Here is a 65223-nt window from a genome sequence, read left to right on the forward strand (position 1 = left end):
CACTGCTGTTTCTGCTGAAGAGGTCCCTTCAGACACCAGAATGTTTCTATGAGGTCTCCACACAACCTTGTCATCTCCAGACTGAACTTTCTCGGCCTGTTTCTACAGGGGAAATGTTCCAGTCCCCTTATCAGCTTTGTGGCCTCCTCTGGCCTGGCTCCAGCAGCTCCCTGTCCTTCCTGTGTTGGGACCCAGGGCTGGAGACAGCCCTGCAGCAGGGTCTCAGCAGAGTGGGGCAGAGAGGCAGAATCTCCCCCTCCCCTGGTGCACTGGAGCCTTGGATGAGATATCCGGGGTTTTCCAAGGTATTTTTAGGTGTAAGAGTTTAAACAGAAGACTGTCAGCCTATGCAACACTGATGGCTGGGTCATTTCAGACCATTAGTGAGACACACAAATGTCCAAGAAATATGTGATTTTGTTTGCTTTCCTCTGAGTGCTTAGGAGTTGGTGCCATTCTTTTCAAAGTGCCCTTTGGACCCTGAACTAAGGATGACACCATCTGAAAGCACTCCCAGTCATTGCTCATTTGGCAGGGAACTGTTTCATCTGGTTGTGCATCATGGAACACACCCTTCCCAGCAGCATTCCTTCTTCCCAGGACAGCCCAGCACAACACAGGGTGCCCCCCCTCATGCCATAAGTCCAGCTTCTATCCCAAAATACAGCATGGAAGCAATGATAGTGTGGCACAATGGGGTGGTACATCTTTAGATATCTCCAGGGTAAGTGAATCATGAGGAATAGGCAGAGAGAGGTTCAGAAAAGTGAGTTTTGCCAGATAAATTTGATTAATTTGTGGATGGATTACACAATTAGAGAGTGAAGGCAATACAAGCAGCTACAATGTGCTTGGATTTTAACAAAATATTTGATCCTGTGTCCTATGAGACCAACAGTGGAGAAATTTGTCCAAATTGGCTTGAGAAAAAAACAAACCAAAACAACTAACATGTGGGCAGCAAACAGGCTGGAGGAACAGAAACAAAGGGAAATTACAAAAAACAATGAACCATATTGGAAAGGCTTTGTTCGTTCCATTCCTGAGGTGTGAAAATGATCAGTGTTAGTTCCGGTGCTATTAAATTGCATTCGAGAATGGATGAATGATCTGTGCATGAATGAAAGTTACAGCTGATAATAAATTTGGAATAAATACAAACACAAGTAGAATTAAAAAAAAAAAAAAAAAGGGAAAAAAAGGCAGAGGTATTGGGAGCTTCTGGCAGGACCTGGAAAATCTGGGAGAAGAATCAGGTGGGAATCTGGATTAGAGCAGAGAAACTGAGGAAGACAATGGTCTTGAAATGGTGAGTTAAAAGCAGACCTTATCCCAGGGGTACAATTCAGAAAAATCCCTGAGCAGGTGCTTAACTTCAGGCATGTAAATTGTTACTGAGTCACTGAGAATGAAACTAAGCCCGTTAAAAGCTGGGCTGAACTGAGACCAGATTGCTCAGCACCTTGACTGAGCCCATCTATTCCCCACATCTCACCACAACTTTCCCCCACCATGCATCCTTGATCTACTTTGGACTCATGGATGTTCCAAGGCCTCTTAAGGAAACATATCCAGCAGCTGTCTGTGGATTTCACTCATACAAAAGTATTTTGGAAGCCCAAATTCAGCTCAGCTTCAAGCAGAGAGGAGACATAAAATTCCACACTTTTCCACAGACAAAAATTACATCAGCAAAGGTAAAGTTCTTCAGAACAGTCCTGAGTATTTAGTTTCTGCTCAGATTTTCTTTGACAGATGGGTCACACAAACTCAATATAAAGTCTCACTGAAAGAGTTTTTCAAAGAAAAAATGATAGAATTTTATTTTAAAAATGATACTGGGCCTTTTCTTGAGTTTTCCTATACAGGATCTCAGAGAAACTGAAACCACCTTACAAAAGAACTCAATATTTTAAAGGATTGCTATTTTCTAATTAAAACTGTCTGATCTGTCCTTCTCTCCTTGTATTCATTCTTTTATCTTTGTGATAACAAATACTGATGTGATATTACTGATATGATTGTCTGCATGCCTGGTACAAGAAAGTCTCATTTTTTATTCTTGTCAGCAATTCCTGTGCTACTTTATGTGACTTTAATGATCCTTGTGGGTCCTTGCTGGCTCAGAATATTCTGATACCCAATGCATACTATTCCTACTGCTGTCCAAGAGACTTGAAAACAGCCTTTCCCTTTCCATCTCATCAGAAACTTCCCCTCCAGCTCTGCTTGGTAGTGAAAACTCTTTATTCATCACCTTTTTCTGAATATTTCTGCTGGGTCAATTGTTTGGGAGAAAAAATAAACCAACAAAACACTACAAAACAACAAACATAACAAAACAAACAAACAAATCAGAAACTTGGGAAGTTGTTGATGAAGAACCATTTTTAAGGAACAACAATGCAGTAAAACTCACTGTTAGGTCAGCAGGAGCTGATCATCTCAGCAAGGTGCTTGATCTATCCACTTTCCCATGACACAGTTCTCCCATGCCCTATTGGGTGGGTTTTCATGAAGGATTTTCTCATGGAGTGCTGAAAAATCATCTGAGCTCTGATGGGTTGTTGGAAATAAATGGTGGATGAACCCCTTTGAGCTCAGTACCTTTGCTCAGTGGTCTGTGATTTGCAGAGGACTTGCCTTGGGGATAAGGGATGATCCTTTCTAATCCCATGCTAGTTTTCAAAGCAAAATGTTTGTTTCTATTATTTACAAAGTACTGTCTCCATTCATAAGTTTTTATAGATAGTAATAATTCCTCAGTGCAAAATATTACACCACTGTGTGAGCAATCCCTCCAAGACATATTGTTTTCTTTAAGTCTTTAGATAAAAGCCTTTATAGCAGTTGGGTTGTCTCTGATACTGTGTTCCTTCACCTCAGCTCCTGGGTTTGCTCAGATTACTGCCAGATTTCTTAATTCCCCCTTGTGCCAGCAGAGATGGTGCAGTATCTCTGGGCCAGTACCACACTGCAGCCTGTCAAAATGTGATGGGAGATGGCCCTGAAGCCTCCCTGACTTAAACTGCAGCTGTCATTTTCCATCAGTCCCCACTGCTGGAGCTTAGCTCCTGCTGGCACAGCACCCTAGGCACAGTTTAAGCCCTGCTTTTCCCTGCAGGTCTCCACTTTTCACACAACTGACACATTTTACTCTCTCCCCCTTCTCCCCCTGCAAAATGCTTCCTCTTATTCCTCTGACTTTTCTTCTCTGGCCCTGCTCCTTCTGTGCCTGAAGTCCCATATGCTTCCTTCCCCTCATTCACACCCCATCCATGCTTCCACCACAATATTAAGCCATAATTAGTAGGAATAGAAAACAAAAAGCTTCTAAGGAAGCCTTTCCTCCATTCTCAGTGTCAGATAAAGCATATTTGCAATAAGGCTAGGGTAAGCAACATGTCCCCAGCATGAGACCCCACTCTTAGGATGACACTTCATCCACACTGCCTGGAGAGCTCTGTCCCCGAGGGACTGGAAACCACAGCCCAGGCTCCCATTGTGTGCCTGGCCACACAGGCAGCAGGACAATGAGGGGCAGCAGGTGGGGCTGCAGTGGAGGGCAGGGAGCCCAGGGAAAGGATGAGCTGGGACAATCCAGCATGTTGAGTAGCACTCACAGGACACCAGGGGCATTGCCACTGCCAAGTCTCTGGAGGGCCAGAAGGAGACAAGAGCAGCATGGAAAGGTTTGTGGGATGGTGAAGAGGCTCAGCACCTTTCTGTGCAAAGATCAGTACAGGGAAAAGTGCACATTTGTTGGGAAGTGCCAAAAGTGGACCAGTTGTATCCCAAATACCACTTACCCCTTCACATTTCTTTTCCTTGGCCCATTCAGTTACAGGTGCTGAACTCACTGATGGGATGAAGACAGGGGATAACTTTTCCAGAGCAGAAAAGGCACTCTGGCTTTGTTGCAGTTCATACAAGAGCTAACTCATCCAGACTACAGCATTTTTACCAGCTGCCCACAGGATAAACCTTCCACAAGCCTGACTCTCCTCTACCAGGCCATAGTGCCCAGAGGCCTGCCCCAACAGAGCAGTGTGTCTGGGCAGGCTGACATTTACCCAGGGCAGGCTGTGCTGTCTAAAGCTGCTAAAAATCATGTCATGCTTTCACTCTGCCCTTCTACCACCTGTAGGAGGAGAATGCCATGGAAGGCTTCACATATTTCACCACAGGTGTGTAACACTGGAGCTGCCCTAAGAGAAGTGGAGATGAGCCTGGGTCTCCTTGCTGGCACATGGACAGTGTTTCCTCAGGTGTCTGACTGTGCCCAAACACAAATCAGTGGCCCAAACTTTAACCTTGCAATCTCCCTTAAAACAAGAGAGAGATGAAGCAAAGTGGGAAAACAAATGGACACAGCTGAGCCAGTCCAGCCCAAGGATACACCTAACCCTGTGTTTTGTCTCCAGCTATTCTCAAATTTCCTTTATTGCTTTCTTTTTGTGTTCCAGTGAGAGGTCTGCGTTTGGTGCTTCCCCTCCCTCTCCCCATGTTCACCCCAGAGCCCACCCCTGGCAGTGTCCCAAGCAGCTGTGACACAGGGAGGCTGAGCAGAGCTGGCCATAACCCTTCTATCCTCCCTTGTCCATCTGTCTGTATTTGCCTCCCCCATCCTGAGCCCACACTCCACACACAAACATCCATGCTGGCAAAGCCCCTTGGCAGAGAGGGCAAAGGGTGGCCAGCTCTGTGCCAAAGCCATTGTTGAACACCCTGGCCTCTCATTTTCCTCCTCAAAACACCCTCCTGTAGTTTGCTTGGGGTGAGCTGGCCAGAGAATTCCCTGTGGTGCCCCTTCCCATTGCACCAGGATCTGTCTCTGTCCTTGTCCCACTGTGTGCAAGAGTGGACACTGGATGGTGGCAGCCAAATGGGTCAGTCACTGCTGATTTGAAAATATTTTTTTTTCATATAAGTGGAACAATTACTTCAAGAATGGAAAAAGAAGCTAAGGATACGGGAAAAACAAACAAATAAAGCTGCTGTCCCCAGGGTCCTCAGGCAGAACCCAAAGGAAATGTGAGAGAACTGCAGGAATGGGACAAATGTACATCCAACTTCCCCACACACGCTCCCGCTCCCATCCCCTCGGGACACAATGGCAGCCACTGTGCCTGGCTGGGCCCAGCAGCTGAACAGCTGGCAAAGTGCACAGAGTCCAGCCTCAGAGCAGGGCTGAGATGGACATCCATCCAGAGAGGTGTATCTGCCTCCCTTGGAGGCACAGGGAAGCTCTGGGATTTGCATGTGCCCCATCTGGAACTCCTGGGAAAGCTCTGAACACAGGGGCTCCCCTCAGAGGGTCCAAGTCAAATGGAAATAGAAAGGCAAACTTAGGCTGGGAGATAGCACTTCCCTTTCTGTCCCATGAAGGATGAGTCCGTTAGGGAACATCCTCTCTGGAGCCTGTAGGGAAAAGCTTGGAGGCTCCCAGATAAAACAGCTTGAGTTATGTCTTCCTTGGCTTTCAGTGAGGACAAGCACAAGGATTTCCATTGTCCGCACCGTTAGCAACATTGCATCGTCCAAAAGACCTTGTTCATTTATCAGCTTCCTTTAAAATCTTTTGTTCACAAGCTTGCTTGTGTGTGAACACAGAAAAAAAATCCAGCTCTATCTAGTATCAGCCTGCAGCTGTTCACTGACAGAAGGACTCAAAAGCTACAGATATGAACATGGGAAAATCCACCCAAAGCAGAAGGAAGACACAGTAAGCAACAGCTGCATGACAAGAATATGCTGTTTCTGTAGTGTGAGGGGGGGAAAAAAGCTACAGTTACAGTAAGCATAAGAAAGTTGTCTGCAAACATTATAATTACTATTCAGCTCGGAAGATAAACCAGATTACGTCTACTTCGAACTTTCTCTGGGTATCTGATGCTCTTCTGGACATATGCTCTGATTCCCAGCAGGGTTTGGAAATTTCAAGCCAACTTTGAACCATCTTTTAAGTGCTGGAGTCAGCAGATTTCAATCTGTCCCTGACTTTCATAGGAAAAAAGAAGAAAATTAAAAAAGAAACCCCCAAACCTCTGTCCCCAAAACCTGCTGAGTCCTCTCAAAACCCTATATATAATATTTTGATTATCCATAACAGGGTTGTGTGTGGGACATAGCAGATGGTTTTTATGCTGCTTTAAACCAAACAGATCCCAGGAACAGGAGTTTTCTAAGTGTGTTCTCAGGACATAGCTCCTCCCTGAGTCCTCCTTCCTGAGACCCCACAGCCAGAAACAGAGATTAGTACCAGCTTTCCCAGCTCTCCAGGAGTTCCAACTTATATTTCTGTTTGCATCCCACCCTTGCAGGCCCTCTACTTTATAATTTACCACCTCAGGGATAAATAACGATTAAAATACATAGCAAAGCGATTGTGTAATGTTTGTAAAAATAATCACGCTTTACTTGAGATGTGCAAGAAAATCTATAGAGCCAAAGAATGCAACAGCCGAGCCTATTTGTACTTCCCTGCTTCTGGTTCTTCACTGTCCTTTGTCAGCCCTTTCCAAATCCTCTTAGGCCAGCCCTTTTTCACTCTCTTACCCTGAACAGGGTGTTGCAACATCAAATTTTAGCCTTTCTTCTGTAGCTCCCCTTCACAGGTACTTGACTCATTAAAAAGGGTTCTCCTCTACAGAGGTGTGTTCCCTTCTTGATTTTTTACCTTCCCAAGCTTTCTTTGCAAATAGCTTCTTAGCCCTTCCTCTAAGGGAATTCTTGTCCCTCAGTTCCCAGAGAATCTGCATAACCTGACCTTCTCCAGGATGGAGCAATTCCTTTGTTATCTGAAGATAACATGCCAATTCAGGTGCCAACAGTCTCTAATAGTCCATCTATTCATAGACAGAGAAACCAGTTTCCCTCCCTTCTTTCCAGTGCAACATTTGTGAGATAGGGGCAGAAGAGAAGGTGGTGTTAGAACTCAAGTGTGAAAATGATCTGTAAAACGAACCTTCCTCTCTGGTGAGGGAGGTGTTTCTGGCCAGGAACTGCTGGGGCACTGGAAAGGCAATGCCACTCCATGATGTGCCACAGAGCTCATGTAAGAAGTTTCTCTGCAGCATAGAGCCTCAGATATTTGTAAAACAGAAATGGTGCTTTCCTGACCTGTGGGAAGCTTCCCTTCTGAGGATGGTGATTGGCAACAATGAGCCTTATTAATAAAAATCTGAAACCCCAAAAAGAAACAGTTCATTTCTGGGCATGAGAACTCACTCAGGCAAAAGAGCTCCCAGGCCAGCCAGCAGACAGTGCCTTGGGAAGAGCTACAGGACAGGATGAGGAGCTACCAACATCACTCCAGGAACCTGCTCCAAGAGGTTATTGCAATGTCAGGATGAGGTGAAAGCCCAGGGGAGAGTTTCAGCACACAGAGAAATAAGACAACAGCACAACAGAGTTTTGCTTGGGGCACCATGAGGGATGAAGAAGGACCAAGAACAGAGCCAAGGGAGGAGATGTTGCAGGAGATCTGGAGGTTTCAATGAAGGAGAGCAGTGTGGGACATGTTAGAGACTTTTTTAGTTACTAAGGCAGTTTAGTTCCAGTCAACAAAAGCCACAATACAGATCCTGTATGCTACACCCTGAGCTATGAATATGCAATTATGCCAGTGGCCAGCAAGCACCCACCACTGCTTCCTTCTGCTTTTCAGATATTCAGGAGACTTCAAGAGGATGAACAAGAATTACAGCCAGGCAAACTCTGACCAGGCACAAGGATTCTTAACAAAGAAACAGAAATTAAGTTCTTAAACTTTCTCAACAAAGGTTCTTAATGAGGTTCTTCCACCTGATGCTGGGGTAGCACTGAGGCATTACCCAGAGAGACTGGGAGATCCATCCTTGGGTGTTTTGGCTGCACAAGGCCCTGAGCAACCCAATCCAGCTTGGAAGGTGGCCTGCTGTGAGCAGTGGACTGGACTAGATGAATTCCAACCTAGCTCTTTATGGCAGCAATGCTTCCCTCAGACCTATGTCTATTTAGGTGCAGTAAAACATCAGGAAGGCAGCATAGGTTGTGCCTAGGAAGTTGTGCCTGCCTGTTAACTCCAGCTCCAGATTCAGGGAAAACAGCAGTGGAGCAAGAGGGTGTCTTAGCTGAGAATGAAAAGCCAAATGCTGCCAGGGTGAGGTAGCAGAGCTGCAGAGAGGGGAGGACATTTTCCTTGGACACCCCTGGGGAGATGCAGCCCTTGAGAAACTGCTCACCATTGCCCAGCTGCTGCTGAAGTGGAGTGATGGAGGAGCTTTGGGAGCTCTCCAGGGGCAGCAGCAGCAATGGATTTCACAGACACCTGTGAGAATATCTTTCCACTTCACCAGGAGGGCAGCTATCACTTCACCAGCCCTCTTGACTCTGCCCAAACGACCTTCTCACCCACATCAGGAGCTGCGCCCAGACCAAACAAGAACCTCCTCAGACTTTGGATGGAACTCAGACAAAGCAGACATGACTTTCACCATGCCTAACAAGACCCCTCAGTCAGCCAAAACCTGACTGTGTGCAAATGCTGGGAGCTGAGGTCTGAAATGGCTGAGGGCTGAGCTTGGAACAAAGATGCTTGTCACCCTCCTCCATAGAGGGACAGTGCCTGAGCTCCTGGTTGCCCATTGCTCACTGAAATGCCCAACAAAGCCTCACCGCGGGCAGCAGCGCTGAGCAGAAGGATTTGGGGAAGCCAGGGATGCTGAGGAGCTCATAGGTGACAGGGTTTTCTCACTGTCCACACTGTCTGAATTCTCAATAAAGCCATTTATTCAAAAGCCATGTGGCACCTGGCCAGTGACTGAGGGCTATGGCTGTAAGTGCCACTGTGAAAAAGGGCAAGACCTTTCAAAATGCTTCAATCTGACCACTATAAAATGCATAGTTTTGGGGCATACTGGTGCTGGAACATTCCCTAAAGAGAAGCAGAGAAAAAAGAAGCAAATGATAGCACTGTATTCAGGTGGTCATTAATATTATATGCAATGTAGTATTTTAGGCTATTAATATTTTAAAAGCAATTCATTTTCCCAGGTGTAGATGTAATTGACACAGAGCTGAGTAGTAAAATATCCTGACTGTTTATCCATGGGAATAGCTTTTAATCCAGCAGTTTTGGAGGAGGAAATTACAAGTAAAATAGTTTACCTCAGCAGAGAGAATTTATTTACACCATTTTATTTTGTGATACAATTGTTTTGAGGGGTTTATGTGTTTGTCTCTTTGTCAGGCAATAAAAGTTTATTCTGTTTGTCTGATGGTGTTAAGAAGGCAAAAATCAGAAGATCTATGAAGTATTTCATTGTCCTTGGAATGCAAAGAGGACATCCAAAATACTGGTTGAGAGCCTTATATTTCTTCATGGACAATTTTTGATACTTTCACAGAGGTAACAAAATAAGCTGTTCTTCCTTTAAAAAATCCACCTTTTTTTCAGAATATGGATGTGCACTACACATCTGCACACAATGAGAGGTCCAGCTCATCTCCATCCCACAGTCATTCACAAGGCTTCCAAACCAAAATCCCACCCTGATGAAGGTCCATATAAAATATCTCACTCTTTAGCAGACAATATATGCCTCATATGTTTCAGCAAACTATTCAATGTGGGACCCTGTGTCGTGATAATTCTGTCACTGCAGATTAATAGAATCATTACACTTACCTTTCAAATACAGCTGCTCTCCTGGGAGTAAATACTGTGATTATATAGCAGTCCACTGTTAAAACAACTAAAATATGCCCTTTCCAATTCCCCATAAAAGGAGCAATTTTCTCTTAACACCTTGCTTTCCTATTCCTTGTTTTTATAGACCTGGGCATGCTACACATGTGTATGAAATATAAAATCTTTTCCTCAGTGTAGACAGAAAGCAAATAAAATGGAATTGAAGCTCCACATTTGTTTCAGTAAGAGCAGAACCACCTGAGAGACCACAGAGAACAGACTGAGCATTGCGAAGGAAGGAAGGAAGGAAGGAAGGAAGGAAGGAAGGAAGGAAGGAAGGAAGGAAGGAAGGAAGGAAGGAAGGAAGGAAGGAAGGAAGGAAGGAAGGAAGGAAGGAAGGAAGGAAGGAAGGAAGGAAGGAAGCTATGTCACAGCAAGATGCTCTAAAAATTGGAGATCAGCTGCAGGTTTGGGGACAGAAAGTCTTTTATTGATAAATCTCAACAGTCTAAAAAGAAAAAAAATCTTGCACATTTAATGTTGAAGCCATTCTTGAACTAAGGATTGATACAAACATGCCAGCAGGTAGGGAATGCAAGAGGTTAACAGCAAAGCCATTTTAAGCAGAAAAGGAAGCTGATTCATAGGCAGTGAGAAGAGAAAAAAAAAACGGGGGGGGTTGTCACCTTGAGATTCTATCATATTATTAATGATGAAATAGATATCAGTGGTTCATACCTGTAATTTACCAGCACCTTGCTTGCTCTTTCAAATATCTGCACCAAAAGCAGAAAAACAAAAAACCCAAACCCAAGAAAAGAATCACAGCGTCTCTGTACAGTTCTGCATGCCAGGGTAAAAAATGTCACTTTCCATTGACTTCCTGGCACGTGGGAGGCACCTGTTCCCTGTTCCTTGTCCGAGTAAACGAGCGCAGCCTTATCACCCTGCCCCCCCTGGAGAGGAGTGCGGCGGCTGCAAAGGATAAGGCAGTAATGTCAGCCTGGGAATTCTTTGGGCTAAATGTGATGAATTTATCGAGTCTTCCAGCATAAAACATCAATCCCAGGTACATGGCCATCCTGGTAGGTTTTTTTTGGACTCCTTTCCCATCTCACCTAATAAAGAAATCTGACTGGAGTTGTGCACTCTTTGCACAAACACAGTTTCTAATTACTGCTCTGAAAAGTTTAAACTGGGGAATGAGAAAGGTTAAAGAAAAAACTTTGCACAAAACAGAAAGGAGCAATTAATTAAAAATATATAAACCAATCACACGGAATTAATTAGTTAATGCTGTTAACTGTTGAGCCTGCATAAAATCACCCTGTAAAGGTGAGAATAGTTTTATTACAGGGTATGTTTCACCTGCTCAATACTTATGTTGTCTACTACAGCTGTTAATCATAAAGTTGCCTCCACACAGTTATTTAGAGTTGAAAACTACCCTGTATAATTAAAAAACTCCTTGAAAATACATGGATGATACCCAGAAGATCCTTTTCCCAGTCTTTCATCAAAAACCAGAGGAAATAAAAGATAATTTTTATCATGTTTTTCCTGTTGAATGCACAGCCTGAAATGATGTGATTTACATTTGAATGGCTAAAACCCAGATAAATTAACAAAAAAGCCCAAACAAACCCAAACCACCAAACTAGACTCCTTCCAGTGACTGAAGTTGGAATAACTTTATTTCAAATCTATTGCGCATTTTATTATTCATGGTGTTTGTTTGCTTTTGGGGCTTTCCTCAGCTTGGACAGGGGAAACACGTTCATCTGTTTCTTTTTTGGCTTCGAGTCGGTTTCACTTTCAGATTCTCATGTTTCACACTCCAGCCTTCAGGTTTCAAGCACTGCAAAGGAATACTTATTCCATTTAAACAAACAAAAACCCCGCGGCCGCCGGGCGCACTCACGCCGTTGTCTACTGCTCTGCAAACCTGAGCCCATCCTGTCCCCTGAAGCATCTTCCTGATGGTTCTCTGAGGAAAATAAATTAAATAAATAGGAGTGATGACGAATTTAGGATTTATTTAAAAGCCCCAAGAGCTCTGCAGCGCTCTCCAACAGAGGCCAATAAAATATCATTACATATTATCGATTACACGATAATCGCGCGTCGGGTTGGTGATGAGGAGCCGCGACACCGGACTCGGTGCCCCGCACAAGTGTCCCAAGACGTAAATGATGCCGGCGGTGTTGCCACCCGGCGGCTGCGGTGGGGTTGGGAGCAGCACAGCCCCCTTCCCTCGGGGCTGCGGGGATGGGAAGGAGGAGCGGCTGTCCCGGGAACGCGGCTCCCCCGCGGCTCCGCGGGAGCGCCCGCCCGGGGCCGGGCGCACATCCCGCGACGTTTGATTTAATCATTTATGCTTTTAAATGGGTGAGGCAGATCAGCAAAAGAAGGGGAGCGAGTGCGAAAAGGGTGGGTTTTGTTGTTGTACTGTTGCATTATTTTTTGTTATTATTTTTTTGCCCTTTTTTGGGGGGGGAGGTGTTGTTTTTTGGTGGTTTTGTTTTTGTTTTGGGGTTGGGTTTTTTTTTGTTTTGGTGGGGTTTTTTTTGGTTTTTGGTTTTTGGTTGTTTGTTTTTTTGGTTGTTTTTTTTTTTTCCGGAGGAAGGGTGGTATTTAACATATGGCACTCGGTAATCTCTACAAGGAGGCTGTTAAAACATCTGCTGCCTCCAAACGCATGCGGCAGCGCCCGTGGGCACGGGGACAAGGCGAAGGGGCAGCTCGGGCACGCTGGCTTCCGCGGCCGCGGGTCCCTGGCTCTATGTCCCTGGTCCCCTGGCACCGTCCCTCCCTGCCGGCCGAGCTTCCCAGGGACGGTGTTTCCCGCTGGAAACGGGCACCGAGCGCATAAAAGCCGTCGCACCGGGAGAAAGTGTTTTGGTTGGGTTTTTTCTTTTCTTGTCTTTTTTTTTTTTTTTTTTTTTTCACGACGTTGTTGCAGATCAGTGGCACCTCCGCGTGCAGAGCTGGCACGCTTCCATTTATTATTGATTTAGAGAGGTTTTTTTTTCCCCCTAACGGGACATCCCCACCACACGCCCAGCACCGTGGCCCGCCCGCGGTGCCCTCGGCCGCTCTCCCGGCTGCCGCCCCATCGCGGGGCGCGGGGGGCCCCGCATCCCTTCTCCGCCGTGCCCCAGACATCACCCCACTTCGGAAAGTCGCTGCCGGACAATCGGGACACCCGTTGGCCTCCCCCCCGAAACCCACATAAATCACAATCGCTGCATTGTCGGGCTACAAAGCCAGACGGGAGCGCTTATGAATTTAAGTTTGGAGAAGGAAAACGTGCACTGACACAACACGCTCCCTGTTCGCAGGAGCAGCCAGGAAGGGGAAATGAATGGTGGAAGTTAAAGAGCTTTTCATTGCGGAGCGCGCCGCAGCGGGTCCCGCTCGCCGCCCTCGCCGTGCGCCGGGGGCTGCCCCCTCCTCGCCGCCGCTCAAACGCGAGCCTTGCCTGGCACGGCTCTGCTCGGGTCCCGGTACCCCGCGGCTCGGCCGCCGGGGCCACACACGATGCCCGGCAGCTCCCCACGTTTCGGGAGGGAGAGACAATCTCTGCGCCCGGGGGCTGCGCGCTCCGCGGACGGGACGAGGGGTGCGCGGGGATGAGTCTGTGGGGAGATGCTGCTCTCGGCTGCCCCCGCTACAGGGGGATGGGGGCGGGCGACACTCCCGCGGGCTTTTGCAGCCCCAGTAACCCTTTGCTCCGACGGGCGGGTTCGCTGCGGGGCCGTGTCCCACCAGCTTTTGCCGGGGCAGCCTTGCCGCTGGACTCCGGCGAGAGTCGGCACAGCTGTTCCCACCCCTCCCATCCGCTCTGATGCAGAAGGGCGAGCGCTGGCGTGGGAGGGGGCGCCGGTGCCCACTCGCGGGCAACGACGGCCGCTCGCCCGCCTTGCCCCCGGTGCCGGCAGAGCCCGTGCGGCTGCCGGCTCCGGCGGTGCGCTCAGGTGAGAGGGCTCCTTCTCGCCCCATCCCTCCCGGATTGCTCTCGATGCCCGGGCATCATGCGCCCTTAAAATATAATCTGCCCGGTAACAATCAGCGCGCAGCGGCGAGAGCCCCAGAGCTATTGGCTATGCAAATAGCGGGAGGGGAAGCGGCGCCCCAAAGTCCCCGCTCGCACTTTTAAGGCGGTATTTCCGTGCCCGCCGCCCCCGGCCCACCCTCCGCGCCGGCCGCCGCCGGGGGGCTGAGGGGCGGCCGCTGCCGGGACCCCGCTCCCCGCGGGGCTGCGGCCGCTCCGCGCCCGCCCCGGTAGCGCCTTCCCCTTCGGGAGCCTCCGCTCTGCCGCAGCGGCAGAGACTTCGCAGAGTTGTCACATTTTGCAGGCGGGGAGCGACTACCGGCGAAGTGCGAGCCGGGTGGAAGTCACCCTGTGTGGGACATAACTCCTCTCACCTCCCCCCTCCTCCCCAGCCAACCTTTCTCCCTCCTCCCTCCCTCCCTCCTCCCTCCCTCCCTCCGCTGTGTTTCCTAGAAAGTTATATCAGTGTGGCCATGCAACTCTAAGACGGTTCGCCTGCTCGAACCACGAATGTGTGCCGGAGGAAGTAGCGTGGTGGTTGTCAGATTTCACCCCGAAGACGCCGCGGAACCCCCACCCCTCAAGGGCTTTTTGGGGGTGTGCTGTTAGCGGGGAGCTCTGTCCCCCTCCGGCTGGAGGCTTAAGGAGGTGCCGGAGCAGGGAGAGCGAGACATGGATCTGGCACCCTGCTATGCCAGGGCATTTCATACTTCGCCCCCATCGTCTGGGTGGGTACCGAGGGGCGCCCACAGTTCCTTGCAATAAGGAGAGGGAAATTGATCGGGACGGGCTCCCTCAGAAGGCAATTGTGGAACGGGTTTAATTTGGTTGCTGGAAGGAAGCAAAAGAGAAGCTGTCATTTGTGTCTGTGTGTCCCTATACGAGGGCCTCCTGGTTCCTTGTTAGCTTATAGAGAGGGAAAAAAAAAAAAAAAAAAGCGTTTGATGTTACGTCTGACCAGCTGCTGTTCTCCATAATAACGAGAGAGAACTGCCTGCCCTGGCGAGTTGCGTCACTTCGCTTCAACTTTAGGCTAGAAATCAAGAGAGGGAGAGACAAGTTTCAAGGGAGGCAGGAGCGAGCTGGAAAGCCCTGCCGTCTTCCTCCCACCCACCTACCCCTCCTCCTTTACCCCTCTCCTATCCCCACCCCCTTCCCCCCCTCCAAAAAAAAAAAAAAAAAAAAAAAAGAAAAAAAAAGGAAAAAACCTTTCCCATCAGAGAAAGAGGGAGATCTCTTTGGAAACATGGAGCTGCTGTGCTGCGAGGTGGATCCCATGAGGAGAGCTCTGCCTGACCCGAACTTGCTCTACGATGACCGCGTTTTGCACAACTTACTAACCATAGAGGAAAGGTATCTGCCCCAATGCTCCTACTTCAAGTGCGTCCAGAAGGACATCCAGCCCTTCATGAGGAGGATGGTGGCCACTTGGATGCTGGAGGTTCGTACACCCCGGCCCCTCGGAGGGGGGGAGGCAGAGCGGCCGCGGGCAGCACCCCGGCCCCTCTCCCCCTGCAGCCCCCTCGCTCTTCTGATCACCGGGTGCCTTCTTCTTGTCGATCCCCTCTCCTCCTTGTCCCCCTCCGGAGCCCAGCCGGTGCGGAAAGGGGCGCGGGGGACACCGACAGCCCGCGGGGGAAGTCGCCCCTTCCGGGGGGCTCCGGCAGCGGGGTGCAGGAGGGGAGGAAGCGCGGCGTGGTGGTGGTGGGGGGGAGAGTTGGAAAAGTCATTTGCAATTAAAAGCAAAGAAAATCCGCCTCCGGGAGCGCTTGTGATTGAGGCATTCCCGGGAAAAAGGAGCAGCACGCGGGGCAGGGCGAGGGTCGGGGGGTGCCCCGTGTGCCACGCGTTCTGCCCGGCGAGGGTTCCGTGCCCACGTATGCAGTGGGGAGGACGTGCCTTCTTCTCGCCATGTTGCGCTGCATGCGGACTCTGCTCGCAGGCGCCGAGCGCGGCTGCCCCCGCTGCTTCCCGGTGGGCTCGGGGGTGTCCCCCGGCCCCGCGGAACGGGACCCCCGGTGTGTCGGGTCCGTGGGGCCGGCGCTGAACCCCCCGTTCGCCCCGAGGCTTCAGGCGCAGCGGCAGCGGGCCCGCAGCCCCGCAGACTCGCCTGCCTTGCGCTGGCCCCACCAGCCATCCTTTGCCCCTTCGGATCTCCTTTGGGGGGGACCTTTCCGGAGTTAAACTCCGTGGACTGGAAAGCCCAGACTCCCCGCTTGGTTTTCATGTGCGAATTGTGCTTTTTCTCCGCGGCTCCGATTTTTTGTAAATTTTTAAAAGAATTTTGCTCCTCGTTGCCTGCTAAAAGGATCCAGGCGGCTCGGGCTCTCTCCACCCCACCTCGCCCTCGCTATGTCTCCCGTCCTTCCCCCACAACGCGGGATTGGGGGCGCAGGGCTGGGGGACACCCGGCGGGGGAATTTTTACAATTGTCGGAAACGATAGGGGATCGTACCGGGATGCCACCAGCCCCAAAACCGGGACTGCCGGGGAAGTTTTGATATTTTTTATCGATTTTTTGAAAATATGACGAAATAAAAAAGAAAAATTGGGTCGCAAAGGAAAAAAAAAAAAAGTCTGAGGCTGCTCTCTTGCTGCTGGATGGGGCTTTTCGGCTCTCCCACACAGTGTCTTGAATTCATTTCTTACTGAATGAACTAAAGGAATGTGAAAGCCGATTGACAGCCTTCCCAGCCTCTCCACGGATCTCCCCCTCCCCCAAAATTTAGCTCCCCGGGAAACAAAAATAGGAGCAAAAGCAAGGGAAGTAGTGGGGTCTGTTTGGTGGGTTCACTCATTTATTTATTTTTTCCTTCTTGTCTCTTTCTCGCTTCCCACCCCCGTTTCCCCCCGGACTGCCCCATCGTTCCCTCCCCACGCTCCTCACTTGCAGGTCTGCGAAGAGCAGAAGTGCGAAGAAGAAGTTTTCCCTCTGGCCATGAATTACTTGGACAGATTCTTAGCTGTGGTGCCCACTCGGAAGTGCCATCTGCAGCTGCTGGGGGCGGTGTGCATGTTCCTGGCCTCCAAGCTGAAAGAGACAATCCCCCTCACAGCCGAGAAGCTGTGCATATACACGGACAATTCCATCAAACCCCAAGAGCTGCTGGTAAGCAGCCCCATTCCTCCCTCCTCTCCGGCACAGCACCTTTCTCCCTCTGGCACAGCACTCAGCACTTCGCCACCCAGCCCCTGCCTTTTAGAAAAACCCACGCTTTTCCCGCCTGTCTGAACGGCCAGAAACTCTCGGGGGCCAACGCTGAGGGCGGGGGACACCTGCGGGGACATCCCTGTCCTCCGAAGCCGCCTGGCAGTGCCGTGCGGCGCCGCGGCCGCTACCGGGGGTTCTGGGGCTGGCGGTGCCGGGGCTGGGTCCGTCCCCTCCGTGTCCCGGCCGTGTCCCCGCCGTGTCCCGGCCGTGTCCCTGCCGTGTCCCCACGGGGGACCTCGCCGGGCGCACGTGCGCGGGAGGGCGGCGCGGCGGCGCCACCTGGCGGCAGACACGCGGCCGTGCGGGGCCGGGGCCGGGGGCCCCGGGATGCTCGAAGGGGGCCCGGGATGCTCGGCCGTGCCCAAGAGGCAGCGGCACCCCCTGATGCCCAGGGAGTTCCACCTGAACACGAGGAAGAACTTCTTCCCTGGGCAGTGACCGAGCCCTGAACAGATTGTCCCGAGAGGGTGTGGAGTCTCCCTCACTGGGGATATTCCAGAATTGTCTGGACACAATCCTGTGTCCTGTGCTCTGGGATGGCCCTGCTGGAGCAGGGAGGTGGGACCAGGTGCCCCACTGTGGTCCCTTCCAGCCTGACCCATCCTGTGTGATGAGGCTCAGTTAAATCACCTCACATCTGCTGCTTCTCTCAGTTCAGACACAGTGGAGGCAGAAGCAAATTGATAATTACTGAAGGAAATAAGTGACGTATACATCATGATGTGGAGCACTGGATGGGCACCAGGGCCCCTTGGTGACATGGATGCTAGGTCAGAGAAATGACCGTAGCCATCTGAGTTGTTGAAGAATTTTTCCTATGAATCACTGGGAATTCCCCCTAGGGAGGGGCTGGGGTTGATAGCTCGTGCTTCCACAGAGTTAAAGAGCCTTGCCCTCAAACCCTGCCTGGCTGTCAGGGCCACGAGGTGTCTGTCCCCTTGGTGGCACAGATGGGCAGGGGAAGTACTGTGGTCCCCACATGCGAATATCAAAGCAATTTCCCTACCTTCTTGTGCCACGTGGATTTAAGCATGTGTTTAAAAGTGCTTCCTTGTATTTGGTCCTCTGGGTTGACTGTTCTCTCTCAAAACCTGTCACATCAGTAATGCTGGGAAGAGCAGGCCTTGAGTTCACACAATCATCATTATGTTCCAACATTTTACAGGTTTTCTTGAGAAATTCAAAAATCCCGTCTGGTTTCTGCGGCCTTTTGCATATATGTGAAATTTCTCAGAGCATGGAGGGCTCTGTCATAATCGAGCAGGAATGTCCGTAGGAAAGTAACTTGCTGTTAAAGTGGGCATCTATTCAGGGAAAGGACTGCAGAAATGGCATTGTGGGGTCCATGTTTATGGTTTCTCAGCAACGCTGGTTGACGTCTCCGCGGCTGCAAAATTAAAGGACTTTTTTTTTTTCCTGACTTGCCAGCTCTGTCAGCTCAGCTGGGGCTCCCCACCACGCTGGGCTCCATCAGGCATCATCAGGACTCGGGAATCAGTGCATGGAATTTAGTTAATAGCTAATAGTTGACGGATGAGACAAATGTGAGCTGGAGGCCTGAGCTTTGCTCACTCTGTGGGGCACTGTGAGGTGTTCAGAACTCGGTTTAAATGTTGAAACATTTAAACATGCAGGTCATGCACCCCATGGCTGGATCTGGGTGCTGTTTGCACATGGAATCCCATTTCAGGGAATGGCCGGTAGTTACGTACACGCCCAAGCTTTCCTTTGATTGCAGTGGGAGTTTTGGGCGTGCAAGGAATCTGGGAATGGCTCCTACATGATTTACTGGCAGATAATTTACACAGGCTACTTCTTGGCTGTGTTGTGTGTGTTTCCTTTCTGCAGAGCCTCTCTTCGAGTAGTTTAAGCACCATCAGATTTATCTGCAGGACCTTTGGAGTACAGTTTTGGGAGGCAATGCCATCAAGCCAACTTCCCCAGTTTTGAGAAAAGGAATGTATATCTAGGTTATTTTTGTGCATGGCTGTCCCTAGGGCTTTAAATGGCTATAAAGTAAGGACTATAGCCATTTAAAAGAAGTTACTAGGAAAGGACCACAGTGACCTTGGCAATATCTAATTGCAGTCTAAACTTTCTGGGTGGGCATTCAGCACTGGATAAAAAAACAAAAACCAAAAAACAAAAAAACCAAAAAAAAAAAAAAAACCAAAAAAAAAAAAAAGCCTTGGCAGGAGCTGCCAGGTCTCATTATTTTCAGTAGAGCCTGACATTTCTGGTGTTCAAAAAAAAAAAAGAATATAAAGTCAACAACTTCAAAGCAGTAGAGGCATATGGAAAAAAGGGTTTGAGCAAAACAAATTTAGCAGTGATAAAGTTATAATAAGAAATAAGCAGAAGTTTTTCGCAGGCTTGCTTATGGCTTTTCTTCTCTTGTGCTCTCCCTGTCCACCTTTGCAGGAATGGGAGCTGGTGGTGCTGGGGAAGTTGAAGTGGAACCTTGCAGCCGTCACCCCACACGATTTCATTGAACACATCCTAAGGAAGGTGCCTCTCCCTCAAGACAAGTTGCTTTTGATCCGGAAGCATGCACAAACCTTCATCGCCCTTTGTGCCACAGGTAGGCTCAGCTGCTCTGGCTGCTGCTGCTGCTGCTGCTCATAATGTGGTTGGAAGGGCAGATTTGTTCCTGGTGGTCCTTCATCCCCTCCATCCTTACATGATGTGGGAAGAGGAGCTAAATCCCATGGGATTGTTTGCAAAGGGTGTTGTGAATCAGGCCCCAAAACTGTGCATTGGCAGAATTCTTGTAGTAGTGACCCATAGTGCAGCTGACATGTGTGGTGCTTTTGCAGTGAAGTCTTGTAAGGCTGGATTAGAGCATCCTGGGTTTTATTTTGCCCATTCACTGTTTCATTTAGAGGGCCACAGATCCTTTGTAAGGACAGATCCAAATACAGAAGCTGTTATGGCACATTAGCCCAAAATGTCTTGAGCTAATGCATTGCACCGAATGTGTTCATAAACTTTTCATTAACTGGACTCTGTCCAGATAAAAGGCAAAATTGTGTATTTTAGCATTTATGTGGTACTGCCACATCCCTGAAGCAAAAGGAATGACAATTTAAAAGGTAATTACATTTAAAAAAAATTTTGGATTCTTTCCTAGCTTTACCCCAAGAAAGCAGTGAAACAACCACGTTTTGTAGGGAACCATTGCACTCCCTTTTTGCCACGCAGCTGAGGACAGTTTCTGAATATTTCTGTGAGAATAATTGCCTCTGTGGAAGAGAGGCTTTTTAATTTTGACCTGTCTGCAACACACCGGGTTTTGTTTGTGTGTTACTTTGTTGTTTGGGTTTTCCTTCCCTCAGTTACTTTTACAGAATTAGTGTACTCTGAATTTTCTTCCGAAGGGTTAATGGTAAGACTACTTTTTAGAAGCTGGACCTGAACTAGATAAACAGCATGCAGTGTTTTCCAGAGTCATTATCAAGTAGTGGATGGCTCAGTGTTTGAATTCACCAGTTTGATGTACCTAGTCCTTTGCGATAGGAACTGTTCTGCCTGCGTGTTTGCAGAGGGAAAGGGAAGACGGGGTGCAACTTTTGGGTTTGAATGGTTGCTTTTTGTATATAAGGTGTAGTGACTGCTTTTACAATGTTGGCCAATTCTTCCTTCCTCAGTTGATCTGTTTTAGAGATTTGTATATGGTCTGTGTTAGGGTAATGGACTTTTTGGTTGCCATGATGCTCAGACCTTCCTTTCTTTTCCCACTGCTGCATGATCCTTTTCAGACCAAAGACCACAGGACTCAACAGAAATATTGCTCAAATTCTGCAGGATCACTCTTGGTGATTTCTTTGCCTTCTCCCCTTACTTAGGATGCATTCACTGTTCTGCCTTGTGTGATATGAAAAAGATGGTCTTTCCCATGGACATTTCCCTGGATCTTCACACCCTCAGCTATCAAACTCCAATACAGCTTCGTGTTGCCTTCCAAACCAGACAATCTTCCCACTCTTTTGTTGCTTTCACTTCCTCCAATAGTGTTTTGGTTTATGTGCTTTTTTATCCAGCACATCATTTTCTTGAGAGCCCTAGAATTTCATTATGATTTAACATCTCAAATTCTGGTCCATTAATCCTTTGCCCTTAAAGTTTTCCATATAACCAAACCGTTGCAAGACTGTGGTCCCTGAAAGAGTCTCCAAAGTCCATGGCTTCTTTCCACTCCATGAATTCTTTGATGGTTAGCTCCATGCTCTAGAAGTCCTTTTACTGAGATCCAGAGCAGTGCCCCCTCTCCAGCCTTCAGCCCAGTCATGCAGTTCCCTCGTGTGTGTCCCCCATGTGATCTGCCTCTCATGTTGTATGTCTCCAATGCATGAAATGAGGTCCTTTGTGTAGAGTTTAAAGAGACAACAAATAAAAAGTTTCTTCCCTTGAAAGACATAATTTTTGAGTACAGGGCTTCCCAAAAGTGAGGGCACTGTAGTGCTGGCTGGAGATGTCCTTTTCTTCTCATGCCATTGTCCACAGACCACTGTAGTTTTGAGGAGGACCCACAACACTTTCTCATTTTAAAAGCAGAGGTCTTACCCAAGCACTCGATACCACATTCCCACATTACCTGTGAACTACTACCTCAATTTCCATTGTGGAAATGTTGTTCTTACTACAGCATTTCCCTTTCGCTGCCACTCCTTGAAGAAAAGCCCCTTCTCATCAGACTTCCTTTCCAGATTCAGTTGTCATTTCCTTTCCTTGTCCTGTTTGTTGCAGAGCTCTCATCAGCCACTCTGTTTCTTCTTTCTTTTTTTCCCTCAGAGCTGCTGCTCTCTGTCAGCCCGGGCTAAGCCTGGTGTTTCATTTCCCCATTTGCCTTCTTTCAGCAATAGGACCTCCTCTGACATGTGGCTCCCCCTTCCCTTGCTCCCCATGTGTGTTTTTAGGCTGGGTTTGACTCTTTACTGTTGCCGAAGCTGACCTGGCTGCCTGGCTAATAGCTCTGGTCTGGAGCACAGCAGTGAATCTCTTTCTATTTCCTCATTCATCTCAGCACAGCTTTCTCTGCTTTACTTTAAAGTATCATACAAAATCTGGCATATTTTGAACTTTTCTCCCCCAGCCTTAGATCTTCTTCAGCAACTGCTCCATTTAATTCCCCAGCAAAAACATTTTACCAGAAGTTTCCAGGTGTTCCCTGCCTGTACAGAGCTGGTTTTGATCTCAGTCCTGCAGCACTTAGTGTCAGCAAATGAAGAGGGAAGCAGCCATGAACAGTTACTGGATGTGTAGGATCACAGTGATACTCATCACTGTTCTCCTTTCCATCTGAATGTTCCTCAAAAGGAGGTGATATTCCGTTCTTCTGCATATTCCTTTCAGTAATGTTTGGTCACTTTGGCACTCTCTCTGTTTCTCTGCCTTTATTTTGAGCCCAGTTCCTGAACCAAGCTGCGTGGATATAAACCCACGGCCTCTCCTCAGTCCTTGCAGTGATTAATGATTCACATGAGCATGACTGGAACTGGAATGTTTCCCTCTTTGCCCTTGGTCCCATCAGAGCATACAGCTGCTGAGCAGGACAGAAGCTTGTGTGTCCTCCTGAATAAAGTTTTCTCTTTCATTGCTCTGCACTCACAAAGGTTTCAGGAGTCTCTTCCTCCATTAGGAGGGCATGGAAGTGGCATTTTCCTCCAGCTGCCTTGTTCACTGTGCAGTAAGAGTGCATAGATGGATACTATGCACTGGCATGGCCTGATCTGTCACCATGTCATTGTTTTCTCATCCCACTGGTGGCTCCCTGTACAAGCAAAATTTCCTTCAGAATGCTTCTGGATTTTCAAGGCACCAAGAGAATGCATTTGGGGCCTCTAAGTGGTGCTTATGGCTTCTCTCTTATGAGGGGAGATGGAGGCAGCTGGGCTTGGTTAGTCTGGAGAAGAGAAGGCTGAGAGGGGATCGCATTAATGTGTATAAATATCTCAAAGAGGTTGTCAGAGGATGCTGCCAGGCTCTTTTTCAGCGACAGGATAAGGAGCAGTGCCCATAAACTGAAACCCAAGTTCCACCTCAGCGTGAGGAAGAATTTCTGTACATTGAGGGTGGCAGCTGCCCAGGGCGGGCCTGGAGCCTCCCTCTCTGGGGAGATTCCAAACCCACCTGGACGCGCTCCTGTGTCACCTGCTCCACGGGACCCTGCCTTGGCAGGGGTGTGGACTGGGTGATCTCCAGAGGTCCCTTCCAGCCCTAATGATTCTGGGATTTTTCAGCATGGGATGTTCCTGTTCAGCTGTGAGCCCAATGGAGATCATCCTTGTTTTGCTCGCTGGGGTTGTGTTGCTTTTCCACCCTGCCCACACCTCCATCTCTTCACTGCTCTGCATCCTTTGTTCCTCTGTCTCTTTGCACAGTGCTGCACAGCTTGGAAATGTTCTCTCAGGGGTTGGCCAGTCGCCTGTGCTGAGCTCCAAGCCAGGGAATCACTGCTGGAAGGAGTGGGAGAGGGCAGTGGTTACAGAGGTGTGTGCAGAGCCTGCCACGCTGCTGCTGGAAAGAGAACTGGGCATTATTTCCTTACACTTGGGTGTGCTCATCATTTCTTCTCTTGCATCCTGTTCAGAGTCTCAGATGCACAACTGCTTCCTTGTGTTGCATACTCCTCTCAAAGCCTGTACATGCCACAGTTTTGGTACAGGATCCCCCTTTTTTTTGTGAGAGCCTGTAAGGGAATGGTTTTTGAGGGAGGGTGGCCAGTGCATGACAGGCTTTCAGAAAGAGGAGCTGTAATGGAGACACTCATCTCTGTGAGGAGCTTCTCAGGATTTTACTTGAGTGGCAACCCAAACTTGGAAGAAGAAGCCTTTGCAGACTTGTAGAGATAGAAGGCAGCTTGTGTAAAACCCTGGACTCAGTCCTTTGCAAGGTCATTTCTATGCCTCAGCTGAGTCCTTTGGCAGGTGGGATGTGCCCATGGTGGATCCAGCATCTCAGGCCTCAGGCTTGTGTCAGCACAGAGGCTGAGAAAGAGCGGCAAAATGTCAGCTTTAAGTCCGTTTCATATAGTGTGCCAAACCTCTGCCCCCTGTTTCTGGGACATTAATCATCTACACTTGAAAGCTGAGAAGGCTTTTTTTAACTTCTGGGCCAAATCCTGCATCCTTCTTCAGACAGAAGTTCTGTGGAAGTCAATGGGAGTGTTGTCTGAGTGAAGACTGCTAGATGAGGTCTGCAAGCCTGGTAGAGGTCTACGGGGTGACCACACAGAATGAGGCCTGTTTGCTCCTCAGCATTCCTGCTGGGCAATTCTACTCTGCATCCCCTTTTCATCCAGTGTAAGTTACTGGAGCCTGGAAAGTGTGATACAAGTTCTATTTGGGACCTGTTCTTTGCAGAGGGGAAGAATGAAGCCTGTGGAGGCTTCATTATGTAAATGTCTTAAGAAATAAAAATACATGTTGCAAAGTGGCAGTGCTTGCAGGATATTCCTGCGTAGCAGAAGAAAGAATAATTTGCGCTAATTTATTGCTAGAGAAAAGAAGAAGCTCTTGCTTGTTCCAGCTCATATCAGTATACTGAACTTTCCAGCCAATGGAGCCACAAGAACCAAGGAAGTGCCATCAGCAAGTAGTCAGGGCCTCGGGAATATTTCATGACCAGTCAAGCATGGCAAGAGGAGGTGGAAAGAAATAAAGAGAGCATGTGCTGATACAAGCTGGCATCACCCTGCAGCTTCCAGAGGAGCTGCCCTCCTTTCTACCAGCTGCAGGTCTGATGTTTTGGTGGTTCAAGCACTAACATCATCCTCATCCTTGGTTAGGAAGGTGTAAAATAAGTGCAAATAAAAACCAGTGCAAGCAGTTGTTCAGAAATAGTATTTACCATCAACTAATGAGCATATTGTTTTGAGTGCTCCTCTACTTTGCATAGGTTGTTCAGTGTATTTCCCTGTCTTTACCTCTCTTGGATGGTTGTGATGAAGCATTAACATTTAGGATATTTCAGACCCATTTGTATAAAGGCCAAATGCTGTTTGCTTTATGAGAGGAACAGAATTAGATGTCTGCCCTCCCACCTACTCAAAGGATGGAAGCATTTCTGCATCCTGGTTTACTTGAAAGTTTTATGTTTGCTTTGAAGGGCTGAAGTCATCTGGTTTTGCCTTTAAAAGTAAAAATAGTTAACGTAAGGAAAATTTGCAGTGTCTTGGAGAAATGTAAGAGGAAGAGAAAAGAAATGGTCACTGCAGATACAACCAAATGTATTAGGAAAAAAATAGTACCACACTAACCCTGGAATTGCATTTGGATCAAAGCAGACAAGAATTAAATTCACTACTTCCATTGTTTATCTTAGACTTTTCTTTTAAACTTAGATGGTTAAATATAGATCCATGCTTGTCTTCATAGTACAGGCATTGGCTGGGTGAAGTCTGAGGCTGGCTGTGACCATTATCTACACAATTTTAATGTATCAATACCTGCTTTTCTGATGAAGGTAACATATCTTTTTTTCTCCCTTTTTTTCCCCCACCATGGGAAGAATTACCTTCCTTATGACAGCAGTCTCCAACTCTGTAAATAAATATCTATCAAAATACAGAGATGAAAACTGCCTGCTGAAAAAAAGCCCAACCAGCAGCCAGATCAGTAAAATGGGTCGTTTTAAGTAGGTAGAGTTCCCCCACCTGACTTTGACACACTGAGCATGTTCAGCCTGCGTATTTGTCAGTGCTCTTCTCCTTCCGACGGTTTTATTTGTTGGCTGCAAGTTAAGGCTTCCCCTTGCAGGACCTCTCTGGGTTCCTTCCTCCAGTTCCCTTCTGCTTTGGACTGACTGTCAGCCTTGCATTTTCCTGGCTTGAAGGCAGTGAAGACCACTGGATTGGGAGAGAGCCAGCAAAACAGCTCAGCCGCGGTGCTCACAGCCCTGGAACCTCAGCGTGGATTACGTGTGCTCCACTGGCAGAAAAACCTCCTCGTTCCCTGGCTGTGTCATCTCCAGGCTGAAAGTGGGGGGCAGCTTCAGGGTACCCTGAATTTGCTTGATGACTCTGGCTGGCTGGTCCACAGGTGGCTGTGTTTCAAAGGGTGCTCTTTCTTGCATTGCCTTTTTTTAATTCCAGCGCTGAAGTCAGTGGGGTTGTGCAGGGCTGGTCACTTGTTTTTGAGGTCGTTTGGGAAATAGGTGATATTAAAATGGGGATGGGATGGTTTGTTGTGTATATTGCCTGGGAATAGAAAGTAAAACAAGTTTTGATTTCTAACAACCCAGTGTCTTCCCCTGAAGTGTTCATGTGCTCAGATTCTCATGGACACGCGCTGTGGCACTGCTTCTCTAACTTATAATGAGACTCCTTTGTACTTTTCCCGTGGAATGGCATAATCACAGAATCAATTAGGTTGGAAAAGACCTCTGAGATCATCGAGCCCAACTATAAACCTATAAATCACAACAGAGTTATAGTCAGAGCCATGCTTTAGATGCAGGCTCTGGGTGTGTGTTAGTCAAGTTTGCACACAGAAGGATTTAGCCCATAGCCTTGCTTCAGATGGCCAGGGAGAAGTGCTATTTATAAAATTCCATGTGCCCAGTAAGAAGTGCTTTTTATAAAATTTCCCCTGTAGTTCAGGTTTCATCATCTTCTACAAGAATTTGCAGTAAATGCATATGTTTCAGCTCACATTTTTAGGTTCTCTCTCTGTGCGCCCACTTTTTTTTTTTTTTTTTTTTTTTTTTTTTTTTTTTAATCTCAGGGCAAATTTTTGACCTAATTTGGAGGGAGGACAGTTTTACCTGGGTGAAAACCGAGTGAGGATGGCGAGGCTTGTCTTGTCATGGTAGAAGCAGAGATAGAGGTTTATAATTGAAAATAACATGTAAAAAGCTTGTTTTGAATTTCTCAATGGAATCTAAGAGACTGGGGGGGCGGTTCTGCATCCCCTCAGATACGGTACTTAATATTTATGCTTTCATTGCACCTTGACAAACATTTCACGTAGTTATTGCTTTGCTTGAATATGGAAATATGTTAATTATGGCCTTTATTGCGCTGCCTGCTCTTTTCCTCAGCCTTTTCTATTCAACCCTCTAGGTGGCCCAGCACAATGTGGCTTCTTTTCTTTCAATGAGCTCTTTCCACACTAATAGGGTCCAGGGTGATGTGGAGAACCATGTGCACAAAATTGGTGCACCACCCCCCATTCCTTTGTGGGCATGTCAGGTTAAATTCATATCAGCAGGAGGGTCACTGCCATGATTTTCAATAGCTCGAGATGAGGTGATGACTTCAGACAATGGTGCCACACTCTCCAGTTGGAGACACTTGCCTCACCAGTTGCAGTAGTTAATTAATATGCTAAAAATAGAAGCCAGTGATACAAATCGCTGCCTGTTGTACAACAAAGACTGGGCATGTGTAGCTTTGATAGCCAAGTTTATGGTGCTTGTTATGGAGGGAAGTTAGTTTAGAGCTAGAGGCAATGTAAGACTTTCTGGATGCTGAGCTTTAGTCACTCTGGGCCTCTGGCCATTCGCTCGCTGTCTCATTTGCATTATGAATGACATTAAGGGAGCTAACAAGGTTATTGGGCATAGAAATGTTCGCATGTGACCCCACGTGGAAGCAGACCTACAGCAGTGCTAGTTGGCAGGGACACTGTGCCTCTTTATTCAGCTTCCTAGGAAGACAGTTTCTGAGAGTGGATCTAAAATCAGCCACGAGAACACCGGCGTTCGGATAACGTGGAGGTCATGATGCGAGGCAAGGAATTTCAGAGGGCAGGTGGAGCTGTGTCCTTTGCTCAGCCCATTCTGCCTGGACATGGCACCTCCCTGCACCATCTTTTTACTACATCCTGCCTGAAACCCTGGACAAGGAGGGGAAAATTAAGGAAAATCAACTGCTCTGTAGTTCCTATGCATAAGTGAGAGACTGTTTGGCGTGTCCAAGATCAAATATGGAAGTTGCTTCCCAACGTAGGGGTGTGGTTATTCCTTACGTGTGTTTGTATAAATCCATAGTTTTGATCATAGAACTATTAAGCTTGGAAAAGACCTCTAAGACCATGGACTCCAACCCTAACCCAGCACTGCCATGTTCACGACTAAACCATGACTCCAAGTGCCACATCTGCATGTTTTTTGAACATTTGCAGGGATGGTGACTCCGCCGCTTCCTTGGGCAGCTGGTCCAATGCCTGATCACCCTGAAGAGATTTTTCCTAATAACCAATCTAAACCTCTCCTGGCACAGCTTTAGGCTGCTTCATCTTGTCCTGTCCCTTGTTTCCTGGGAGCAGAGCCTGACCCCCAGCTGGCTGCACCCTCCTGTCAGGGAGGTGTGGAGAGCAGTAGAGCTCCCCTGAGCCTCCTTTTCCTCCAGGTTAAACACCCCCAGCTCCCTCAGCTGCTCCTCATCAGACTTGTGCTCCAGCCCCTTGCCCAGCTCCGTTTCCCCCTCTGGACACGCTCCGGCCCCTCAGTGTCCATCTTGCAGTGCCAGGCCCAGAACTGGACACAGCCCTTGGGGTGAGGCCTCCCCAGTGCCCACAGCAGGGGGACAGTCACTGGCCTGCTCCTGCTGGCCACACCATTGCTGGCCCAGCCCAGCAGCCATTGGCCTTCTCGCCCACCTGGGCATGCACTGTGGGCCAGCAGGCCCAGGCCCTTCCTTCCCTGCTGGGCTCTTCCCAGCCACTCTTCCCAGCCTGGAGCTGCTGGGGGTTGTGACCCAGAGGCAGTACCTGGCACTGGGCCTTGTTGAACCTCATCTCTCTGGCCTGGACTCATCAATCCAGCCTGTCCAGATCCCTCTGCAGAGCTTTCCTGTCCTTAAGGAAATCAACAGTCCTGCCCAACTTGGTGTCACCTGAGAACTGACTGAGGGTGCACTCGATCCCCTCATCCAGGTCATTTATCAAAGAGAACTGGCCCCAACCCTGAGCCCTGGGGGACACTACTGGTGACTGGCAGAAAGTGCAATCTTGGAAGTGTAATCCCCATTCCTTTGCCATGTGCTGAGATCAGCATACTCAGGGCTGTGTCCTGCACTGAGAATTTGGGAGTCAAGGTTCTCCTGTTGTCTCACTTGTTAGTGTGGGGCACTATAATTTAATTTCCAAGAGTCAGCTTTTCTATGTACAGTGGGTTCTTACTATTACAATACTGCATAAATTATTATTTTTATAATAATGGCATTCCGTATTCCTTACTTCAGCCAGTGGGAATTTGCTCTTCAAAAGTGTCTGTCAGAGTGTGATGTCTGGTAGGAAGCAGCATACAGTGTTGGGCTTGCAGGTGGGAACCTCCTGGTGGCTTTGTGAGACAGAGAAATCCATGTCAGGGTTTCAACTCCTCCTTTTGTCTCCCCACTTCTAACACCCCGTTCTGGTCCATCTGGGGGAATGTTATGTCCCAAGTGCCATTCTTACTGGACTGCTTCAATCCCAGGGATGTATTCCAGCCTGGAGAAGAACATGCTGTCTCCACAGCTATTGAAGTATGTGCCAGCTCTGAGTTTGGGAGGCTGAGAACAGCTCTCCATGTGTCTAAAACCTCAGTGGTTACACAGACATCAGCAGGGTTACAGAATTTGTGAACAGAGGGGATTTGGGATCTGCAGCAGGACAGTTTTCTGTAATCTGTTTCTATTGATGGAAAGTATTCCTTGTAATTTATTTCTTTTTATGTATTACGTTGGTTTACTCTCCCTTCTGCTCCAGTTCCCACAGCTGAAAACTGGTAGAGAAAGGTTTGCTAATACTGAAAATTGGTAGAGAAAGGTTTGTCAATGAGTTATTGTTAAACCAAAGAACTTGCAAATCAAGTTTTATTTTAGGAATATATCAAGATGTGGGAGAGCTGGTATTTAGCAAGATAAACTAGTGCTGATAAACCAATGTCTGTGGCAGTATCATAAACCATAAAATTGTCTTATAAAGATCACAGGATTTTATTTTAATTTCTCTTCTGATTTAACAGATGTGTGAGAGGAAGTTCTGAAGTGTATTTTCAGCTTGTTTATTAAAAAATAGTAGTAATGACAAATGCAATCTTTGTTCTTTGATTTCATAGCTATGGGCTGTAAGTGTTCTCACTTCCTAATTGCTAAGGTAGTAAAGATGAACCGTTAATTAAAATCTCTTTCTCGGACAGGTCTTTAAATGCTGGAATTAATTAACTCTTTAAAAATTGACGTGACTAAAAATCTCATTTTGGTCCTTTGTGATACCTTATTCCAGTTAGTTTTCTAGTTATACAGAGAGATCTAATGTGACCAAGACCCAAATTTCTGACATAAATTACAGAAAGCCTCCTTCTTCTCTTTCCTTTTCTTTAAAACTAAGGAAAGACTATTAAAAATTGTCCAGGTTTACTTTATGCATCAGTGAGAATAAAAGACTGAACCGCATTTCCATTTTAATTTGCAGGTCTGTTCCCCCTCCTTTGACTGCTTGTGATGAGCAGTGTGACTAATGAGCTCCATGGGACCAAAAAGAGTGGCACTTTTCCCTTTCTTCTACTTCCCCGGGTTTTATTCTTGGGTGTGGTTTTTTTATGTTGCTTGCCTCTGATGTTTTGCAGCTTTTCTGGTCTGGGCTTGGACTAATTCCCAGATCTGTTCTTGCAGATTTTAACTTTGCCATGTACCCACCATCAATGATAGCAACTGGAAGTGTGGGAGCAGCCATCTGTGGCCTTCAGCTCGATGATGGGGACAGCCTCACGGACCTCCTGGCCAAGATCACAAACACAGATGTGGTGAGTGTTCCACATTCCTCTTCTTCTTTCACTTCCCAGGGTGTACTGGAGAACTGGGCCTGATCCTGAAGACTGAGTGGAGCAAAGGAGGGGGTTGCTTCTGCAGGGAGTTAAGAGTCTCCAAAGCTCATTGATTTCCTGGAATTCAGTTTTTATTCAGGCTTTGCCTGCCCAGGCTGATGGTCCAGCAGGCTGAGCCTCCTCAGGAGCCCTGGGTGATGGGGTGAGCAGGCAGCATTCCCTGGGGCATAAAGCAAACCAGGAGGTGTTGTGCTGCTGTTGGTCCTGTGCCTGCAACCTTGAAACGGCTCTTCTGGCCCTTCTTCAGGTATCACCTAAAAATTCTTGGCTTGGAAGAAGTGAATAATAAGCTAATTTCAAAGGAGGAGCTGAGACAGGCACAATTCAAGCTGTCCTTAACATGTGCTAATTTATTGTTTTTAATTCACAGAGTAAATATGTGACATTATTACATCTGTTATAGCACTGTTAAATGAAGATTTGGGTTTGTGATTTGGTTAAAAAGGAGTCATTAGTCCAGGTTACTTAAAAGGGGAGAATTTTGATATTTCTTTTTTTTTCTTACAATCATATTGATCCTAATTTTCAAATGCAATTCTGGGGTTTCCCAGTTAATTTAGTTTGAATTGGATTTGCATAGAAAACAGAATATTGCAAATTCAGAGTGTTTGAAGTCTAAACCATAGAATCACAGAATGGCCTGGGTTGGAAGGGACCTTAAAGATCATCTCATTCTCTCATTCCAACCTCCCTGCTATGGGCAGAGACACCTCCCACTACCCCAGGTTGCTCAGAGCCCCATCCAGCCTGGCCTTGGACACTGCCAGGGATCCAGGGGCAGCCACAGCTGCTCTGGGCACCCTGTGCCAGGGCCTCACCACCCTCACAGGAAATAATTTCTTCCTCATATCCAATCTAAACTTTCTCTCTGTCAGTGTGAAACCATTCCCCCTTGTCCTGTCACTCCAGGCCCTTGTCAAGAGTCTCTCTCCATCTTTCCTGTGGGCTCCCTTCAGGCACTGCAAGGCCACAGTGAGGTCACCCCAAAGCCTTCTCTTCTCCAGGCTGAACAATCCCAATCCCCTCAGCCTTTCCTCCCAGCAGAGCTGCTCCATCCCTCTGATCCCCTTTGTCCCTCTGAGAGGAGGGACACCTGTGCCTGAGGGAGTTGTGTGTAAGCCCTATAAGGCCCTTTTGCTGCATCTTGCAATTTGGAAAGATTTTATCTACTGTGCTTTTCTATCCCGATTGTTTAAGTCTGAAAGAAAAGACCTACAAAAAATGTTAGTAGTTCTTAAGTGGTTAGAAGATGGGATTTTAATTTTGCAATGAAAATGCCTTCACACCTTTTCTTTTACATTTAGCTGGATTTTTTTGTCAAAAGTGTGCTTTTTGCCATCCTGGTGAAAATCTTCCCAGATCTGAGTGTGCCTAAGTTCCTTCAGAAGAAAAAATTAATACTCCCCCCAAATAACAAAGAACTCGTAACATTTTACTGTTCCCATCTTCTCTTCAAGTCTGTCAGCATTGGGTAGAGACCAGCTTCCTTCTCTTTGCTCCTGGTCTCAGCCCAAGCAGCACAAACTAAAGAGAAGGGTCTCACGCATCCCCCAAATCAGAACAAACTCGTGACAAAATGAGCTTCTGGATTATTTAATTGCTAAAAAGTATAAGCTTTTGCAGAAATTAGAGGAGCTGTTATTTTTTTGAAGGTGTTTTCCTTTGTGAGGCAGAGGCACTCTTAATTCCCTGCAAGCTTTGAAGCCTCAGCCTAACCTAAGGTTGCCAAAATATTTGAGTTTGGGCAAAATAGTGTATTTTTCATTAGCCTGCTGTTTCAATTTGGGAGAAATATTTTGCTAGGTATTTTCTCTGTGAGTTTTGCATTGAAAAAATACAAAAGGGGCCAGGACTGGAAAATTTCCTCCCACATGATAAAGCTTGAGAGAGAGAAAAGCAACTGAAAATGGGGTGTCAGAGAAGCATGGGGCAGGCTTAGCAATAGGTAGTAATACCAGCCTCATGTGTAAAATGTATTGTTGGAAAAAACCTACTGTCTGGATTGTGTAAGAGTTGGCCCAAGGCTGTGTCAATAAAGAGTAAAGACTATTGTAATACATTTTACACTGGGACTTAATTAAAGTTGAATGAAGAGCTTCAGTTCCCTCACTTCCGAATTTCTGGTGCCTGAGAGCTGTTCCTGCAATGGCACAATTAATTCATTGTCACTGTGTGAATGATTTTGTTTTCCAGTGGGGGCTTGGGGAAGAAGGAGAAATGAGAATTCCTGGTCTTTAGGACCATCATGCGGGAGGAAAGTGGGGAAGTCACAGAAATGAACAGTTCTGCAGAGGAAAACCTTCTGGCCCCCTGTGTCTCATGGTAGCCCACAGGAACCATCAGGCAGCTGGGGAAGAGTCCTTCCCAGCCAGAGGGTGCCAGGGCTTCTGCTTCATTTTTGTATTGGAGCGTGTGATTGCTTAGCATGGAAACAGATGATAGGACTTTCCCACTGGCTTTTCAAAAAATGTCACTGTCTGAGGTGAAGCATGAAAAATCTCAGCTTCAAAGCTGCAAGCAGATGAAAAGGAAGAATGGTAATGAAACCCTGATGCAACTTAAGTGCAGTGAGCTTTTCTGAACTTTCACTGTTTTATAGTGATAATTTAAGGGTGCAGTTTATTTGCTGGGAAATAGCAACATTAACCAGGAGGCTGAAATCAGTGGTGTTATTTTAGCTTTACATTAGGTAACTGAGTCTGGAGTTTGGCATGTACAACTAAAATGAATGTTTTTAATGGATGTTTCATTAAGAATTATACTAAAAATAGGTTATTAATAAGCAGCATGTAATTTAGAGCTGTTGGGTAAGCAGACAGCCAGCACGAGTGTTTCTTTCAAAAACACATTGGTGTTGGATATCCTTGCATGAATCCAGAGCAGTGCTCTAGACTTGAGATGGGGCTTAAGGCATCCTGGACTGTTATTTTAGGTATAACAGTTATTTCTGGTAAATAGCTGCCCTGGGCTCTTTGGTGAGGGTTGAATCACAGGCTGGAGAAAGTGTGACATCAGGGCCAGGCAAACCCTGGTTTCATTACTCCTTCCACCGACCGGAATAAAGAGCAGGGAGCTGCTCTTGGAGAAGCTCAGCAGCCTGAAGGGTAGTGAAAGTAGCTCTGGGTGGTGCATCTGAGCTGCCTTCTCTGATAGCTACTGTCCCTCAGAGCCACTAAAAGCTAATCCCACACAACTGAGGGAGAGGTTTCTCCCCTCTTCTCTCTTCTTGTGAGGCTCCACCTGAAATATTGCATGCAGTCCTGGTGCCCCCAACATATGGAACTGTTGGAGCAAGTTCAGAGAAGGCCACAGAATTGATAAAAGGAACTGGAGCAGCTCCCCTGTGGAGACAGGATGGGAGAGTTTGAGCTGTTCAGCTTGGAAAAGAGAAAGTTGTGTGGAGACCTCAGAGCACCTTCCAGCATCTGAATGGGCTACAGGAAAGCTGGAGAGGGACTTCTCATCAGGAACTGCACTAACAGGACAAGGGGGAATGGATTCCCTACAGAAAGGGAGTAGGTTTAGATAGGATATTAGGAAGGAATTAGAATTAAAATTAGAATTAGAATTATAAAATTAGAATAAGAATTAGAGAGGGTGTTGAGGCCCTGGCACAGGTTTCCCAGAGAAACTGTGTCCTATGCATCCTTGGAAGTGTTCAAAGCCAGGTTGGATGAGACTCTGAGCAACCTGGTCTAGAGCAAGGTGCCCCTGCCCATGGCAGGGGGCTGGAACAAGATCAGCTTTGAGGTCTCTTTGAACCCAAACTGTTCTGTGCTTCTGACTCTAGCTTCACACAGCTCTGAAGGATGGGGATTGCATGTTCCAGTCTGTTGTCCTGCCAGGAGCTGGGAGCATTTCCTTTGTGGTTGCTTGCAGAGGAGAGGCTGGTGAGCAAAGAGTTAACAGACTTACTAGCAGGAAGCCTCAGCGCTCCCTGTGCATCTCTTGGTGGGTCATTGCAAAGGAAAAATAAACAACTCAGGAAGTCAGGAATTCCCATAGCATCCGAGACCAGCACTCCAGTGTGAGCAGTATCCTGTCCCTGGTGGAGCCAGATGCTTTGGAGGAGGATACGAGCATCCCTGCTGTGCACAATTACGGGATGTGAGGAAGGATAGCTGAATGGGTAGGGCGCATTTCAAGACCTTGCAATCAGTATTGTGCTTTGCTTGAGACCTTTCTTGGGTAAATCTATTCCCTCACCTCCTGGAAGAGCAGCCATCCAGGTTGCATCTGGATGACACACGGAGTTGGACTCTCCAGCATCAGCAGCCAGGGAGAGGTTTTCAGGCAGAGCCAATGCCTGTATGTGGGCAGAAGTCATCTCTAAAAGTCTGTTCCCAGATGGTAACTGGTGTATATTGAGTGGTTTGGAAAATCTAAAGCATATTTAAGGGCCTGAAGTAGAAAAAAAGCAAGGAACCAAGCATTTTTTAAAGGCTTGTCAAAGCAGCTGGCCGTGAGCCCTTAAAAATGTGGAGTGGGGCTGGTTTGAAGACTGGATCCATAATAAATGGTATTTAAAATATCTCCACTTACACGTGCCGCATATGTCAGTGCCGGGATTTTTTTTTTATTCCCAAGATCAGAGACATCCCCTCATAAAGATCTGCAGATTTCTGCACAGAAACGGAAGTGAAGAACCACCATGCTCCAGAATTCAGAGCTGCAGTAAAAAAATCATGGAAATCTATCTTGAATGGATCTCATTTGAACGTTGTCCCTAGAGCACATACACCATTTATCCTCTCTTTTGTAGTGTCTAGGGCCTGTGGTTTTGGAAGCAAGAAACAGGACTCGCTGTATCTTATCCTGCCTTATTTGTTGCAGACCGCATTTTGTATGCAAGGAAACAACAGGCGAAATAGCCTCCCAGAGAAAGGAAGAATGAGATAGTTTCCTAAGTTGTCTTTGCCTGAGTTGGCAGCTGCTCCGTTTCATTCAGCTTTTTGTTCCCCAGTGAGTGCTGTGCGTGTGTAGCAACAATGGGGTGATGCAGTGACACCGCGGGCTCATGGCAGAGTTCCGTCGGGTCCCTTGGCAGCCGCGGCCGAGGGGAGCCAGGCCCCCGAGGAACAGCTCCCATGGATCAGCCACTCCGGCAGGGAATCAATCCTTGCTCGGCTCCTGCAGCTCTCTGTAATGCAGGCAGGTCCTCCCAGCTTTTTGAAAATCCCCTTTTTCACTAAACACTCAGAGTGTTTGTTACAACAGCATAAATCCCACACCTTTCCACCTTTTCATGTCTTCAAAGTATTACCTGGTAGAGATTGCCAGGAACCCCAAGTCACACTGAGCAAGGAGTGTCATGGCATCTGCCCCTGCATCACCCTGCTGGTAAAGCCCAATGTTGTCTTTACTCTCTCTTTTCCCAGTTCTGAAAACATGGTTCTCTCATGTTTGCAATGAGAAATACCCACAGCAGCAACAGGAAACCAGCAAACTGAGTGGTGAAGCAAACAGTGGAACTGAATCTAGAAAGGATGCTGTTGAAACTGCTGAAAAGACCAAAAAATTGCAGAGAAATATGCCCTATATTTCAGATTCTTAATGTTAGCCACCTTATTTATTGCATTATTGCAATAATGTGGCAACAATAAGTGGAGAAGCTCTGGCATGAATTAGGTTTTTGTGGTTTTTTTTTGGTTTGTTTTGTTTTTTGAATGAGATGTCCTTGTTAGTCCGCTTGAGGTGTCCTTTGGAACAGGAAAATACTATTTTCTTTACTTCCAGTTGGAAAAAGAAACATAGACACTTACCTGTAATTGATCTCTTTGTTACAGTAGCAAAAACATACATTCAGGAGGGAAAATAGTTCTGTTTTTCAACTGCATCCATTAGATGTGAGATCACTGGAAATACAGTAAATGGATAAGATATTCTCACATCAGCTTTCCAGGCTCTTGCTTTGGATAAGGTCAGTGAAGTAAAGGCCAGTGCTCAGCACACAAAGGCCCCACTTTGGGAAGGAATCCCTGTTTATGTCAACAATGAAGCATGTGCTTTGGAGAGGTCTGAATTGGGGCTTAAATGTGAACCAGTGGAGGAATCCAGCCAGCTTTTGTGTGTAGGAGTACAGATGACATGTTCCACACTGGAATTTATGTAAATCCAGCTCTTTAATGCATGTCTGATTGCTGCTTTCTTAGATTATCCAAGCAATGCGTACATGACCAATGAACAGTACTGTCATTTTGGGTATCTCCACCATCCTTTCCATTTATCGAACCAGATCCTGCCCCTAAAAATATCCTTTTCTGATTTTCTTTTTGCAGTTAGTTTTAAGAGAGAAGAAGATATTGGGGGCCTTAACACTTAATTGTGAAGTAATTAATATGTATTTGGAAAACTAACCTCCCTTCAACACAAAAATGCCAGAAGGCTTTTTCAGTATTCCCAGCTTTGGGATTTTGGGCAGTGCCAAGCAAGAGCCTGTTGGTTGAGTTGAGTTGAGTTGGGTTGAGTGGGAAGCCTTCCCTCATAGCTTGCCAATGAACCATAAATGCCAGTTTAAAACTGGAAACTGGGGGCCAGTATAGGACATACATGTACCACAGAAGTGTTGAAAAGTTCAAGAAAGTGAATTATGTGTAATATTCTGCAGAATCTTCCCTAGGGCTTGTGCTTTCTTTCAAGATTGTCATGAATGGAAATTGAAATTTTTAATGAATATTGACTTGAATAACTAGCTCATGCCATAGAGCTGCTCATTCCTCCTTCCAGTTATTTTCACTGCCACCATTTCCATCACAGCCATGAGGCTGCCCCTCACCAGACACAGGAGAGCTTTTCTTCTCCTTCAAATACTTTTCAAATGTGCTAGTAAAATCACCTAGGGATGAAAGAGTTTCAGAATAAAAAAAAAAGAAACCCCAAAGTTAATTGCATTTTTAGTTCTGTACATGCTGAAGTATAAATAAAACTATGGAATGGAAAGTACCAGAACTATTTTAATCATTAAAACTACTAGACCATATAGAAGAATGGGGAAGTTAATCCATGTGACACACACTTTAAAAAGTTTTTTATAAAAACAACAAAGGCAAACCCTGCAGTATTCTGAAGGAATGGCCTCGTCCTTGTATTGCAAAATCTGGGGTCATACTGCAGTGCATTATAGTGTTCTTTCAAGGAAGATTTGTTGAAAATAATGTAATTCATGAGTTTTTTTCTTTGATATGTTCTTAAAACTTAATTCTCTGTTGTCAGAGACGTCTAGAACTTGCAAAATGAAAATCCACCAGTAAAAATATGCACACATGCCGCAAATCCCCATGAAACTTGGAGGGGTTAAAAATACTGTGTCATGGGAAGGCCAGGCTGTTTGTCCTGATGGGTTTTTAGTAGGGTTTTTTTGTATTGTGTCCCTTAACATTGGATTGACAGAAAGTTCCAGCAATGCCATCATCTGTACAATAAAGCCACTTACTTGCCTAATCATGATGTGACAGCTGGGCTGATAAGATACTCTAAATTAGGGTTTTTTTCCTTTCACCTGAGAGATTTAACATCCAAGGAGCTTTAGTATGCAAATAACAATGCTTTTTTGGAAAATTGTATCATGCTGAATGCAGTGTGCTGGTCATTTTTACTGTAGGTTTCTTCGTTTTAAAGAATTCGGTGGTTTTAAGCTCAATATGTGTAGACCAGAGAAATAATACACAGTGGCCTGTGGATTCCCATATGAAATAAAATCCATGTGACAATTCCAGTCAAGGCCACTTCTATAGATTTTATGTACAAAATGAAGACACCAGAAATGACCCATTTCTCTATAGGGTTACCTGGAGATTTCAGCCTCTTCATACCTGAAATGAATCATCACACTACCCATCAGAAATTTGTACAGTGATGGTGTAAATGACCATACATGAGGGTGTTTAGGAACAGACAAAGCTGACTCCAAATGCTCGAGCCACATGTTCCGCATGTCACCACCCTTCCTTCCCCAAGCCTGCCTGCAAGGAAATTGCCTCATTAAGCTTTTCAGACTGAAGCTGCTTAAAAAAAATCTGGCTTGTTTTCAGAAGGACACAGTACTTTGAAACTGCTTTAAAAGAAGAGGTTCTTATACCCCAAAAAAGCACATTACGAGTGTTGTCTGTTACAAGAGTCTCCAAACTGGTGCCCCCACACTTGAAAATGCCTTGACCCACACAGTGATTTGTTGTCATTGCCCTCTTACACACAGGTGAATGCTTACAATGGACCTAAAGCCCTCCCTAGCTGATAATGGGGGATTTTCTTTATCTGAGAACAGGATTTTGCAGCCAGCAGCTGCTGGCTGGTAGCCAAGAAAAATGGGTGTTCATTACCCACCGGAGCTAATTGCGCCCATCACAAACGTCAAGCGTGGCCAGCGGAACAGATCCTCTTCACTGGATGTGTTTTTCCCAGTCCAGCTGGGATGACAAATCAGTCCTCCACATATGAATATTTCAAACTCTCCCCAATAACTAGGTACTGTGTAGAAAAAGGGGTGTGTTGGTCAGGGCCCAGCTCCGCCGTGTTGCAGTCACATCCCGTAGTGGGTTGACAAGTGCCTGTGGAGCCCTGTGGAGGTCAGTGCCCCTTTCTGTTCTTCAGCTACCCTGCCTGGCAGTGGGAATGGTGATGCTCAGTCTCACCACCCCAGCCAGATGCTCTGGGGGCTCTGGTTAAAGCACTGTGCTGTGAAAATCCTCCTATCAAACCCTGTGATGCTCTATTCCCTGAAGACTTCTGGAGACACCCAGCTCTTAGGCAGGCTGAAGCCACAGGAAGTTTACAGTATTAGTGCCTTTTCCAGAAGGACTCCTCAGGGCTGCCTTTAGAAAATGCCATTTCTTGAAGCACCACGTGTCCCCCTGCACAGTGTTGGACTGATACTCCCAGTGCCAGCGCACTGAATGTGGTTGGCATTGTGTTCATGCAGTAACAGCTTGAGTTTTATTTTTAAGTTTCTCCTATAACTCAGGGTTTGTCAAGGTTTTCTCACAATTTTCTTTCTGGTTAAATGACCACATTATGTGGTCTTCCAGTGTATTATCAAGAGTGTGGAACATCCTGTAAGTATTTTAATAGTTTTCTTCATCGCTGTGTCTGGTTTAAATGGGGGGAATCCTTCACATTTATTTCTGTATTTATATTTCATGTTTATTGTGGGACTCCTGATGGACAGGCTCCCATATTTATGTTGCTGTACTGTACCCTGCTGTTTCCCTGAATGTTCTGTAGTTTTTAATGCAGTGGTCTCTGAGAACTGGTTTTATGTTCAGAAAATTATGGGACATGGCACTCAGTGCTCTGGTTGTCAAGGTGGTATTTGCTCCAAGGTTGGACTAGATGATCTCAGAGGTCTTTTCCAACCTAAATGATTCTACAATCAAAGACTAGTAAAATATTAAGATTTAGAGCCTAATAAATACAGCATGAACAGTGTTTGACCCAGGGAGTTTGTACAGAGTGATTACCTCTCAGAATTCAAGATTGATTCGTGTCAGAGCAGTTTTTTCTTGGAAACACCTGACTGATGCTCTTCCAACTTCTGCTAGCTCAGTAAGGAAAAAATAACCACCTTTGTCTTTACTAATAGAATAATTTGCTTTCTTTTCTCTAGGACTGCCTTAAAGCTTGTCAGGAACAGATCGAGGCGGTGCTTGTGAACAGCCTGCAGCAAGTCCGGCAGCAGCAGCAGCAGAGCAACCCCTCCAAGACAGTGGATGAACTGGACCAGGCCAGCACTCCCACAGATGTGAGAGACATCAACCTGTGAGGACATCGGCACACCAAGTCACGCTTGCTCCCCCAGACCCTTTATTTTTGTTATTATTTTTAGAGTGAAATTTTTTTAATCTGCTCCCACATAGAACATATTTAAAGCTCTTTTAGGTATAAAGAAAAACAAAAAAAAAGTACAAAAACTGAATAATGAAAAAAAAAAAAAGCGTTTGGTGCCTGTGATGTTCTACAGAAGGGAATCCCACGATATATTTGGTAATTGCTATTTGATTATGTATCAGTGATATTAAATGCTTATAAAAGCATACAAAGTAGCTAGATCAATGTAAGCCTGCATTTGTGGGAACAAAGTAGAGTATACTTGTCTGTGTATTATGAACTAGTGCATACACCCCTTTTTTAGATTTAAGAAAGGAATCGTGTGTGCGATTTTATGGCTTGACTAGATTGCAAAGCAATAGAATAAGGGGTTTAGGGCAAAGTGGGAAAAGATCCCTGAAGCAATTGAACCATTTTGAATGCAGAAGAGATTTGCTGATCTGTCACCTCTGTTATTAGTCAGAAGTGTTTGTTGGATCTCTGTATGTTAGTTTTGTTTACTCTTGCTGTCTGTGGTAGCTGCTACCTAAGAAAGAAGATGCTTTATTTTACCAGCCAGAAGAGCAGGTGTCTTTTGGGCTTTTTTTTTAGTTGATTTATTTTTCTTTTTTTTTTTTTTTTCCCAACTTCCCCTCTGCCCCTCTTGACTTTTTATCTACTTTTCCTTCCGAAATGGTTCATTCTAAACACAGCAGCATCTTTGGCATGAGGGCAATTCCTTTTACCCAGCTGTGGGCCGAGCCAAAGTTCCCAAGTGTTCACAGTCAGTGGGGGGAATGCACGCATTAATCCCAACCTGTTGGCTGGGCAGGCAACCTCCAATCTTTGGATTGCAAGATGTGGTGGATCATCTAGGAAAAGCATTATATTCCTTTACAGTGCTAATGCTTCACGTCCATGTTAACGTCTGGCAGCTTCTTAGCTTGGCCACAAAGGCATTTAAATGATGCTCTGTCCATCTTCCCTCGTAATAGCCCCTCACTGTGTTAAAGAAGATGAGGTTTGGTTTGCTCCCTCGTCTCTCTTTCCCCCCCACTCCCCCCGCACACTTTTTCAGCATTTCATTAATTTTATTGATCCACAGTGAGCGTTTTTGTAAACCATTTCATTCGAAAAGCACTTTGAAAATTGTTCCTAAGGGATTAAATGAGATGGTTTATGACAATTTTGCCGAGGAAAGAAAAACAAAAAAAAAAAGAAAAAAAAAAAGAGGAAAAAAAAAAAAAAAAAGAAGTCACAAAAGCAAGGCTTTGTATAGCTTTTTATAGTCAATATTTTCCAGTATCTGGTGTACTCGGTTAGCTGTGGTGTTGCTGGAAATACCAACACCCGCTTCAGATGACATTCCTGTCATGACATTCCGGATAAAAGCCTGACCATCTGTATTGTTCAGTGTCACAGAAGGATCTTAATACCACCTGCATGTTTATCTATGGACAAGGAAAGAAAATGGCTGGTGCAACAGCCATGGTGGTAAACATCGAGGTGCGTGACTTGGAGTTTTATTACAAAGGTGTATTCAGTGTACTTGAATTTATTTTCCTGCTCCACCTGTAACGAAGAGGCATTTAGATAGCAAAGGAGTTGGAGCAACTTTGGGTTTTTTTGGTTCTATTTTTTTGGTTTTGTTTTGGTTTCTTTTTTTTTTTTTGCACAATTGTATTAACAGTTTGCAGATATCCAATATGAAGCTGTTGGTTGAAACGTTAATGTTCGCATTTTTAACACAAAAATCCAGAAAGAACATGCTACTTCGAAGAATATTATATGTATGGACTCAGCCTATTTGGCTAGATGAGGGTAGAAAATGGAGTAAGGTTCTAAGGTTTTGTTGTTTTTTTGGTTTTGGGGGGTTTTTGGTTTTGGTTTGTTTTTTTTTTTTTTGCGCTGCTAAGAAGCTATGATTTGTTTCATTCTTATTCACATTAACAGTACTTAGCTGTATTGTTTCACTGAGTGTGCTGCTATTTTATAAACATTTTTATAATATATTATTTTACTGCTTAAATTTCAAATCCTGAAGTAGATGGTTAAGTGGAGATATGATGAGTTCTTTGATTTACTGGAAATGCCCTGTACAGGTTTTTTTTTTCCCTAATAGCGTGTTCATGATTATTTTTTTTATTTTATTTTTCCTTCTTTCTTCTTCCTTTTTTTTTAATCTCCTTCCTTCCTGATCACATCCTGCAAAGATGGTATACTTACCTCAGGTTTGCTGGACAAGAAATGGTTCCCATTTTCACAATACCTCACACAGTGACAGTTTGGTTGCCCCGGGGCCCGCCCGGGAGAGGTTGCAAGCAGCCGAGGCGGGGCACTGGCTCCTTTTTGGTCTCTGGTATCCTTTTCATAGTGGAAAAAATGCATTGACTCTCCACTGGTGAGCAGGTCTGTTCTCCCCAAAGCTGCTGCTGGGCACAGCCTTGGCCTCACCTCCCGCCTTGACATTCTGCGTTGGGAGCACCCGGAATTCTGCAGCGGTGTCTCTGTCCTGGAGGAAAAAAGTAGCTGATGTTGTTGGAAGCAAGACTGCGGAGTCACACGCAGATCAGATCAGATCAGATCAGGTCAGATCGTTCCTTGGCAGCCCTGCCCCGTGGCTTCACAGGAAGCTGTGCCAGAGGGTCCTGATGGTGGGGTGACCTCTCCGAGCGCTGGCACCGTGTCCCTCATGTTGGCGTGATTTGCTCCATGCCATAGGCCAGGGTGTAGGCAGGATCTGTGTTTAGGGTGCCTGCCCCTGCTCTTCATCCAGCCTCCTGCACACCCCACTCCCACAGCAGCCATGGAACACAGGGATGATCCCTGCTGTGGATCACAGGGGTGATCCCTGCTGTGGATCACAGGGCTGATCCCTGCCGTGGAACATAGGGGTGATCCCTGCTGTGGATCACAGGGCTGATCCCACAGTGTCACCCCTCTGCAGGACTGTAAGAACAGGGGCTGAGGGCCACCTCCATGGTCAGCTGCTCTACAGCAGGATGGGGGAGAGCTGTGCTGGAAGGGGCAGCACCATTCAGCATTCCCAGTCTCCACGGGGTCCTGGTAGGTCTGTGTGTGTCCCCACCAGGGTGAGGAGTGTCCTTGGCTGCAGTGACATGCTCAGCAAGTGCCAACCCTCTGGTTACACCATACTGAATGTTTGAAAGCTGCAAACCCTACAACTTGAGTGCTTTCACAGTAGCTTTCAGAATAAAATGACTGCCTAGTACTCTCTTTTAACAGATGTAAAAGGAAGTGTGTTGTTACTGCAAATGAGGTGTGAGATTTTCCCCCCCTAAACTGCAGAAATTGTAAACCTCCCAATTGATTGATTAAAAAAGAATAGAAGATGTGTTGCTGATTCTGCCTTCCCAAGTGCCAAAGGATTGGTACAGTTGCTAAAAGCATTTCTCTCTCAGCTTCCTATTGATGGTACTTTGATGGTCTTCTCCTCCTTCCTCTTACTGTAGTGTAGGAGCACCTCATAATGTATTTATTTGTATTTCCAACATGCTTGTGAAAGAGAAAAATACCAATTAATCCCATGTCCAACTAATTCAATGTCTATGATTTATGCTTGAGTAATTGGACAGCTCTTAATTACTCAGCAAACTACCTGGCCACTGGATTTTTTCCACTATGTTTATTACCATGTTCTCATGTACCTCAGAAATCACTCTTGGTTGCACAGTTTCTGTTCTCAAACTTTTTTGGGTTTTGTTTTAGTTTTTTTTTGGTGGTTTTTTTTTTTTTTTTTTTTTGGTTTTTTTTTGTTTTTTTTTTTTGTTTTTTGCTTTATTGAGTGTGATGCCATATCAAGTCAACGTTATTCTCTCACAAATGTGCTCTTTAAGAGGTGTGGATGTTTATGTGGTCAGGGGATGCTAGAAAGTGTGGTAGTAGACATCAGTGTAAACAAAAGTATTTAGAAAGTACATGAGGTTGTTTTTGATGGATAAGACTCTGATACGGTGTAGTCTTGATTGCCTTTTAAAAGGTCTTCGTTCAGTGTTGTCATTTTTATTAATAACCTATTGTTTTGACTAGTTTAAAGATGGTTCTAAGAAAAGTGTTTTGGCGGGATTAGGTATGATGTATGGACAATAAACTCACCTTGACCTAAATTTACTTGCCTTGCTTTTATTCCTTTAGTGAATTTGGTTTTATCACTCATTCCATTGTGGTGTTTCCTTGGTGGGATGTAATTCTAAAGCCTCTGATCTGGATAGATGGTGCTAGCAGACATAAAATGAAGGCTGCAGTCACAGAACGAGCCTGACTCTAAAATGTAGCTGCCTTCCCACTGGATAGGCAAATTCTGGACATAACCCCCTGAGATTCAAGGAGAACAAAGTCCTAAAAATTGGTAAATTGCAGGATCAAAATATTTTGTGGGAATCAAACTGAGCTGGTGAAAAGCCACATGGAGTGCACATTTTTGCAGTGAATTGAAATACGATTTAAATCTTCACTCAATTGTTTGTTGCACTGGAATGCTACTGAAAAAATCAGATTGTTTTTCTTTCGGTAAACCTGGGGAAACCGTGAGTAAAAGGAGTGGGATTTGTGGTGAGGCCAGTGGGAAGAAATGAGTCCATTGTCCAGAGTCTGCTTCCTCGGTCTGTGGCCAGGGGGGCAGGATGCTCAACCTCTCCCCTCTCCCACATCTGCTTGTGGATGCCTGCTGTGAAGTTACCGAACTCCTGTGGGATGTGTTTGGCCTGACCTCTCCTCCATTGCCATCCAGTAGCAGTTTTCTCCTGAATTTCCAGCCCTTTTTCACCCCTGGGGACAGCAAAAAGACCCTGAAGAATGAAGTAGAGGCATTTGGGCAGACATACTGGGGGAAACATCATCATAAAGTGAATTATACTGCCAAATCCAAAGATAAATGAAAGGCAAAGACTCCAAATGACAAACTTCAAGATAAAATGAACAGGGAGAAGGAAAAAACCCTCAAAAAAACAAATGTTGCAAAAATGAAGAAACACACAAGCAAAAAATACACAGAAACAAATAGAAAAATAATGGATGGAAATATGAAATAATTATGAATTTTGAATTATGGAATGAATATGAATGCATTAAAAATTAATAGGAAATAGGGATTAAATCAGGAGGCTGAGAGTCAGGAGACAGAGATCTTTCTAGCCATACTCACACAATCTTGGGACCTGTGGTTTCAGGGAAAGTCTCTGAAGACTTCCCTGCCAAATGCCTTGTGAGCCTCACATTTCCCAGCTTATCTACACTAAGAAGTAGAGTTTTTAAAACATCACAAGTCCAGGGTTTTCTCTGACCACTGAATAACATGACCAGTAATTTCTGGTATTTACTAGGCTCAACTTGGAGCCTGTGAGGGACTGGAACTGTGCAGTGACCAAGCACTGAACAGATTGCCCAGAGAGGGTGTGGAGTCTCCCTCACTGGGTATATTCCAGAGCTGTCTGGACACAATCCTGTGCTCTGGGATGGCCCTGCTGGAGCAGGGAGACTGTACCAGATGCTCCACTGTGGTCCTTTCCAACCTGACCCATCCTGTGCTTCTGTGATTGTGGTTCTATTTAAAAGGGTTCTCAAAGGTGATTTGCATTCCAGCTGGGCTGCTGATGTTCCTGCTGATGCAGCCAGGAGACAACACTGAAACTTGTGGGACTCTCAGGCCGGGGAGAACATCAGGTCAGTGCTCTGCTGGGCTCCAGGGGCACTGTGAGGAAGGGCATCCCTCAGCAGCAGTGGCATTCAATCAAGACCTGTTAGGATTACAAATAAAGGTGAGTAAAGCTGAGGTATTTACACTGAGGTAAGAAAAAACACTGAGTTTTGCTGCAACCTGCTAGAGAGAGAGAGAAAGGAGCTGATGCAAAGAAGAAAACAAGTAAAAAGGGAAATGTGTATGTCCTTAAATGCCTGTCATTCTGTTGAAATGATGTGGTGCTAGCTTGGTCTTGCCATTGAGTTTTCTCTAAAAATAAACTGGGTTGTTATTTGAGCTCTTCCAAAATGCAACATGCAGAAACTGCAAGAAGAATTAGGCCAGAGCAGTGAGGGAGAGAGGGAAAGGTCAGCAGACTGGCTGTATTTGGCTCCTCAGGTTACTCAGGAACCCTTCTTAGAGCAAAAGCTCTGGTTCATCTGACAGAGGACTCACAAGCATCCCTGAAGAGCAGTCGATTGACCTTTCTGATGAGGATTTTCACAACTTGAGCAAAGCTGTGAGTGGGACATAACCAGCTGGAGGATGAGGGATGGAGTCAGCATTTTCATCCAGCACACTCAAACAAAAATTTATCTCAATTTTTCCAGTTTCCTCACGTTGTCTCTGAGGGGAGAACTCATGACACTCTGCAGCCTCCTCATGAGGGGAAGAGGAGGGGCAGGCCTTGCTCTCTGCTCTGTGTGACCAGGAACAGGACCTGAGGGCTGGAGCTGTGTCAGGGCAGGGTCAGGGTGGGTATCAGGGAAAGGTTCTTTCCCTCAGACGGTGCTGGGGCACTGAGCAGGCTCCCCAGGAATGGTCACAGCCCCAAGGCTGCCAGAGCTCCAAGAGGGTTTGCACAGAGCTCTCAGGGATGCACAGGGTGGGGTTGTTGGGGTGTCTGTGCAGGGCTGAGTTGGACTGGATGATCCTTGTGAGTCCCTTCCAAGTCAGGATATTCTATGATTCCATGACTGTAAATTCAGCTTGTTTGCTTCTCAGAGAAACTTTTTATTCTGGTTACTTTGGATCTGCTTCTTAGACACAACCAAGTAGTGAGTGATCTTTCTGGTGTGCGCTGACAGCGCCATGGCCAAGGATGGGATCCGCGATCGCGGGCGCGGCGAGGCCCGTGCAAGGAGAAGGGCCGCGGCGGGCGCTGCAGAGCGCGGGAGGAGCCGCCAGGGGGCGCCCGCGCACCGCGCACGGCCCTCAGGGCCCCGGGACAATCCCGGGAATCCCGCGCCGGGAAAGGAACGTCCCGAGGCTGCCACGGCTCCACCACACAGCCCGCAGCCACAGCTCCGGCAGAAGGGAAGGTGTTCGGCCCAGGGGCTGCCCCTGCTCCCTGCTCGCAGCCCGTATACCGCACTGAGAACCAGCTTAAAAACAATTGAAAACATTCCCGAAGTCACTCTGCCACGAATGAAATTCTAGGAACTGTGTTCTCCAGCAGAGCCAATTTGAGGCCTGTCCGCAGCACAATCTCTGGGTAGGATTTGCAAGGGTTATGCCTGTCTTCAGGCCAGCACATCCTTCAGAGGAGCATTACGCAGGCAGAGAAGTGCAATAGCACAGAACTGAAGAAATTCAGCAAAGGTTTCTGCTGGGTGAATTTGTAAGTGCAAGGAGAAGATCAGATCCCAAATGACAACTGAAAAGGGAAACCTAATGTAGGAGCTAAGCCACGAGGCTCTAAGGTACAGGCTTTCCAAGCTGTTTTCTCACAAAGCCGAAGTGGCTTGTGTGTCACCCAAAGTGGGTGACTTCAGACAAAGTCTGTCACAAATTTTGCCTGAAGGGCTGTCACTTTTGCAAAAGGACCTGTACTTTTAGTGTGCACTTAGAAGTGTACTTTCATACTTTCAGTATGCACTTAGAAGAGATCTTAACAGTGTAGGCTCATGTTTGATCCTCTAAACCACGTGTGAGACACAGCTGGAGTTTTACCACTGCAGCAAAACAATTGTTTTTAATGGTGATACAATAGAAACAGGTCGGAGCTGATTCAGTTTGCACTGGCTCATTTACAGGCAAGACTGTCACTTGTGTCGTCCCTTGAAAATGTCAGTTCCAAAATCTATGGAGGAGAGGCACTGCAGAAATTGAGGTTAATGCCACGCTGCAAAAGGAAGATAAAAAGGAAACTAAACAGATACAACTCTTGCAGTAAATATGTAAATTTTGCACCTGCTTTAAACAACTATTGAAACAAATTATGTTTCAGTCTCCATTTAGAATGTATTTGGTGTTAAAGCACAAACCACTTTCAAACTGAGGTCAGACCTCTGGGCAACCTAGAAGAATTTCTTGGATTTTTAGATAGCATTTATTCGATCCAGTTGAGAAATCCTGAAGGAAATACATTCAGCTGACCAACTAATATTTTGGTTAATCACACTGTATGTAAGCCATAAAACTTCAGCTTTCTGAGGGAAAAAGGATGAGTTCCAGTCACTTCTTGTATTACTTTGTCCATTTTACCAGCAGGAATTTCTAGGCTGCCTAGAGAAGCCGTGGCTGCCCCTGGGTCCCTGGAAGTGCCCAATGCCAGGTTGGACAGGGCTTGGAGCAACCTGGGACAGTGGAAGATGTCCCTGCCCATGGCAGGGGGTTGGAACTGGATAATCTTTAAGGTCCCTTCCAAGCCAGGCCATTCTGTGATTCTATGGGTTCTGCAGGACAAGACCAGTGTGGTCCCAGCTGGATGTGGGTGCTGACATCTCACACTGCTCTGCCTTGGAAATTGCTGCTTTAAACTATTCCTTGGAACCAGGTCTCCTTTGCTGATGGTTACTCCAGGGTGTGAGTAACCATCAGCATTTGGCTGCCCAGGCTTCTAACTGACTTGTGAGTAATGCCTTTTATCCATCTATATATAAATATCAATGTATTGATACCACTCTGAGCAAAGTGCTGCTGCCAATCAGTGTTAACTGAGCTGATGTAACCAGAGTGAACATCACCAAGCATTCTGTGTTCTGCAAAGGGGCAAACTGGGTCGATTCCCTGGTGCCGATGTGGAGGAACACACTCGGTGCAGGGAGCGCGGGGTGCAGCTGCAGTGGAGCTGCAGGCTGAGCTCCGGAGCAGCCCAGCTGAGACAAGAGGCTGGGAAATGCCAGCCCCTCGCCCAGCACAGCGCCCTGTGGCACCGGGCAGGGGATGGACTCTCAGAGACACGGCAGGAGATGAAAACCCAGACTTTCCTACCCTTAATCTGTGAGGCTGTAAAAGCGCAGGGGTTCCCTTGTGCTGAGTCCCTCCTGCAAGGCCACCAGCTCGGGCTGTTGTGTTGTCATTTAGTAATTGCACCGCGACTGAAGGATGTCACGGAAGTGGACATCTGAGACTCTGGTAAGGGAAACCTAGAATGGAGCCAGTAAGGAAACCCGGTCCGACTGGGAGTGCGGGGGATGCAGCTGGGAAGGGGCTTCAGTCCCAGCTCAGGCGCTGCGAGTGTCACTCCGAGCGGCTCCGGGATGCCTAGACCAGGAGCGTCATGGTTCCTTAACACCAGCGTCATGAGACGCTGCGAAAGTTTTAAGGCGAAAACCTCCTGATTGCAATTGCAGAGTGAGAATGCGGAACCATTTAGGGTGCAGCAGTCCAGGTGTAAACCTCGCCCTGCCACGCCCGCCACTGACCCTGTCCGCAGGCGCCACATCCAGGGGCGCTCAAACGCCACCGGGGCGGTGACTGCCCCGCAGCCGGTCTGATGCTGCTTATCCCTCTGGGAGAAGGCTTTCTTCCCGACTCCCAACCCAAGCCTCCCGTGAGGCCGTTCCCTCTCGTCCCGTCGCTTGTAGCGTGGGAGCAGTGCCAGCCGGCCCCGACCACCACGGAGCCATAGACCCTTCCCGGATCCTCCTTTTCTGCCGGGAGCGGCCTCCGGTGACGTCAGAGCGGCACGCGGGGCGGGGGCATGATGTCACGGCGCGGCGCGCGGCGCCGCAGTGCGGGCGGTGGGACGTGCGCTCACCTGGGATCCACCTGCGCACATCTGGGCACATCTGTGCTCACCTGGGCTCCCCTGCGCTGCCGGGCGCCATGGTTCGGTTCGGGCTGACGGTCGTGCGGCAGTGAGTACCGCCCGCGCACCCCCGGCGCTGGCCGTGCCCCGGCGGCCGCGTCCCCTCCTCGGTCACGGGCAGCGGGAGGGGGGAGCTGAGCAAAAGCTCTCAGGCGGGGCAAGGGTGGTGTGAACCTTTTTCACGTGAAACGTTAAAGTGGTTGTGACTCGGGTGGAGTTCCTAAGGTGACTTTTTCTCCCGCTCTGTTGGCAGAGGTTTGTACCTGACTGAACCAAGTAGCTCCAGCTCCCTGCAGCTGTCAGGAGAAAACTCTTTAATTTGTAGGAAGGCTGAGCTTTTTTTCTCCTTTACTATAAGCCCCGGAGGCAGCAGGGCAGGGAGGATTCTGCCCCTCTGCCCCTCTCTGCTGAGCCTCCCCTGCAGGGCTGCATCCAGCCCTGGGCCCAGCACAGGAAGCACAGGGAGCTGCTGGAGCCAGGCCAGAGCAGGGACACCAAGGGGATCAGAGGGATGGAGCAGCTCTGCTGGGAGGAAAGGCTGAGGGAATTGGGATTTTGTTCAGCCTGGAGAAGAGAAGGCTTTGGGGTGACCTCAAAGATGGAGAGAGACACGTGTCAAGGGGCCCGGAGTGACAGGACAAGGGGCAATGGCTTCACACTGACAGAGGGAGTGTGTGTCAGGTTAGATTGGCTGTCAGGTAGAAAAAGTTCCCTGTGAGGGTGTTGAGGCCCTGGCACAGGGTGCCCAGAGAAGCTGTGGCTGCCCCATCCCTGGCAGTGTCCAAGGCCAGCCTGGCTGGGGCTCTGAGCAACCTGGGATAGTGGCAGGTGTCCCTGCCCATGGTAGGGGCCTGGAACTGGATGATCTTTAACGTGTTTTCCAACCCAGTTCATTCCATGACTCTATGATTTCTTCTGCTTTGGCTTCCTAGGCTCTCTTTCTTCCAGGTGTGCAGCTCTGCTGCTACCCTTGATAATCTCTGGAACTGCTTCCCTGTAAAGTTCAGAGAACCAGCTGCAGCACATGCTTGTCAAAAGAAGGCTCCAGAGTCTTCCTGCAGCTTTATTCTCTCCAGCATGGAGGTGTATTTGTTAGAGATAAATTGTGCTGCATTTCTGATAAATTTAAAAAATCACTTCTCTTCCTTTTACTCCAGATGGCTTTGTCTCATTAAAAGCTGAGAGCATGATTGGAATTGATTTGAAAAATTTTTTTATTGTTATAACATCTTCATGTGCATTGTTTTGAAAATGGTTTGTGCTGCATTGTGGCTCATTTTTTTACATTCAGGTGCTGCTGTTTCTTGTTGGTATTTAATACAACAATGTTTTTGAAAATCCACTTAAATTATGAAAAGTTAATTTTTTGTTGTTGTTGTTTACATTCTCTTTCAGCGGAGAAACGAGATACAACAAAGACAAGATACTGCAAGGTTAGTAAGAGTTATTCTGTTACCTGGTTAGAGATGGAGAATCATGGTGAAATCCTGTCACCAACTGCTCAAATATCATTAAGCAAAAATACTGTAAACCTTTAGAGACTTTATGTGTAAGCCAGGACATGGCTTTCATAATGTTACAGAAGATTTTAAGTCACCCTCCACAGAATATCAACAGATGCTGATGCACATTGTGTTTTAACAGGAGTATTAGAATAGTTCCTTTTTCTACACAGAGAAAAAATATGTTGCATGTTGCATGTGATCAAATAAAATGGTAGCAGCACCTTTTACTAAGGACTCCATAGCACTGTGTTAAATCCCAGTAATAGGAAGTTTGGGAAAAGGGCTTCTGGGAAAAGGAGCTGCAGAAGGATGGGTAAAGATCCTCATGTGAAGGGAGCTGTTCCCTCAAGAAAGGAGTATGTTACTTGCAGTAAAAACCTGCAGTAGGGCAAGGGAGAATAAAATGTAAAGGTTGTTTAAATGCTTGAATTGTTCAATCCCAGCTCTTTCTAGGAAGGCAGTCTTGATTAGACACATTTAAAACTGGATTTCACCTTTGTGGCTGCTGGCTTGTACACCCAGAACTGAGCACACTGAGCTGCCTCGATGTCTGCTGTAGGAAAATCATGGTTGGGGTTGTACTCTGAATAAATGAGCTTTCTACAATACTTCATGTTGTGAAGGAGAATTGTGCTTCCAGATTTTCCTCCCTCTGGCATTGCCATTTACAATTCTTGCAACATGGATTTGTGCTCATAATAAAATGAGTAAAGAATATTCCCCTGCTTTACTTGCTTAAAAATGTTGATGATGTCTTTTGATTTCCTAGCTCCTTGGGTCAAATGATGTGTATAGGGCTCCTCTCCAGTGTGGAGAGAACATAGCTTCTGTTTTTGAGCAAGCCTCTTCTGAATAGAGAGGTGTAAGCCTTCAGCAGCACACTGGGGTCAGACGTCTCACATGTCTGAATTACAGATGAGGTGCTCAGAACTCAGGTTCTGGACTTCTGGTGTCCTGTTTTTTGCTGTTGGATTGTGCATTTTTTGGGTGAAAGTAGTTTGTTTTCTTTGTTCTGAATCTGATGGGAATTTCACTCTGTCTGCTCTGGATTCCTGCAGACCTAGAATGGGTAAAAGGTGTGGATGTAGCAATCTGTTACACGTTTGTCCCTCCACCACAGTTCTGGGTTCTCCTGCAGACTCTGAGCTGTGGCAGGAGCACAGCTGTCCAACTCAGGCTGAATTTCCAAAGTGCTGCTTCTCTCAGCACTCTCCTAGAGCTCTGTGACCAGTTATTCTCACAGACTTCCTGGCTGGAAACAATTTTTGGGAGGTTTGCTGCTTTGCAGCTGGGTTTGCTCCAGCTTGTGTGAGCATTACTGTCAGCATGTGAGATGGAGAGAAAGAGACCACAATGGATTGTGTTTGCATCTCATTCTCTCAGCAGTATTGTGGTCTTATTTTCATTTAACAAATCTGTTTATGGAGTTTCAGCTGTGAGATACCTCTTGCAGGAACTAGTGACCCTTCTAAAAATGGTCACATATATTAAATGTAGGTCTCTGTCTTATGTTTAAATTTGTCAAAGGTATAGATTAATGTAGTTATCATTGATAATGATCCTTCTGTCTTCCTAAACTTTACTCTTTTTTATCATTAAATATGTGTGACTGAATTTAGGGAACACCAGAAGAGCAGTGACTTTTCCTAATGATTGGCTTTGCTAAAGAAGAAATATTTTCTTATGACTGAGCAGTTTCTTTATTGCTGACATGCCTAGTCAGCTGCTAAATAGTCTAAAATTTGCATGTTTTAATGCTGTGGGGTTTTTGTTTTGTAGGTCAAGGAGTGGATGAGCCACTCTCTGCAACTGGTTTCAGGCAAGCAGATGCTGCTGGTTTATTTCTCAGTAATGTGAAGTTTACCCACGTCTTTTCAAGTGACCTCCTTCGAGCAAAGCAGGTAAGTGCTTCTTGAGGCAACAGCTGGCTCCCAAGTCTAGTGTTTTTTTGCTGTTGGTGATGCAAAAATATTGCAGTGACAGAGCCAAAAGCTGCCTCTGGATCCCTGGAAGTGTCCAAGGCCAGGTTGGATGGGGCTCTGAGCAGCCTGGGATAGTGGAAGGTGTTCCTGCCTGTGGCTGGGGGTTGGAACTGGGTGATCTGAAAGGTCCCTTCCAACACAAACCAGTCCATGGTTCCATGATTTGCTGTTATTTTATATGGACATTGTTCTTGCTAAAGGAGTAATGGGGACTTGGTGGTCCCCATCATCACAGACAGAACTGAGTCTTTCTCTAAGAAGCAAACCAGACTGGCTGTGACATTGTTGTGGTGTCCCAGGCACTGTGGCTGTGTGCTGTGTTCTTTTGAGGAGTGCAGACCAATGCAGGCAAGGTCGAGTTTTGCTGTGAAATCAGTACAAGGATCATTAAATGGGCAGAGATGTTGGATTTTGTCAGGCATCTCACACCTCTTGCCTTGATGCAGTAAATATACAATACAGATTAAATAAAGAGGAAAAGTTACTACATAGGATTATATGTGACTTTGTGTGCAGAATTATGAAATACTCAAAATTAGGGAACCAAAACTTTTAAAGTTAGAGGTTGGCTGTTCTAGGAAGGTCATGTCTCCTGTGGAGGCCCTATCTTTAATTCTCTCTTCTGTTACTGATTCTGTGTTTTCAAGAGACCTGTAGGGGGTTGAAACTCCTAAGCCATTCTTGTTTGCTTGCTTTTTGCTGCGTTGTCCTGCTAGAAGTCTGTGAAGCTGTGTTGTAAACCAGATCAACCAAATGTAGTATAAATCTCCTTTTTTTTCTCTCAAAATATACACCATCAACATTGCTCATCAGTTTTGCAGCACAATTCCAGAAACTCCTGTAGCAGCACAACTTAAGCAGAAAACAAGAGACAAGGAGGGGAGAGTGCAATAGTTGGATATTTTAAATATGCAGAATAGCTGCCTGAGTCACTTCCTTTATGTATGTGAATGGCAGTGATGATATTTTAAAACATTAAGAGTGCTTTCTAACTTTCATAAAGCTGTGCTGTGTGCCTGCTTTATAGGAATTGGTTTGGGATATTTTTTCTTTTATTGGAGACAGCCTTTTCCAAGAAGAGCCCTTTCAGAATTGCACTCTCCTAATGTGAAAGACCTGAATTTTCTTTTGCATACAGGAAATGTATTTTGCCATTTGTTTGACAAGCTGTCCAGATGTTGGAAAAGCTTTCCCTAAGATGTGTAAAGCTGAGGTTTCCATGTGGTCCATGTGCAGCTTCCTTGGCAGCTGCAATTCTGTGAAGGGCCTGTTACTACACTGTCACTTCACAGCTCGAGTATGGGAGGAATGTACAAGTTCTGTTGCAAAAGAGGAAATTCCTGCATATAATCATACAAATAACTGTGCTGTGCATATGCACAAGGAAGTGGATTCAACCCTTTCTTTATTTCTGCCTTATTCTTTGAAAGAAGGTTAAAGTTCCAAGACCAAGTTTGTCCTAAGCAATATGTTAAATGTGCCAGTAGTACAACAAGGCTGCTTATTTGTGCCAGAATCCAAGGAGCATTTTCAAAATGAGTTCTTTAAATGTCAGATTGATTGGGTGTGGATGTTTGCACAGCTCAAACTGCCTGTGAAGCCAGTGCAGCCTTCCCACTTGGGTGCATGTAAGAACCAGGAGCAGCTGTCCTCTGGTTCCCAAGAAAGACAAGGAGAGGACCCAGTGGAGGCCACAGAGATGATGAGGGGTCTGGAGCATCTCTTATATGAGGGGAGACTGAGGGAGCTGGGCCTGGTTAGTCTGGAGAAGATGGGATCTCATTAATGCATAGAAATATCTCCAAGGAGTGTCAGAGAATGGTGCCAGGCTCTTTCCAGTGGCGTCCAGTGACAGGATGAGGAGCAATGGACACAAACCAAAACACAAAAAGTTCCACCTTCCAACATGAGGAAGAATTTCTGTAAATCGAGGCTGGCAGAGCCCTGGAACAGCCTGCCCAGGGAGGGCCTGGAGTCTCCCGCTTTGGAGACATTCCAATCCCACCTGGACATGCTCCTGTGTCACCTGCTCCAGGTGACCCTGCCTGGGCAGGGTGATCTCCAGAGGTCCCTTCCAGCCCTAAGGACTGGCTGTGGCAGCCAGACAGTGTCAGATGTTTTTTCAGTTGGATTAACTGAGCAGTTTCAGGGAACACAGCTGTGAGTCTGGCCCATGTAGTCCGTGTAAAGAATGTCCACATGACTGCTCTGTGTTGTATTCAACAGAAGATGTGGCTCTTATCCCAGTAAACCCTGCTGGCCACCTCTCATGGGTGCTGTTTCTTCAGCTGTTCTGGACTTTGAATTGGGAAGGAACTGCCAGAAGATTGCAGCTTTTCTATTTTTATGGCCTGGCCAGGGCCATCTATCCAATTCTGCCAGACTGGTAGCTGAAAAACTTTCTGTTTTGTTGATTTGGGTTGTTGGATGCTGCTGATGGGATTCACCTTGGCTCTGGTGGTGTAAGGTGGTGTGTCTATGTTCTGTCCAGTTAATGTGACTGTATATTCACTTTTTAGACTGCTGCTGCCATTCTAGGGAAAAACAGGTTTTGCAAAGATTTGGAAATCAAGTACGATGCAAGACTGCGAGAGAGAGTAAGTGCCAAAAGAATTTGTTATCAAATATTGAACTATTTGAAAATGTAGTTTCTTGCTGATGGGTATCTTGGCTTATTGAATGGTAGATTTAGCAGTGGAGAGCACTATTTGATGTGTTTTTAATCACTGGAAACTGAACAATTCACATCAGGGACAATAAATTGTTTGCAGAAGGGTGAAGCAGAGCCAAAACTAAATGATGAATGTTGTAACTATGATGCTTTAATGGTTTCAATAAGATAAGGTTTAGTGTTTAAGGAGCAGAAAGTGATTGTAGCATTTCCTGTTTGAATTTTTTTTCTCTGAGACATTCCAGTTCTTCACTTGAAATCAGCAAGGCCTTATTATTTACTTTTAATTGTGAGGGTACTTGTGTGGGTTTGTTTCCTTTTTTTAATGTCTTTTTCAAAAATTCTGAATTGAAGATGGATCCATCCTCTGTTGTGAAGACTTCACAGGTCTTCAGAGAAAATACTGGTTTCTAACATGTGAAAAATAATTCCCTGTAGCCTTTTTGCAAGCAAAAGGAAAATGGAGTTTATCCTCATGTGCAGGGCTTCATACAGAAGCATTTGCACTGTGACCTCAGTCACAAAGACACTTGAATTTTGTATGCTGGGGATGAGTGTCAGTGGAAGAAAAAAATCTCCACACAAAGATCAGGCTGAGGGTCATGTTTTGAATGTCCATGCTTTAAATGAGATGCTGCTCTTGGTGTATTTGTCTACTGAGCATATATATCTATATCTATATATATATATTTATATATATATTTGCTGTTTAAATGGGTACCTATAAAGATATTTCCTCACCCAAATTTGGGATAAAATGTAAAAGGTAGCTATGCCTTGGGAATCCAAGAAAACAAAGCTGAAGCTTCACAAAGGGAAGAGCTGTTTGCAGCCTCTGGAAGGGGTACAGGAGACCTGACACATCCTGCCAAACCCCGTTTTTCCCTTACAGAAATACGGTGTTGCAGAAGGAAGGCCTTTGGCTGACCTCAAGGCTATGGCAAAGGATGCTGGAGAGCAATGTCCTTCATTCACACCTTCTGGAGGAGAAACACTGGATGAAGTATGGTATTTATTTATTTATTTATTTATTTATCTATTTATGCCCTGCTTTCTAGGCTTTTTTAGCAGTGCAGTTGCAGCTATTGGGAGCTTCCCACTGAGAGCTCAGCCCAACCAGAGATATTCTCTAAGCTAAAAAATACTGCTTGGTCTGATAACAGTGGCTGCCAAGTGGGGAATCTCTTTATAACTAAAATACTGATTTTGAAACTGACTCCTCATGAAGCTCTGGCTCACAGGAGGATGATAGCAATTGTTCTCTGGAGGGCAGAGGAGTTTGCACAGCAGTCAGTAACTTACACTGGCTTCTGAGCCTTGTCTGTGAGAAATCTTTGTCTTGTAGCTGAAGTAGTTTTGTGTCTGATTTCTGAAAGGCCAAATCTGTGCTTGCTTCACAACAATCTCTTCGTTCTTCACAACATTCCCTTCCGGCCTTTCCCTGCAGGTGAGAGAGCGTGCGAGGGATTTTTTTGAATTCCTCTGCCAGCTGGCTGTTGAGTTGGAGCAGAAGGAGCAAGGCAAGCCCAGTGCCCCAGGCAGGAGCTCAGGAACATCTGGAGAACAGTTTGTTTTCCCTTGGACAAACCACTGCAGTGAGGCGGAGCCCAGCTCTGCGGGCAACGGATCTTCCACGGTATTAGATGCCAATATTTTGGTGGTGAGTCATGGAGCCTACATGAGGAACTGGATTGGCTATATGGTTTCAGATCTCAACTGTACCTTACCAGCAAATTTAACCAAGTCCCAGCTGTCTTCTGTCAGTCCCAATACCGGAGTCAGTCATTTCATTATAAAACTTGAAAACGGGAATTTGTTGAAGCCCAATATCACGTGTGTCTGTCTTAACCAAGACTCTCACTTAGTGGATGTGGGAGCTGAATGTGTAGCTTCAAAAGTGTTTTAAGAGTCTCTCTGGGGGGAAAGTGGGATTAGATCACAATTTTGCTAAACTAGGGAAAAGTATCTGTAGTAATTACTGGGATTGACTGGAATTGCTGACATTAAACTGCAAAAAGGGAGACATGCAACTGCTTGTCATCCTAAAAACTACAATTTGCATGGTCCTAGTGCCCAGAATAAGTTGGCAGTAGCAAAATAAAACAAATATTCTCTGTTCTCAGAAGCATAATATTTGCAGTCACTTGCATATCTGCTCCTACAGCACATATTTCAAACAACTCCTTTGCATTACTCCATAATTATTTTGGTTACCTCCAAGTGAAAGGGTTGGGGAGAAGAGAGAAGTGGTACCTCAAAGCTGAGCTATACTGTATTCTTGTTTTATTACAAAATGCTATATTGTAATATGAAACGTACATGTTGTCTTAAAATAAATTTTTGAATGCAATAGTAGAACCCAGGAAGGAGCATTGCCCAGTGGGACAGACTTGGTGCAGAGCCAAGGGATGTGACTCTGACACTGAATATCTGTGAGACTCTGGGCAAGTCTCCTTTCCATTTGTAATGTGGGAATGATGATAAACCTACCTCGCCAGGAGTATTTTCCTAAGAAATTGTTCAGGTTGTCGAGATCTCTGTTGAAGAGCACTGTACACAAACACAGAGTATTTATTTTTAGCTGTGATCAGGATGAGGAACCTTGTGTGCACATAGTAGTGGTCTCTTTTCTGGAAAAGGGACTTTCTCTCTGGGGTGAGTTGTATTTGACTGGAATCCTTCTGTTAGCTGCAGTCATGCACTTGATCTATGAATATTTTTGCCTAGAATGAGGCAAGTTTGATTGTTTGGTGACTGTTGGTGTGAATACTGCATTCTTTCCCCACTGGGGTGTTTGTGGTGTTACAGTGTGAGCTTATCTGGTTTATGTTATTTATAAGATTCACGTATTTTTTCTTCATTTGCATATTTTTGGCCTGTTAAAAAAAAAAATTAAAGACTCTTGAATAGAACTCCCATTTCATCTGTATTTCTTTTGAGGTAAAAATCTTTCTTAATATTGCCCTGTGAAGCTTTGCTCAGATCACATAACTTTTTTTCCTTCGTGGCTAAAATGGGAATATGACTTTTGCATGGATGCCTCAAGCTCTTTGTGAAATGCTTCTTCCTGGAAGGCTTCTCAGTACTAAATTGATGGTCACAGCCAACGAAGATAGCAAAGCTTTAATTATGATTTCTAACAGAGTTAATGGTAGGAGTATGGGGCAGGAGTTCATTCTGAATTTGCCTGTCCCTGGTAGTGCCAGTTTATTTCAGGCATGCCACTTACACAGCGGGGAATTCTCCTGCCAGTGCTTTAAACTGCTGAAACTCCCCTGGAACTGCCACATCCTGAATTTTGCCAGTCATTCCATCAATTCTTTTTGGAACCAATCATCTATTCTTAATAGAGTTGAAAATATGAGAGGATGAGTGGAGATGTGACACATTTTTCTCCCTAAGTCTGTCATTTCATCAAATATTTCAAAACACACTCGTGATTGGGGTGCTTCTCACTTTAAAAGGTTTCTTTATCTTTCTTGCCTGCTCTCAAGCAGATAATTAATATTTCGTTCTTGTTGATGATCCCATAACTTAGGAGAACATCTACTTTGTTAAGTGCTTTGCCACTGCTTGGGTCACACTATTCCCAGAGGGATTTTTGACTCTTCCTCTATAATAAGCTTTACCTTCTTTTTTTGTATTTATAGGTCATTAAAATTTAAATCCAGCCTAAGGAACCTGTGTGATTGTTTTCTCTAACTTGCTGTTACCAAATTCTTTCCTCTGGCAAGTAGATGGTACTGTGGTGTCTAACAAGGAAAAATACCAAAGGGTGAAACCACTCAGGTTTTCTGAACAGCTCCTATCTTAATGAAGTCACATTTTTCAGTGAAAATGCATCAGAATCTCTGCAATCAGACTTTGTAAAACACACTAAAATGCTGCAAACACATCTGCCAGTGGCCAAGGGAGTACAAGCAATCAAGAGTGTTAACAGTTGCCCAGATGTGCTTTTCCCCTCAGTATCTGCTGTTGACTTTACTGGAGACAGGATGCCAGCCTAGGAAGCGTTATAGCCTGCCCTAAAATAGTTGCATCTGTTATTTCTCCTTTGTTATGTCACATGTCAGGTTCTCTCTGCATGAAAAAGTCACTCATTTTGGAAGCTTCTGAAGCTAATTCTAAAAGCTGTTTTCTTTAGGTCTGTGTATAGTACTGCTCTTTTTAAGTTTTTACATCAACACTGAGACTAAATCTTTTTTGGTCAAGTGACTCTTGTGCATGTGTACAGTAAATCTGTACAGTTTATTGGGATCATGGGAAAGGAGAGCTGCAGCAATAGATGGGTCTGTTAGGAATAGTAACAGAACATCAATATTTGAGGGACTACTCAGTAGTGGCAATGGATGCTGGCTCCATCTCCTCACAGGTCTGCCTTTCCTTGAGCAGCTATCAGGCAGAGGGCTCTGGTAGTACCACAGTTTCCTTCCTCTAAAGCAAAGATACTTTATTCCCACAGTTCTCTGTTGAAGACTGTTGTGCAGACATAGTCCTGCCTTTGCAAAAGGAGGAGGTTTATTCCTTTTAAAAAAAATTTAGAACATAATTTAAATAGATGCATTCTATACCCAAGCTTTTGGCTGCCTCAGATCCACAACCCATATGCCTAGACTTAAAAGATACCAGATTTCACCCAGATGTCTCCTGCTTTTGAGGGCTTTGGCCATGAGTTGGAGGTTTTTAGATCTTGGAAATCCCAGGCAAATGGCAGCTGCATGGCACAAATGAACTTCACAGTGATCTGTGAGCTGCTTCTCTGGTATCCATGGATATGGCAGAGCCACTGTGGGGCATCTGTGTGTGTGTGGTGACTCCAGTGCCATTCAGGAAGGTCTCATGTGACAGGCAGCTCTGCTGTCACCTGCAAACAGCTCTGGGGTTCCTGGGGTGCAGGGACCTCGTGTGGCAGTGCATCACTTGCCCGAGTGCCAGAGCCTGGCAGGGGGGCTCTGAGGGCACTGAGCGTAAGGCACAGGAGAATGCTGGGATAAAACGCAGGAATCTTGAGCAGGCTGGTACTGGTCACCAAAGGAATGCTCCAGGCAGAACTCTTTCCTTCTGGTGCCCAGTTGGGTCATCCAGCCAGAGCTGAATGGGAGCACGGTGGTACAGCACACTTGACTGTAATAAGTCCTGAATGTGTTTTGGAACAGCTGGCCACTGAAAAGTGAATTTACTGAATTTAAAAGCTGAGGTGAAAAAAGGAGATTTGATTTCAGAGAGCAGGAATCACAAAATTAGTTTTAGAATTGTGAAATATCCTGAGTTGGAAGGCACCCACAAGAATCACTGAGTCCAGCTCCTGGCCCTACATGGGACAGTCCCAAGAATCACACAACTTAAATTCTACTTCTCCAAAGAAATTTAAATAATGGTTAATGCAACAAATTCTGAAGGAGAAAGTAATTACAGACATGAGAGGTAAATGAAACCTGGAATCTAATTAAATGAGTTTTTACCATAAGTAGTTCACACCCTACTAAATGTGTAGTTCTTTGATGAAGTAACTAATGTATAGGCAAGGGACAAATTAAATATGATCTAGGTGAATCTTAATTGAAGGCTTAATGCCACAATGGAAACCATCAGCTCAGCTGGTAAAGATAAATGTTGCTCAGGAGAAAAAACATGGTGAAGAAGGTATGCAAGGAATTAGTGGGCATAGAAGTAGTAATGTCCAAGGTCAAGCATTGAGCTGGAGTAAAGCTGGAGTAAAGCCCCTATTTTAGGGCCCTTAGGGGGCAATTTTTTTTGTAATTACTTTGAATAAAAATACAGGAATATGAAATATTAGTGAGAAGGCATCATCAATAACTATGTGGGGCAGAATAGCATGCAGAGGAGGAAATTATGAACTTCCAATCTTAAAGCTGCTTGAGTCTTCACAGAATGGCTGAGGCTGGACCCTGAGAGTGGCTCATGTGGTGCCACTTCCCTGCTCCAGCAGGGCCATCCCAGAGCACAGGGCACAGGATTGTGTCCAGATGGTTCTGGAATATCCCCAGTGAGGAGACTCCACACCCTCTCTGTTCAATCTATTCAGGGCTCAGTCACTGCCAGGACAGAAGTTCTGCCTCCTGCCCAGGTGGAACCTCCTGGGCTCAGTCCCTGCCTGTTCCTCTGGTGCCATTGCTGGGCCCCTGGAGCAGAGCCTGGGCCCTGCTCGGAGCCCTCCCTGCAGAGGCTTTTAATTTGTCAAATATCTTTTAGCCCAAGATCTTTGAGCCAGGATCACAAATAATTCCCAGCAGGACTGAACTGACAGACCTGTGGTTTCCCATTGCTTGTACAAGACATTTCCCAATTGAAGTTAAAATCCCTTCATGGTCAGTCTAGACCTACTAAGACACTGTTTTTCTCATCATCTTTCACAGAACTTTTATATTTGGGGTGCATGAAACATTTAGGAAGCTGAAACCTGTGAAGCTGGAAGTCACAGGGGACAGCAGCACACAAAAATTTTCAGACACTGCTGCTACCATTTATTTGTTCACTCAAGTACTTTTGGAAGGAGGAGCTTGAACAGACAATGCAGAATCCACCATTTGGAGATAATGGAAAAGTTTATTGGTACTTTTTAGAAAGGAAATAGTCTCTATAATACATTATTATAAATACTTATAAATATTCTGCAGGATTTAAGACCCACTCAAATAAATAAATAAATACTGTGACATAAATAAGTCATGTTTTCTTATTAGCTGGTGATTGCCAGCATCTCCATTGAAGAATAAATTCTTTTAAGTTTTGATGCAGTTGCCTATAGTTACATTTATGGTTTTTTGATGGAAAATCCACCCTCTATTCAGTCTTAGCTTACTTTTCCCCTGGCTACTGATAGAGTGAGCAAGCCTTCTTACTCTGTTCTAGTGTAGGAATTTAGAGATGGTCTATAGATTTAACCCCACCAATATTTCCCATCAAAATTTAATGTGGACAGAGCTTTTAATGGTTCCAGTTGTTGTAGGCGAGTTGCCTCAGTCCTAGAGAGGAACTTCCAACAATTAATGTAAAATGCAAACTTTGCTGGTATACTTGAAGTCCAGAGCTCTCAAGGAACAAAAGCCAAGAATAATGGTATAGGAATCAAGTAAAAAGATCAAAATAGAACATAAATAAAATCCCACCTCTCCACTGTATGGACAGCAAGTTAAAAAGCCTTGCTGTATTTTGAATAAGCAAGAAAAAGCGCAACTGTCTGCCTGCCTGCCTGCAATTCCCTTAATTCCTTAGAATCACTCTTTTCCTTTAGAAATTAATTCAAAACCACAGTAAGTTTAGAAAAACAAATTCCAGGAGATGCAACTCTTGGACTAATCCTGATCATTTGGTTTTCCTGTGCTCCTAAGTATTTATATTAATTAGGAATCTCTCCATCTAGGAAAACTGTTCTAAGAGCAGAATCAGGGGACCTATGACTTTTCCAACATAATGAGTTGGATGTGGTAGATAAAGAGATATTGTGTACATATACAAACATGGGGGGAAAGAGATTATTTTAAAAGCTGTCAGCAGTCCTGCTGCTGTGCTAAATCCAGAAAACATTAAATGAAATCAAGAAGCCCAGGGGGTTCTTATTTTGATTGTGTTTCACTGATGTAACTCCAGTGGCTTCAGTGAACTACTTCATGAGAAAGAAAAAAAGAACAGCATCCAACCTAATTTGTTTTTGTATGTTGCTATGAGCACACTGAGGAGCAGTGTATCACTTCAAATTGTTCTCAGGCTGATAAATACTTTAAATAAACAGAGCAGAAGAATCTGTGTTTTGACATGCAAAAAATCCCTGCAAAATAAAACCCTCAAATCTCTGCCACACTGGGTTTTGTGCTGCTCATCAGTGCCTTGCACCTGACTTCTGCAGAGTTCATCAAGAATAGCTTTTTCAAAGTGAACTTACCCAAAGCATAAACCAAACTAGGGAGAAGGTTTTGTCACCATTAGAGATCTCCTGATTAATAGTAATTCCACTCCTACAAGTATAAAGCATCTGATACCTGCTCAGAACTGAATACAAACATGGATGTTAACTGGAGGTTCCTTCTCTAAATACAAACCTAATTTTCACTCATTAGATGAGAATCTTCATTATAGTCTAAATATTAATCCTTTGATCCTTATAAAACATTTTTATAGATGTAGATTTCAATATTATGCAAAACAAACTGTCCTGTTTAACACACTACTGATTATTATTAATCCTGGTACTTCTGTCTTAGTTGGAAATATGCACTAATGATCTTTATTTCCATATTGGGATTCTGGAATTTAGTAAATGTAGAACTGTGATAGAGAACCACTTGGGAGAGAGTGAGACTTTCCTCTTTTTTTCAAAACCTCAGTTTAGGTTCAGTCAGAAATTGCTCTTTTTCCACAGGACCCTTTAATCCTGTCCTGTTGTCCCATCAGTTCCTCCAGTTTGCCATGTTTGCTGCTCTTATAACAGCAGAATGCCTTTTTTTGACTCATATGGGTGAAAAGAGAAGGAAGCTCCAACTTAAAAGCTAAAAACAATGAATCACAGGTTGAAAGGGACCTTAAGGCTCATCCACTCCACTCCCCTGCCATGGACAGGGACACCTGCTACTATCCCAGGTTGCTCAGAGCCCCATCCAGCCTGGCCTTGGACAATCCCAGGGATGGGGCAGCCACAGCTTCTCTGGGCAACCTGTGCCAGGGCCTCACCACCCTCATAGGGAACAATTTTTTCCTGATATCCAATCTAAACCTACTCCTGTCAGTGTGAAGCCATTGCCCCTTGTCCTGTCCCTGCAATTTCT

General features: G+C 45.7%; 2 protein-coding genes across 2 annotated transcripts; both read left to right on the top strand.

The window, feature by feature from the left end:
• Positions 1-14291: 14291 nt before the first annotated feature.
• Positions 14292-44675, top strand: CCND2 (cyclin D2). Its single transcript, XM_071422513.1, has 5 exons — positions 14292-15168; positions 16621-16836; positions 19360-19519; positions 30536-30666; positions 40349-44675. Exons 1-5 carry the CDS (start codon positions 14974-14976, stop codon positions 40502-40504), a joined length of 858 nt encoding a protein of 285 aa, XP_071278614.1. The 5' UTR covers positions 14292-14973; the 3' UTR covers positions 40505-44675.
• A 5480-nt stretch (positions 44676-50155) lies between these two features.
• On the top strand, positions 50156-60116 carry TIGAR (TP53 induced glycolysis regulatory phosphatase). Its single transcript, XM_071422526.1, has 6 exons — positions 50156-50331; positions 51678-51715; positions 53567-53688; positions 56289-56366; positions 57333-57443; positions 57888-60116. Exons 1-6 carry the CDS (start codon positions 50300-50302, stop codon positions 58344-58346), a joined length of 840 nt encoding a protein of 279 aa, XP_071278627.1. The 5' UTR covers positions 50156-50299; the 3' UTR covers positions 58347-60116.
• Positions 60117-65223: the final 5107 nt, after the last annotated feature.

This window comes from Agelaius tricolor, unplaced genomic scaffold (assembly GCF_023055355.1).
Source record: "Agelaius tricolor isolate 1412-34295 unplaced genomic scaffold, bAgeTri1.0.p SCAF_3, whole genome shotgun sequence".
NCBI lineage: Eukaryota > Metazoa > Chordata > Aves > Passeriformes > Icteridae > Agelaius > Agelaius tricolor.

Bases quoted from the DNA above. Each gene is read 5' to 3' on its own strand.
- CCND2 (XM_071422513.1), top strand. From the start codon at position 14,974: ATGGAGCTGCTGTGCTGCGAGGTGGATCCCATGAGGAGAGCTCTGCCT. The intron at 16,837-19,359 runs GTAAGCAGCCCC...CCACCTTTGCAG, and splicing joins TCAAACCCCAAGAGCTGCTG to GAATGGGAGCTGGTGGTGCT. The intron at 30,667-40,348 runs GTGAGTGTTCCA...TCTTTTCTCTAG, and splicing joins AGATCACAAACACAGATGTG to GACTGCCTTAAAGCTTGTCA.
- TIGAR (XM_071422526.1), top strand. From the start codon at position 50,300: ATGGTTCGGTTCGGGCTGACGGTCGTGCGGCA. The intron at 50,332-51,677 runs GTGAGTACCGCC...ATTCTCTTTCAG, and splicing joins GGGCTGACGGTCGTGCGGCA to CGGAGAAACGAGATACAACA. The intron at 51,716-53,566 runs GTTAGTAAGAGT...TTTGTTTTGTAG, and splicing joins CAAAGACAAGATACTGCAAG to GTCAAGGAGTGGATGAGCCA.